Here is a 69200-nt window from a genome sequence, read left to right on the forward strand (position 1 = left end):
TGTTTAGTTCTGCTTGCTGCAGTCCCAGGTATGGCCACTGTCACCTCAGACTAAGAACACTCTGTAAAAAGTATAGACCTGAGGGTACAAATAGCTTCCTGTTTTCAGCCTGTAATGTCTGAACTAGAAGGGAGGTGTGGAGTTTCTCTCAACCCTGAGCTACATCCTCCCTCTGTTAGACCACAAAGTCCTACAGTCAAGCTCAAACAGGCTTCTAGGAGCCCTGTCCATGCAAGCAGGGGCTCTGCATCAAGAGCAGCTCTCCACCCCTGGCACAGCATCCTGTGTCTGTCTCTTAACCATGTCGGGTCATAAGATTAGGAGAAAACCCTAACCAGCAGTTTCCAGGCTGCAGAGGCTGCACACCAGTCAACTGCACTTCTCCTACTGAGAAACCAAGAGCTGGGAAAACCACATCCTGTTTCACACAGGATCATCTTAATCATAGAAGTCAACAGCAAAACATTTAGGCTGTTCTGATTAATTATTTTATAGCACAGCCACCTCTGTAATAATGCAACAGAGAAAATATTGCCATGTAAAAAGTGGAGTTTGCAGCTATGTGTGGTGTAGCACAGCTTGTTTTAAAACAACATTCTTCTGTGGTTTCAGAACTAGTAGATAAGAACAACTACTGCTTCATTGATTAAAAGGGAAGAGATAAGAAAAGGCACCATTCTTGTACTCTTCCCATGTAGCCTCCCCTGCACTACTGTGTTTTATGTTGCTCATGAACAAAAGCTGCACATAAATTCACAATTGATTTCCGGGGATATAAAGCCAAAGGCAGTAAATCAGTGTCACTGCAACTCCAACAAGATGAATGCTCTGGCAGTATTAGCCTATTAACATCATTATGTTACTTAAACACAAAAGATATTGAGGGGAAAAGAAAAGCTGTTGTTTTCTTGAGGTTTCATAAACTATAGGGTATGGATGCCGTTGATAACATCAGGACTGTCAGACATCCAAGCTGGTGAAACTCCACACAGGTACACAGACAGCAGTGGGGCATCTGCTCTTTGAGGGGGGGAAGGCTGCAATTTTTCTAAGCTGCACAAAAATGCTAAAGCAATGTCAAGTATTTCCAGACTGAACTGCAGAGCTGCAAGGCAAACGCGCAAAAGAGCAATTCTGTTGTCACAACAGCAAGAATCTGGAGTAACTATATAAAGTCAGTGGAGTTCTTGGGAATTTTTAGTAGTGGAAACCAGAAACTGGCCATGAGTCATATACATAAATGCAGAAAGCCACTGCTGCAAGTCCAAGACCCTTCCAACCCCCTGGTACCAGAGTAATCACTTAAAAATGCACTGAACGCAAGCACTGTTCATTTCAAATCGAGTCTTGGAGCCACTCCACTATGCACAGAGCCCAGGTCACACCAAATGGACTTAACTGTCTTGTTTCCCAGCAAAACAATAGATTTAATGAAGATGAGGATATCAAAGCACCAGTAGAACCTGCATATGCCAGTAATTGTTGTACTTTGTCCTTTTCACTTGACAAGTTCCCCCCCCCTTGTGTCTATTCTCCCTTCATATCAGCTTCAAGCCATCTCTTGGGAGCTGGAAAGATAAATATCCTGAGTACACAATGCTCCATTATTAACTGGCTGAGTGCTGGACTGTGCATACTTCTTTCTTCTCCTTAGCTCCTTTGCAGTATTAGACTAGTATCCTTTTTTTTGTTGCCCCCCCCCCCCCCTTTTTAAAAAAAGGAAAAAAAGGAGGGGACACCCCAGCTACAGCACCTGAACTGAGCTTTTTAACTAAGAAATATCAACACCTTTAAGTATTTAAGGCCACTGAACAAAGCTGAAAGTCCTGCCTCAACCAGAAAGGAAGTCAAACTAACAGAGAATCAGGACCTCATCAAGAGCTACAAAAGCTTCCCATCAGATACCAGCCACATATCTTCTCATTTCTTCTTGCTCTCATAATTCACCGTGTTTCTTCTGCACCATTTAACCCAACTTGAAGCTTCTGCTATGAAACAGAAAACTGGCAAATGATCTCTGTTCTAAGCTGCCATGTAAGCCTGTGGTGCTATAAAACAATTCACATACTCAGGGCATGTGCTCAACACTAAACAGAACAGCTGTACAGGAGGTGCCCAAGACTCATGTTGGGGAGGACTAAAGCATCTTGCTAATTCTAACCAATTGTGCTGCTCTAAAGACACAGAAAGTTGCAGTATTAGCACTTGAACACAATTACATTTTATTGCCATGTTAAGGTGTTTTGTGGTCATGCCAGAGACATGAGGAGTTACAACTTCTCTGGAAACCACGACATCCTCTATAGATGGAAGATTAAATGCTGCCCTCCTCTCTTTGCAAGCAACTCCTGGAAATATCTATTTGGAGACACCCTGCTCCCAGCAGGACTAACCACTGCCTAGTCACTTCTCTTCCCACTGCTCCACATTTTCACAGCATCAGCTATCCCATCAGTTCCATATTGCTGGGATACTGCACTCACCACTCCAGGCAGCACCTTCAGTGGAGGATTTACTTCTTGCTAAGAGGAATGCTTTCAACTTCACAGCTATACAGAGTTCTTTATTTTAATAATCAACCTTGAAAGTTAAGCCTGAGAGGAGCTTTAAACCGTTTCAAGGTTGGCTTTATGCTTGCTTACATTTTCATAGGTAAATAAATAAAGGTCATCCTTCTGACAATTCAAATCAGTTCCTTAAAGGCCACTCACTCCTTTTTGCTGTGCTCCAGCACCCGGTAGGGTGGAGCAGAAGCTCCTTTGGGGCCGTGCTGCTCCTGCACGATTGGCAGCGTGGCTGGAGTATAGATTTCCGGCATGTTGTCATTGTTCTCTAGGGCGCCGTAGGAGAAAGAAGCTTTGAGGTCAGGCTGAACCGCAGTCCCTTTATCGTGCATGTTCTGCATGCCTGAAAAGAGCAAAGACAGAGATTAAATGCTTAGGAACAAAAGTGCATTCTTCCTGCACTGTTAAATCAGCCAATTAGAAAGTTTCAGTGTTCGTGAGCCTCGGCTCATCAGTTCCTTGAGCATTAAATGAAAGACATAATGTTCTTCTGCTTAGCACTAGGGCAGCTAATGGAGAAACATGCTTCCAGTTAACAAGGGATGGCAGCCAGTTATTTATCAAGTGCTGCATATCTCTTACGCAGCTCACCAGAAAAAGTTTAGCTGTATTTTCCAAAAGGAATTCCTGCTCCTGCTGGTCTCTACCTCATGCAACATCTCTGAGCCTTCCCCAGTAATCCGTTCTTCCTGCTGGATGAACACCAAGGCCAGGCCCAAGTGTTATGCTCAAATCTAGTTCTGCTTCCCAGACAGCAGCCAATCTGATAAACCCCTAGTGTTAGAGGACCCAGTACAAGTGGCATCCAGATGGCACATCACCTCTCTCTGCTCCATGCAAACATGCACATACCCCTCTACATACACAAACGAGAAGGAAAAACTAGAAGACAACACAGCCACCTGATACATCTGGATACTTAACAGAGCTTAAAGCTTGAGCTGTCCCTGTGCAGCCCAACACTTAAATAAGAGCAATAAACCACTGTATTTTTACTGTTACCTGGCATTGCATCCATTGAGATGTACGGTTCAAATGGTACAGGTTTCTTCCTATTTCTTGTGATCAGGAAGACACCTAGAAATGCTATGAGGCACCTGAGAGAGAAAACAAGCTCTAGTGAGATAACTGTGAAAAGGGAGAGGAGGTAATACTGCATGTTGTGTCTTCCAAGTGCCTCTCATGTAGCATAGCAGTAGAATAAAGCCCTGGAAGCCAAAGAACTCTGAAGCTGGGAACTGTCTCAGGCGAGTAAGCCTCTTCAGCAGTGTTGCATCACCCAGCAATCAAACATTTCACTTTTCTTTACCAAAACGCATTCATTCATTAACCTGGACTAACTAGAGGGGAAAGGAAGCAGGTCAGAGGTTGGGGTACTTGGAGAAAATTCCAGGATTTAGCAGCCTGACCTTTGAAAGGTTTCCCACAGGAAAACACACTCACAATTGTCAATCTTGATTTTTCCAGCTTGCTGACAGAGTTGAGAGCATTAATCTCCCAATTGCTTTTTCTGCACTAATCTAAAAGACATTTCAGTGTTCTCTGATTATGGAAACCTGCTCACATCAGGACACTGGATGTTTTACTGATCATATCTGCACTGCGTGAGGGTCCAAGCCCTAAGAAACAGAACTCCAGAAGTCTAGCCACAGGTCACTGAAGACTGACTTTCCGGTTTTCCATCCAGGAAACTTTCAACACTTACCCAAGTGCAAACATACATATATGGAGAACATCTTCACCGGTGAAGTCCAAGTAAAAGGTTGCTCCTTTAAAAGGAAAAAATTCATGACATCTTTCTTCCCCCCCTTACCCAAGCAATCAGTGCTATGTCTCCAGCACTAGTCCCTCCCAAAACCAAACCAAGATTCCTGTTTCTATAGTCAGCCCCTTTGTATTTTTAATGACCTTAAAATAGCAGAAAGTGGCCCAATTTCTACTTTTAACACAATCTGTTGACAAACACTGAGAGTTTCACAACAAAAATACTTACACTGGTGTAACCAATATAGATGCAAGTAAATCTGTACAACCACCAGTACAAATGTTTCCACACCGGGGCACGGTTTTGTGAAGGAAACACCACTGGAATTACTGCACGTCACTGTGCTAATAAAACCTGACCCACATTCTCCCCACATGAACGAGAGAGACCATTTCTGAAGTCTGAATGACAAACCCCATCAGATCTAACTACAGCAGGTTACAAACTCTTGACCCCAAATAATACATGGCTCAAACCAATAAGGTGACCGGTGTCCTCAGTCCTGGATGTCAACAGGACACGCGTCCTGGCTCCTGCTCTTTACATTTCTAACTGAAGTAAATAAGCTGATCAATCTGGGAGCAGCATATGGCTTGGAACGTGACAGGAAATAAACATTAGCCAAAGAGAAGGCCACAGGCTCTGCGACATTTGAGGAACAGCAGTAAAAGGCAATGTGTAATTTACGGGGGGGGGAAGCTATTGCCTTTACATACCTAGAAGAGCTTTACTGCTTACACAGATAGCATCCATCACTGTGAGCAGATGCACTGTTGAGTATTTGGGCTTTGGGCTGGTTGGTTGTTTTCCCCAGTTTTGCTCAAATGTCTAAGTGAGAACAAAACCTTCAAAGGCTGCTGCCAGGTTTGAATCCTGAGGGGTTTAAAACCCCATCATTGTTTGGACAAAGCTTTTCCTGGGTGGCGATGACTGAAATTAGAGCAAACTGTTCAGACAGAAAAGGGCCTACAAAGCTGTGAGCAGCTGTGTTCCAGGTACAATGCAGAAAAGATTATTGGGAATCTGCATCACACACATTGTAACAAAATCTGAATACAATTACACACGGAGAAATTTTAGCTGTGTATTGAAGATGCACATCTAATACGTCACCCTCTTCTACTCATAACCTTTTGCCCTTCTTTTCAAAGAGGCCAGTGTTTGTGCTGTTACCTGCTGTGATCGCTGCCGTTGTGGACAGGATGTAGCCGACACTGGCAATCTGAGAGGAGTCATAGAGCTGTGAGGCTTGTGCCAAAAACCTGCAGTGCCGTGACAAAGAAGAGGGCTTGATTTGAGAAGGATACTCAAACTACACAGCAGTTAACAGGGACCTAAGGACAGGTTTCCTGTTTGGAAACACCTTTCAAAAGTAATGCATAAATTTGAGAAACTTTATTCCCTTTCTCACTAAATTCCAAGGGATGCTGCGGCAGGTTTATAGAAATGATAGAAGAGTAAACCTGGCAGCTAAAGGCTGTGAAATTCACTAAGTTTCACTAGAGGCAGTGAAATTACTGCCACCGGCCTTAGGGCCAGAATGCCACTCACATGTGGAATGGCTTTCTATCCCTGCTGCTACTAGCCTTATTACAAGTACAGGGGAACAAAAACCCCTAAAACCACCTAGACATCATCATCACCACAGACTCTGCACTTTAACTTTAGCCACTGCACATATCCTGCATTCCATCTGCCACCATCTCAGTCTTAACACTGTTTTGCATAATACTTGAATAATGTGTAAGTTTGGGCTTAAAACTACTTGGCAGCGTCACTATGTGGAAAACCAAAGAACACCATTATCCCAGGTTCCTGTGACATGGATTTGAGAAAAGGTAACATAAGACAATGGATAATTCTCCTAACATTTAATCAGCGTTCTTGGAACAGATAACAAACAGCCCACTAGTCACTGGTCCATTGAAAGCAGCACAATTACAGACAAAAAGAAAATGAATGTCTTACGTTGCTTGGAAGATGGCTGTTGCAATCATGCACACTAACATGATGTAGAAGATGGGGTAGTCGAGTTGCAGGTTTCCTTGTATGGAGACGAGGATCATGCCTGCCACAGCCTTCACTGTCACTGCAGTCATGGAACCTGTGAAGGTTTGCCAGGATGGGTGCAGTGGCAGCACCTGCTCAGCGGGGCTGGAGCCGCAGTCGCACTGTACCTGCAGGCAGCCACCAGCACAACAGACCTACGAGGACCTGAACCCCTCTTTGTCCAGGTCAGACAAGGGACACAAACTGCCTGGTTTATCCCCAGCTCTGCCCAACAACTTTACTACAGAGACCTCCAGTAAATCACCCAGCCTTTCTGTAGCACCTTCCCTTGTCTACAGGGCTGGGGGCATTAACAGTCTTGTGCAACTATTGTGATGGAAGAATCCAAGTTTTCATTTCCGATGGCATATTGGCTCAGTTAATAAAGCTAAGGAAGTTTCCAAAACAAGAATCAGAAAGAGCTTACTTCCTTTCCATTTCTGAAAGCACAAGCCACGGCCATTCCAAGTTAGGATAGTTGCTGTGGCTGCAATTCACAGAGCCTGTGAGGCATCAGCTACTGAAATCCAGCCCCAAGCAGTTCAAAGAAAAACAAAACAGAAAAGACATAGCAGTAACTGAGGCAATATAAATAGCAAACATTGAGGCCTGTGGCAGATTCAAGAGCCTGCTGCACTGTGTCACTGCCTTGCTGTTATTCACCTTTTTGAAAGTTAATTGATCACAGTTTCTTACAGAACAAAAGTAGGTAAAATACTGTACCATGTGCATGCACAGGTTAAAATTAACACCACCAATAAATAACTGGTTTCCATATTTGACAGATAATTCATCCTTATGGGAAATAAGTCTTACTTGTTCAAAGGTCATCTGCACAGATCCTAAACATCACTGCAAGGCGTTAGCTTCACGTAGTTTGTAGTAACCTTTCTGGACTAGACTGGTGCATTTTATGACATTAATGAGGTCAGTATAATTCCCTATATGCCATAGATGCTTAGTTTACTGCAGTTTAGTGTTATAAGCCAGAATTAGAAGATCTTACAAGTCTGTATCAACTTACCCAGCAAAGCTACCAGCAGGAGAATAACTATAATGTAGTTTGAATTTTTCTCCTTGTAAAAATACAGTAGCAGGCAGAACATGATGATCTCCACAAGCTGCAAAAGATAGAAATGAGAATATTAAAATGTGTGAGGTGTGTGGGGTTGGCAGTAAATAGGATTCTGAGCCAGTCAAACATCAGAATTACATAGTAGAGCAAATGAAAGGAAAATGAGGATCCCACACAATTCTAGATCAAATTTAGCATGATCTCAGCTTCTAATGAGGTGACATTGAATAGCTTCTCACAGAACAGGAAACATGGAACACTTTTGATGTTAGATTTGTGGTAAAGCAGGAGATCAAATAGTCCTGACTGAATATTCACATGACAGATCTCAGCCTACTTTCTGCAATGAGATTCTTTCAGTGAGCCCTGGAGCACACATCTTATTTAATGGCCAGACTTATCTCCATTAAGAAATAATACATTCCATAAGATTTCCAATGAGAGATTGATTGCTCAGTCTAGAAAGTCAGATGCAAGCTCAGCATTTAGACACCTCTGGAGCAGCTGCTCTCAGCTGCCACAGGCTGAAGCCGACAGCTCTAAGAGAGAGCAAGAGACTTGAAAACAGATAAAGATATTCAAGTCCTAACAGAGTAATTCAGAGCAAGAATGGGAGAGTTCCAAACCATGCATGCATGTGTCCACATGCAACATGAACCGACACCACGGAACACTGACACAGGTTCATTATCAAGCGCAAGGAATATTGGTAGTAACCACAGAGAAAAATAATGCTCAAAACCAAGCTCCCCATCAGGCATATAGCAGAAAACTGGCCCACTTTTTATGGGCCATCTTACCATATACAACAGAAATGGCCAGCTCACTAAATGCCTAGTGATATTTTCTCCTGTCATCTTCTCATGACTATTAGGTCCAAAAGTTATCAGCAGATAAGTTCCAACAATTGCCAAACCACAGCCTACAAAGGACAAAACATAGCGCCCTTTGGCGACCAAAGGACAAAAAAGAGAAAGAAAGAGAGGACAAAGTTAGTGGGTTAGTGTGGATGCATGGGAGTAATATCACACATGCACAGTGACTATTAATGCCATCATGCACATTCCTCTGGATGGTTCCAGGTATTTCTAAAATCTGACAGATTCAGAGGATTTCGCACAGATCAGGTGAATAACCCCAAGGAAACAAAAAAATCCCTTTTTAACAGTGGCTCAGATGAGGCAAATCTTCAAAGAGGTACTAGAGCTAAAGGAGATCTTGCCATCCCTCCAATTATGATTCCTGAAAGGCCATGCTGTGTGTTGAATGGCTTGTAAACAGGGAGGAAAAATGAAAAGGAACTGTGGAACTTACTCAAGAAATCCTTGGGCTTCCATTTCTCTTTAATAAATATAATTCCTATGATTGCACTTGCTATAAAACAGAGGAGAGGGAAACAGTGAGTTATGCATCAGTCCATAACTCATGCGTCACCAGTCTCACACTGAACGCACTCAGACTTGTATGGCTGTTGCCTCCTCCCCCCTTACCTATAACAGACACTGCACTGAGTGGCACAATCAGTGAAAGAGGAGCAAAGGCGTAAGAGGAAAACACTCCCAGTTCTCCCAGCACCAGCAGGAACAGTCCACACCACCACGTCTTGGTTTTGAAGTAGGCTCGGGGGTCTTTGGAACCTGCCAGCCGGATGTGGCTGTATTTCTAGAGGACAGAAGAAAGGCAGAGAGGCTTTGGTGCTCTTGATGCTTTTTAATGCAGGATGAGTATTTGCTTCATGATACTTACCTGGAGGTTGAGTGCAATACTGATGACAAGATGCCCAAAAATAGCCAGTAATGCACCAATCAGGTTCTCCTGTTAAAACACACAGATACTAAACTTAGCCAAGGAAGTTGGAGCTTTTTGCACACCTGCAAGAAAAGAAACTTTTAAAACAGTTCCTAGATCATCTGTCAATAAACTATCTATCTTTCTCCCTTCCTATGTGATCCAGGGCAATTCAGGTAAGTTCCCTGTGGCTGTGTTCCAAACCTGTGAAACACCCTGTCCTAGTGACAAGAGACAAGACACTCGCTACAAGAGATTTCAGTAGCATTCATGTATTTGCATTCTGTGCAGTTTCTCAGAGGGGAAGAAGATAAAGCTAAACACAGTGACCCATTCACTCATTATTCCCTTTGAAATAACTCTTTTCATGAGGATGACTGTTGCCCTGGAATTCAGCAGAGTATGGAGCAGGAACCTCTGCATTCTGCAGGTCACATTTTAAGAACTGTTCTGCTCTTCTCCACTTACAGCATCTGCTGGTTCAGGTAATTCAACCTATTTCATGAAGCCTCCCAATTACCACAGATTTTATGCTGGCTTTTATATGAACCACCTATTTCAAAGTAATAAGCAACTGGTAGCAGCTCCCAACCCCTCCTACATGAGCATTCCCAGCTCAGCAGTCATTCTCACGGTCTTAAGACAGAATTTGAAATAAAAAAAAAGATGTAAAGCAGGGTGAGTCACAAAGGAAATGTACATTAGGAGGGAACAGGAGAGCCTGAGGCTAAGCCAGGCCATTTAGCATTTATGTTCCTCCAACAACTGTCTAAATCTCATTAGATGTCATTAGAACTTTTCATTTCAGTGCTGGTCTCCAAGATACAGTCTAGTACTTTGATTGATTTGGGATAACTGAGCTCACATTCGTATTACTCCCTTAACAAATATACTACTCTCAATTTTCTCACACATAGTAAGAGAGGGACTTTAAGATTTTAAGTTCTTATCAGTGGAACAAAAATCTCTTTATCAGGGTGTATGAAAATAAGATTCATCCAAGCAGCTTGATTTAAAACCACCTGCGAGATCTTCCCACAACAGTAAAGCTGGCAGGAAAATGTCCCTGTGTGATCACAGGTGTAGCCAGAGCAGCTCAGCACAGTTCACTGGCTCAGCAACTGCCCTTTGGTTTAGAAGAGACAGTTTCTTTCTTTCTCTCACTGCTGTAATGCACTGGGGCCTCCAGGCATGGCTAAATAAAAACCCAGTGCACTTGCTGCAAACAAATAACCAAAACACAGGGACACTGTTGGTTACTTGGGGCCTTCTAGGGATAGACTAGGGGAGAAACCTGACCTTGTATGAAAAGGAGTCGGTGTGTGGCTGCACAGAAACTGCTGCTGTGGCCAATGGGAGTTGCTGAAGTTGTAGATTTGGACTGTTGCCTCCTTCCATTGTGACTGATTGGAGTGTTTACTTTTCAGCCTCCTGGATGCTGGAGCTTCTCTTTAAAGAAGAGAATTGGACCCTGCTGGAACCACTTTCTCTGTAACTTGGTACCACTTCTTCCCATCCATCTCGTTTTCTTAGACAAGCAACAATTAGGTGAGCCCCAGAAAATTCTGTATAGCTGTCTGGGCTACACCAAGATACAGTAGGCACTGTAGGCAGGAGTGTAGAGGAGCCAATATTGCCAGCCAGTCAGTGGGGCAGCAAGGTTATATTCCTCCGAGGTAACACTAATTAAAACCCAGAAACAAACAAACAAAGACAACAAAGAATTAAGTCAAATTAACTCAATGGTCCAAAATATGCATTAATTCCTACTGAAAGAAAGACTACAGAGAACTCCCTTCTTGCAGTCTCAAACACAAGAGCTCGCACACTGGCATAGCCCCAGGGGTGACATACTCAGCTGGCATTTAACATTCTGCCTTGCCATTTGGAAAGCTCTTATCGAAGTCTCCGAAGTCCTCCAAATGCTGCTTTTCATTTCTCTGCTCTCTGCTGTCTCTGTTGTTTGCTCAGGATGCAGCACTACATTAGTCACCCCATCCCCATGTGCTGGGGATGACAGTGCTGCTCTTCATGCTGAGGTCATTTCAGTGTAATCGCTGCGAGCACAGTTTGGAGGCTGAATTCCTCAGAGCCAGACTCATTACAGGTGTCTGGAAAGCATCACAAAGAGCAAGCCTGTCTGGTCCCTGCACGCTATGACAGCTCCTTCAGCAAAGACCTCAAGGAGCATCAGCACTGTCCCCCTTGTACCGTGAGGGATGCTGGTGTGTAGACACTGCAGGGGCACAATCCTCCCAGGTGGAACATCCTCCTCAGTCCAAAGACTACCTGAAAGGGCACAGGTGGAGCACCCCTTATGCTCAGGCGCTGGACAACTGGCCAGCGGTCAGGTAGCAGAACCCATGCCATGCTCAGGCTACAACCTGCAAGCTCTGGGGATGACTTTAGCTCATGGGTTGTCCCCGTGTGCCCAGCGTGAGGGACAGGGCTGGCGTGACAGCCCAGCACCACCAGGAACACCCCGAGTGAGGGACAAAGCCCCCATCACCTCACTGTTAGGGACCTGCCCGGGCAGGTGCGAGCCTGGCTGAGGGCGGGAGTTGCCCCTGGAGGCCCACCCCCGGGTCAGGCCTCTCTGCCCAGCCGCCACCCGCGGCCGGGCCCCAGCAGCCGCCTGTTTCCGCCCAGGACCCCCGGAGAGCCCGCAGCGCCGAGGGGACAGCGGCCACCTCCCCGGCCCCGCACTCACCTGCGCCCCCAGCCCCGCCGCTCTGCCCCCATGGCCCGGCCCTTCGGCACCCACCTCGGCTCCCGGCCCAGCGCCGCCGCAGCTTCCCGCCCGGCCCTTCCGATTCGCCGCCAGCCCTGTCACTCCATGGCCGGGCCGGGGCTGCCGGCGGTGATTGGCTGCTGGGTGGGGGCGTGCCTGGCCCAGCCTATGGGCTGAGTCCGCCTGCGGCTCTCGGCTCCGAGGGGGCGGGCGGGAAGTGCCGGGTTCCGCCACTCGGTTGGGGCGGGACGGGACGGGACGGTGCCGGCACCGACATAAACACAGACACAGTCCTGCTGCGCGACTCCGCCTCCCGGAGCCCCGGCCCAGAGGAGAGGAGCCGCAGCACCCCCGTCACCCCGCTCCACCCGCCGGTGTGCGGCGCCGGCCGCTGCCCGCCTCGGCGACGGTGGCGGCTCCGGTAGGCCCCACCCAGACTCCAGAGCCACCTTGAGACGCATGCGCTGCGCACTCCCAACCACGCGCACCACGGCTCTGAGAGTTCACCTGTGATTGGATGCCTGCCGGAGGGCTCAAAGTAACGGGGCCAGTGATTGGAGGAGAGCCGGGTCGGCCGTTGTCTCGGCAACCAGGTGCACGCGTTCCCTCAGCCGCCGGTACCGCCGAGGGCCGCAGGGAGCCGGCGGGCAGCGGGGTGCGGACGGGGGGCACCCCCGTGCCTCGCGTCCTGTCACCGAGCGGCTCCTCCCGCCCCTGTCCGCCGATCGCTCCTCAGCGCTTCAGCTGAGAGGGTGGCCCCGTGGAGCGAACGGATGAGGTGCCCGAGTCGGTAAACGGGGACAGCCCGCAGAAGCGATTTAACGGCACTGAGCGCCCCTTAAAGCCCCCTCACGAGCAGTGCTGCTGCACAGTGCTTGTATTCCCTCTGCTTCTTAAATAAAACCGAAGTTAAATGCAGAAGTGGCTGCTGTTTTCTTGGCTTGAACACTGCACTAACGTTAGATTTGCCTTTAACTTACATATGCCATTTAAACCGAAAGCTGGGGTTGTAGTTACATGTTTCCTCTATCTCCAGATTTTAGGTTTCAAGACGTCTTCCAGTCTTTATAAACACCACAGGAAAGTAATCCCAAACTGGGGGGGAACAAAAAGGATTTCACTCTCAAGCAAGGAGGTTTCAGTATAAACTCCTTCAGAATAAGTGAGTAACAAAACTGTTTGTAGTTTATGTCTTTGTTTTGGTTTTGGTTTCTTAGGTGTTTTTTTTTTTGGGTGTTTTTTGTTTTTTTGTTGTTGTTGTTGTTGTTGTTTTTGCAACAGGGTGAGAAATGTGCTAATGCAATAGTATTATTGCATTAAATCCTGAAATTACTCACATAATACCCTCACCTGAACCACCTCCTACCGTCTCCCACCCAGCTTTCACCCTAGTCCCATTTCCAGTGTTCTTGAGCTCTCCACGACACGCATACATGGTGCGTTTCTTCTGAAATTCAAGGAAACCGGAGAAGTTAACACTTGTGCAGTGAGAGCACAAGGTTCCTATTGCTTCCTATCTCCTGCTATCCCTCACCCTGATGTAGGAATGACACCGGTACATCTGGTATCTGGCCAGCAGAGGGAAGCAGAAAGACGTTTTAAACCCATCTCGTTCGCCCGGGTTTCTTTTCAAGTGCAGCCAAGCTCACAGGTGCCGAGGGCCTCCTGGGCTTTCTGGATCCAGCTTTCAAGCTGCCTCCTCTGCTGCTGGAAAGAGGATGCCCATGGCCCCTGCTGACAGTCTCCTGCTGTCTGGTGACGATGTGGTAACCCCAGAACTCTGAAAATTAAGTATATTATGGATTTCTGAAACTTTGTGTGCCGGGTATGTAAAGCAGGTGAATCAAGGAAGTATTTGGCCTCTTCCGTCTTTCTTCTTCTGCCTTTGGCATCTTCTTTTTCTTCTCCTTCCTTTGATCTCTTTCTCCTTGCTTGTCTTTCCCATCTCAGTGATATCAGGAGTGTATTATCTCAGATTGAATAATAGCAATCAAGGAGGCAAAGGACAAAAGATGAGGGGAAAATGATCAAGGTGGAGAAGTTGCTTAAATACCGTCTGTAGGCGCCATCAGTCTGTCTGGTCAGCTTCCAGGAGCTCCAGGTGACCTGATGCTAAGTTCTGACTAAAAGAGAAGAGGCAGAGTCTTAAGGGAGCTTCACAAAGCACTCCCTTCCCTTTGAGAATTTCCTGCTTGAAGGGCAGAGCAGGCAGGAAGCCAAACCACAAGCTACACAAGGGCTTGGCTGATTCTTTCTTAAGCTTTATCCCTAGAGAAAAGTTACTGCACTAGGCAGGGGAGGGGAAGCTTTAGATCCATTAAGACCAGCCTGTTTGGGGGCTGCTGACTGTTTTCTCCACCAAAAGCACTTGACTGTGTCCTCTTCAGCACAAGCCATTTTGGAGTACATTCCTTTAGCTGGGATAAATTGCCAGTACATGAAGTTTACCCACTTGTAATTTAGGCCACGTAAAGAGCTTATTTGCTTCGTACTACCTGACCTAGAACACCTCACAGGTGAGTTGACCCACTTCTATAACTGCCAGTTTCCCTATGTCCTCACACATCCCTACGTGTAGCAGCGGGCTGGAGTTTGCCAGGTTGTTCTGATGGACTCACCTTGCAGCACGGAGCCCCCTCACACTCCCACAATCCACAGGGCACAGAGGTGTGCGCTCACTGGAGCAGGAGGTTAATTTCCAAGGGTGTGTAGATGTCTAATCTCCAATTACTTTCAACAACACCGAGGTGATGATGGGCATGCCAAACCCAGAGCTGGATGCACTGGATGGGAGAAGGGCTCTGTAGCTGTTTCTTCCCTGACACGTGCTTATCCTGGAAGGCGCTAATCAGGAACGTGCTGCTGAAGTAGTAACTCCCCTGGATGGGGCAGGGCTGAGCATGGGACTCCATCCAAGCCGCAGCAGGCTGGTCAGCAGGAGCAGCCAAGCCCTGGCAACACCAGGGAATGCAGCTTGCAGATGCAGTTTTTTATCAGCTGCTTTGGAAAGCTGCTGCAATTTTAATAGCCAGTTCTAGCAAATTGGAGCAATCTTGCTTTCCTCAGCACAACCCTCTTGTCCATGGCGAGCAGGGTGGAGAACCTCAAGCACGTGGCAGGGCCTCCACATGGCAAGGCCATGTGGAGATGCAAGCCAAGGCAGTGCAGTGGCTGTTCTGTTTTGAGTTCTGGGGCTTGATAAAAACCACCTAGCTCAGGATCTCTGCCTGCTGCATGTGGACAAGCCGTCATATCCCATCTTGAGAAATCTCCTCCTCCAAGTTTGGCATCCTGGGAGTATCACACAGGGGCTCAAGTGAAACACAACGTAAGTCAGAGCAGCTCTGCTGATATTCCCAGAGTTGCATCACATACCTCAAATTTTGATTTATCCTGAAGCATTTTCCTACAAAGAAAAACATGTGGAAAAGATTATTTGTGACCATTCACTTTATAAGTCAGGTGGTATTCTTATGGCAAAGGCCAAACCTGCAAGTATTAAGTGTACAGATAACAAAAACTGAGGACCTGGGATCCGCTTCCCAGTTTTAATGGAAGTGGCACACATTGTGTTTTATTAGTTTTAGCACTGGAGTAGCACTATTACACTTGTCCATGCACGTAGCAAGAAACAGCTCAGCAGCAGTAGAAAACCAGACTGGTGGAGTGATTTGCCCATGATCTCACTGTAAATCAACAGCAAATTCTCCAGCAGGCAGCACTGTCTGCCCATCCCATCCAGTCTTCTCCTTAGTCTGCTCTTTTGCAAGACCAAGCAGAGCAAGAGCCCCCATTCGTCTCCCAGCCATTTCTGGTCCTTTCTTAAGGTGCAGCAGGTCACTTGTATTGCTGCTGCTGTCCACCAGCAGCGCAGGTCCTGCTGCATGGTGGTTTTTAATCAACTCGGCCTACACAGGCTTCCATTTCCCCACTTTTAACCTCGCATCTTCCCTGCTCCTTGATCCTGCAGAAACTTCTACAAATCCATTCATCCTTGTGCTTTGCATGAGTGGTTTAATGCCCAAACTACTTTCTTTTCTCCTCTTGACTGTGCATTGCCTTGTTCAATCCCATCTATCCTGTTCTCTTTCCCTCACTATTATGCACATGCTGTTTCTGGGGGGACATCTGATCACTCTCAGAACCCGACTCTGAAGTCATCAGGATACAAACTAAAAGTTGCTTCCAGGCACTTCCAGAGTACTTTCCATTGGTAACTGGCAGACAAGACAATTAACAAAGTACACATAATGATAGAATGCTCTTAAAGATCAGGAACTTCAGCTCTTTCCATCCTACATACTGGAATAATTTCCCATTTGTGTTAGTACAAAGCTATTTCTTTTATCTTGTATGGTGTCCCAGACCTTCCAAGTCCCACTGTTTTTTCTTTCCTGGGATTGGCAGAAGTAGGGCATGCTACCGAGGGCACTCAGCACTTCATGGGACCACATCTGAGAAGCTGGAGGTATCATGCACGACACAGGCAGGGTTTGATTTCTTTGGCTCTATAAATAGAACCCTGCCTAGGCCTCTCTTTTGAAAAGCTCATTTCTAGGAGCTCAGCTGGGGAAGGTGTGGTGACTGCAGAGCTGCATTCTGCCCACAGGCTGAATTAACTGGGTCCAACTCAGATGTTAAGGGTGAGATTTTGGATTTGCTGTGGCTCCCAGTATATAAAAATTGCTGAGAAGACAGCAGAGAAATTTTATCTTCCTCATACTCAGCAATATTCAGTTTTCCATGATTTTTCATGCAGTTTTCCATGCATCAGGAGACCTGCACGAAAAGATTAGAATTTGGAACAATGAAGGCATCTACTTCAATGCACAATCACAATCAAAGCATAAAATCTGGAGCGCAAACAATGACTTAGAAAATGATACAGGAAATACAAAAATCCCATCATTTCTGCTGCTGGTGCCTCTTCAGCTGGAATGTCACCTTTAGTCCTGGCCACCCTCATTCTAGTGAAGAACTACAGCACAGATCATTTAGAAATAAGAGATGACCGTTAGAGTCCCAGTAAAGACTGAAAACACTAAAGATGTTTAATTTAGAGGGAAGAAAAATTAGATGGCTTGAAATGCATGTGAGATAACTAAGAAAAATGAAATAGTCAGCTTTTTCTATATCCCATAGAACAGGAGGATATCGGCAAAACCTTAAAACCCAATAAATTTCAACTTGAAAGAAGGAAGGAATGGTACAAACTACAAATAATGTTCATGCCCATCTGTAACCTGGGGTGGTAGTTTACCATGAAAGCTGTTTGGAGCAACAGGTACACAGCTCAAACACAATGAGTTACCGCAGCGAGAGGTCACCAGTGCAGCTCGGGCAGCAAAGTGGGGTAGTTCTCTTGCTAGAATGAAACCCCATGTCCAGGATTCAGTGGTGTCACTCATCCATCTGCAGAGATCAACAGCACCTCATTGTCCAGGGAAGGAACCGGATACTTCCCTTCGCTGGTAAGAGGAAGCATTTTATTTCACACTGAGTTCCAAAGCTGCTAAACTCACCTTGTGCCTTTGTGTTGACTTCAGTGGACCTGGTCTTTAACTGATGCTTGACTGTGTGTGCAATGCGTGTTTAGTGTTGTACTGTTCCTAAAATCCAGCCAGGAAGGAACACAATTCCTCATTGTCCATTACAGGTAAGGTGGAAGTCCAGCAGCTGTTCTAAGCTGCTTTCTCATGTCCTTTATCTTTTACGTTTCTACTGGGGCTGAAATTCCCTTTGCTCATACCCAGAGGTGCCCCTTTTTAATTCTGCATTAACCTTTTCAAGCAAATCTTGAGCACACACCAGGCAGGAACTCCTCAATACCAAGGGAGGAAGAACAGATCCCTGACCCTGGGACAGCAGCAAACCTTGTCCCTACCACATCACTGGCTTTGATACTGGAAGACCCCAGAGCACCCCAGGAGTTTTCATCCCAGAATCCCAGGCTGTGTTGGTTGGTTACAGGAAACTTCTGCCAAGAAGCTCAAGGCAGGTGAACATTACATCTTGAAGAGGTACTGGCTTTTGAGGTTCAACCTCAGAGCTGGGAATCAGGTCTGGGTATGTACAAGTGATGTAATGGACTGTGCCCTTCCACTCACCGTGGAGCCCTGCCAGTTTGTATCAGCTGAGGCCCTCACCTTCCGCTTCAGTTCCTGAACCAACTGCTGATTCACCCTTGTGTAAGTCACTTAACTGTTCTGCGCCTGCTGCTCCCCACCCATGCCACCATGACCAAGCTTCTCTGGGTGTTGTAAGCTTTAGTCCACAGGAATTCACAATGTTTTGAGATACGGAAGATGTTAAACCCCAAAGTGTTAGTAACAATTATCAGATAGTTTATAATAATATATGCACTGCTAATGGACTTCTCTGCCTCTTCAATGGTGTCTTGGTGTAGCTGTGATTACCTTTGGATTGGTTTGTTCTTCTTTAGAGAGAGCATTTGTCTTTTCCTGCACAGCACATCTGCATTGCAGCCATCTCCTAGTGAGCTGTCCCCTTCTAAACTGCCTTGAGTGCAGGATGGACACATCCACCTTGTGGTGAGGCACAGCACGTTGACTCTTTAGAGTATTTGATGACTTTGCAGCACTGTTTAAGGCACAATGAAGACAACACAATTTAATAAACCTAATAAGCTGCCACTCATCAGCTGAGACATCTTAACTGGCTGCATGCATGTTCTTGAAGCAGTTCAAGCTTTTATAGTAATTTGATCTAGTTTAAACATCAGCAAAGGTGTTTTAAGCAAACATGTCTTACCTCACAAGCTGGGTGTGCAAAGAGCACACGGACAGAGTTACCAGCCTCAGCTGACATGGGGTAATGCTGTTCACTCACACAAGCCATATGCTAAGGCTGAACTTTCTGAGGCTGACTCACCCTGACCGAGTACCTGCGCCAGCACGTTCCCAGTTGATTAAACTGGTTTGCAGGCCATAATTATTTTCTATATCATATTATAATGGCTTCGCATCTTATTAATTTTAACATTGTAAGAATTTGCTTCTGGGAACGGCCTTCTTGAATTAATCACTGACTCATGATTTACTGTAGGAGATAATATCTAACCTACAAGAAGCAGAACAGGAAACTATCTATTTGAAAGATGTCAGTGTCTGATAATTTATAACTATAGACAAAGAGACATCTGAGAAGGAAAAGGTGGACAGATCCTGCAGTCTTCACATGGTCACTGCTCTCAGGCAAAAAGGAACTTTTGTCCAGTAACTAGAGGACCTGCTTTTGAGGCAGTGACAGCTGAAAATGGACAAATAGTGGAGGAAAAAACGAGTGAAACCCAGGAAGAGAGTTCCCCGAGCTGTCAAAGCCATCTTCAGCCCTGGGACCAAACCTTATATTAAAATAAAGCTGGTTAAATATCATGACTTCTGTAGGTGCTACACCTGCTTATGTAGGAAACATAAGAAAGAAATAGGAAAAGATCAGTCTCTTTTGTGTTGAATCTTTTGTGCTGGTGTCTTCTTGCTGCCTTCCCACTCTTGTGCTTGAACTGGACTCCTCCACTTACATCACTGAATTAGCCTTGACCAGTAGAGGTTTTCTCTCGCTACAGCTTGATTAGAAAAAGTCCTTTTCAGCCAGCAATAAAAAGTTTTACACCTCAGAGCACATTCTGGGAGGTAAGGCTTCATCCTGGGAATCTGACAAGCCTTTCCCTGTGTCCCGTGACCCATGCTGTGATTTTGGGTAGCTCATATAACCTTTGGCACCAGAGATTTTTGCCTCTAAGGACAGCAGTTCTCTGAGCAGCGAGATGCTCCTCAGGAGCTGTGGATGAAGCGTGTTCCTGTGCATAGATTGTAGACGAGCTGCAGCCAACACCAGGACTGAGAGTGCAGGAGGCAGCTCCAGGAGAGTGTGATCTGCCCCCCCAGGGACCTCTGGCATCTCTGTGTGGGTTATAAGGAGCTTGGGGACTGCGAGCAGCGTAAGGACAGAGCTGAACCCTGAGCTTGCTGTGAGCTGCAGGAGGGCACAGAGCCTCCAGCAGTTGCCTGCAGGCTCAAACAACCCCAAATACAGATTCCTCAAGTCATCCTTAGCTCAAAGCCCACCCTGCAGCCACACACACATCCCTGCCTCTGTAGCGCTTTCACAGCTGCCCCCCTGGTGTCTTGGCAGCACCACCTCGACTTCGGTGCTCAGTTGGTGTCTTGAGCAAAAACAGGTCACTTACAGCTGACATCAGAGGAGCCTGAGACAGCAGCTGAACACCCAAAGCCACATTCTCTGCAAGAATTCAAGTCCTCAGCGTCTGTGTAAATGCAGCCTCTGCATGCTGGGCAGTCACAAAGAGACCTGCACTTGGGAAGCACTCCCAGGAGTTTGGCCCTACTACTGCCTCCAGCTGTATCATTGCAATTACTCACGATGGAGACAACTGGATTTTAAATGTGGGTTTTGCTTTGTTGGTAATTACCCACAGGTAAAGTCCATTCAAAGGCATTCACAAGCTCTTTTTCTTTTCCTGAAACAGACCTCTGGATTTCTGCGAGCAAAGCAACACCATTTCTGGCCAGACAGTGCTTGTGTCCAAACCCACAGGAGGATTAAATGGGGAAAAATTGGAAAACGGCCTTCTCTGTTGAGCCCTGAGCTGGGAAGAAAGATGCTGCTGGTGATTTTGGTTCTGATACTGTGGGGTGCAGAGCACCATCTCACACAAGTTCAGGTCACCCAGAGCTTCTTAAGGCACATCTGATTTAAGCTAGTGTCAGGACACTGCTGAGTCCCCCTTCCAAGAGCTCTGGGTAGGTCCCTTTGAACCTCTGCTGAGAAACCATCCAGAAACAGTCCCGACAGTTTCGGGTAGCCATAAGGAATCACTACAACACCCCACAATAAACTGCAGATGCCAGAGGCTTCAGGAGAAGCTGCATTAGTGCATAATGTACCAAGATCCACAGTCCTGTAGCTGCAGTAGTGTGCTCCTGGCCCATTGCCTGGCGAGGTTTCAGACCTGGAGTGGGAGGGCACGTAGCCATGTAGTTATCTTACATGTTAGACCATGTGTGAGTTCTCCCCCTGTATGTGCTTTAAAATGGCCAATATCTCCCTACATTCCTATGATCAGGACTAAGTTTAGTGTCACCTTATCAGTGTCCCTCGAAATAAGCTCTGCCCAGGACAGCACTTTTTAAATCCAGAAGTGATTTCCCCACACAGTCCTGTTGTACCGGTTCTTTTTCCTTCTGTTACATTCACTGACTGATGCACTCTCCTTCCTCAGTGCCACTGTTGCAGCCCTGTTTGTTATTTACATCCTTTCCTTGTTTGTCTTGTAGGTCACTACAGCCATGCCCTCATCCAGGTGTCTCCCAAAGGTGTAACATCTTGCTTCAAGCCAAAGACCTCCCGCCTGACAAAGATGTATGGATTTACTGCGGAGCCTGCAGCCCGTCAGCCACATAAACCTACCAAGGGAGCAAAGAAAACTCCTTCCAGGTCAGTCCAGCCTGGACAAGATGCCGCTTTCACGGGGCGTGGGGCAATGTGTCAGAGACCAGAGTGCTCCCGCAGTGTCCCACTGCATCCCCTGGCCCAATGGGGCCGGTTATTGCCAGGGACAGGCTCAGAGGTGGAAGCGTTACAGTGCACTGCCTCGGAGGGGAGTGTGGGTTGATAACACCCTGGAGCACTGTATCAGAGGTACCTTTATCAGACCATCTCTCAGACATTTACAAACAGTAATTAAACACTGCACCACCCTTATGATGTAGGGGCAATTTCTTATCCCCACTACGCAGATCAAGAAGCCAAAGCACACATGACCTGGAAAAAGATAGATCACATCCCAGGCAGGAGCTTTAAGCATTTGGCCATGTTTCTTTCTCATTGCCAGTGCCTAAGCTCACCCGCAGGAACACATTGGGCATAAAGAGTCCAACCTGGGAATCACTGGGCAGGAACGGTGAGGGCAGCTTGTGGCTGCACAGCATCTCAAGGAACCTGATGGGTAAAGCACAGGCACTGCCTCAGCCCCTGCTAAGGCTGGGAATTAGAGCTGGAAAGAGGCTTGTAAAAGGCTCAAGTACTTCCTTCAAGCCAGAACTGCCATTCCCCCATCTTCCATCCTCCTGCTTGTTTCAAAGAGATTAAAAGGCATGAAAGGAAACTCCCTTCTGCCAAGCCCTCCCCCCTCAGCATCCTCATGAGAAGACAAACAAATCTGCCTATCAGCAAATTGTGCAAGTAAATTTACTGTCACCGTGCAGTGACGTTGCCTGGCCCGAGATTAAGATCAACAATAAATTCCTGACCATGGAAAAGAATGAGAACATGAGAAAGCCCACGGCTCTCCTTACCCAAGAGCTGTATCTTTACTACATCTCTCAGCAGCTGTATCTTATAACAGGGTTTTGTGAAAACAGCGGGAAGCTGTAGGCTGGGAGGGAGGTGATGCCAAGTGGCATTGGGTAAGGACAGAGGGCTAGAGGAAAGGGCAAATTAAATGTGAGGAGAGAAGATCACCAGTCTGTGTTATCAGAGAACACAAACACGCTCCACACCCAGCTGCTGGGGTTGGAGCCTGCCCCTCTCCTGCTCCACTCAGTGGGATAGAATGGGAGGAACTGGAGTCACTTGGCATCGCTGTCGGGGGTTCAGCGCTACCTTGCTCTGGAGCAGCAGAGCGGCCGGGTCTCTGCAGAGGCTGGGCCACGGCAAGCCTTTATTTGGCAATAAACAAGCGGGGTGTCTGTGGCATCGCAACTGGACCCTTTTTCCCCAGATCATTTCCCAAAGATTCTGGTTCAGGATTGAGCTTCCACCTCCCCAGGGACTTAACGGAAGCCACAGCTTTGATTTCCAGACATAAAACCCCATCAGTGTGGGACAAGTTCCTCAAATCGATTCTTCTCCTGACAGGCAGAAGCTCTGCCTGAGTCCCTCTGCTGCAGCCACCCCACCTTGTAAAGATCCTCCTCCTGGGCAGGACAACCTTGGGACTTACAACGGGTCTCCCAAGCAGGACTCGGGTGTTTGTCTGAAACAAGGGTGGTGGACAGATAAAGACAAGAACTGCTCTGAAGTGCTTGTCCTCACTAGAGATGGCAAAACCCAGATGTGACTGAAGAGCCCGGCTGCCTCCTCAACAGGAAAAACTGAAGCACAGAAATTATCAGAGCAGCCCTGCCAGGGCATGGGGACACCTGACCACACACACCACGTGTAACTCAGACACACAGCACACAGGACCCGCTGTGGATGGAGGACACAGGTTTATGAGCACCAGGTGTCTAGATCCATACAAGATCAGAGCATAGCATCTCCCGACACCTTTAGATGCTTTAGTAGCATCCAAAGGGCCACCCAGCAGCGAGGTGGCCAGAGCAGCGCTGGAGTCCTGGCTGCCAGCTCTTTGTCCAACTTGCTGGTCCCTATTTTACAATATTACTCTTAAAGGCAAGATTGAAAGACTCATGTTTGCAATGTAAAGTCCATTAAAGCATCCCTGACTGTCAGTGCCTTTGCCAAACAGGTTCTGTGAGTTGTGGTGCATGTGTAAAACTGTCACAAACCCTGGCTGTTGGTACAACAGACATTTCACCTGCAATGGTTTTCTGTTTGATTGGAAGAGGAGCCCTTGCAGGGAGGGGGCCGGGGCAAGGCATTCATTGCCTTCCTCCAGCACAGCAGCGTTACAGAGCACCTCGGTGTGGTGCCCTTGGGTTTATACCCCTCTGGCTGGCCTTTGACATCAAGCTCAGTAAACCCTGGTGCTGAGCCCTCACTCTGACACCAGCGGGGCTGGGAGGTGGCCACAGGGTCAGGCCCTGCTGCACGCTCCTTGTGTTCAGCTGCTCCTGCCTGGGCATGGGCTGAGGCAGAGCTGGGCATGGCCGTGGTGGATCCTGTCCCTCGGTGCCCATTTGCTGCCAGGCACAAGTAACATCAGTTACTCAGTTACTCAGACTTGCACTTCTTGCCCCATTTCTTGTCTGAGCTTCTCCATCCTCACGGGAGGGCACTGGAGGGCTGCAGAGCAGGCAGCAGCCATCTCTTGTAGAGCCTGAACTCGCCCAGCTGCAGATTTTGTACCAGCCCCAGACAGCGGGAGCACACGCTGGTGCCATCAGTCTCTCCAGGGCCCTTGCAGCAGCACGAGTGGGGTAATGGGCTCTTCTGGAGCCACATCCAGACCATATCCCAGACTTGCAACACAGGGCATGAGCAGCCAGCTCCCCAGAGCTGTTGTGCTGACGAAGCAAGGACAAGATCCTCAGCCATCATTTTGGTTAAAGGAACAGAGTGAGGGCAGTTCATTTGGGCTGAAGACCTGGCCCATGGTTGTTAAGGGTGGTAAAGAGGAAGGAGAAGGGGTAGAAATACCTCCTGCAGGTGCTGGGAAATGCCCTCTTTCCTTCCAGCAGTCTTTTATGCCAATTTGATTAGCAGCCCATGCAGTACCCTGTCAGTGCATGAAAAGGGGGCACCATGAGTACAGACACAGACACAGCCATGCAGAGCCTTCCTCTGTTGCTAAAACCACCCCACAGCTCCTTTCCACTCCAGCCTGAACAGAAGGAGGAAAACTCCATTGGATCAAGCCCCCAGTGGTGAGGTTAGAGGAGACTGGAGGCCTCTGCCCCCAGGAAAGCACAATATGAACAGAACTACTCTGTACAATACCACAAGGAGCAGAGCTGGAGGCAGGGAAGCTACTACCCAGTTAAATCCGTGGCTGATACAAAGCAGCAGCTTGATTGTTTTATCTCTGGTTTATTGAGCAGTTGGTGGAGCCTGTGCTGCTTCAGAGCCAGAGCCTCGGGAGTCCCAGTGGAACCTTCCAGCAAGGCAACCCACGTGGAAGCAAAACCGAAGTCTGCACATGCCAAGTGTCAGCACCAAATCCCAGTTCTGTGGCCAGGGACTCTTCCCAGCTGAAGGCACCAGGACATTCACACACCTGAAGGCTTAGTCCTCATCACACCACCCAGGTGAGGAGCAGCACAGGGGGACCTGCACTGAGGCACCCTCCCTGTGAAACAGATGCAGACAGAGGTTCATTTTCCTCTGTCTTTATCCCTTCCAATACCAATCAGCACCAGGGCATCTCCCAAAACAACGTGTGGGTGTCCTAACAAAACACAGGATGCTGTTTTTCCCTTTATAGTGATGGAGAACCACACCACACACCGAGATCCTCAGCTGCTTGCTTGATGATGCAAGGAATGAATAAGCATGAATAAAGACACAGAAACTGGGTGTTGTTTGCAGAAGTGCAGAGCAGATCCCTCCACCCAGCACTGGGGAGAGCAGGGCTCTTGCACAACAGCTCACAAGCTGTTTCTCTTCTTTATGCACCTCTGTCATTGCAGGTGCTGCTTTATTCACCCCTGGGAAGTGTTCCTGCCCTACAGCCACGTGGGAAGCAGCGCCCAGCATGGAGCAGCAGAACCTGGACCCCAGAGCAAGGTTCCTCAGAGGGCTCTGCACAGCACACATAACTCACGGTGAGCAGCCCTGTTCTCATTCACTGAGCCCAGCAGCTCATCAGTGGTGCTTGGTGCTGTACATTGGAACACACTCACTAGCTAAAGGGGGCTTGAAATGTGGATCTGTAGGTGTTGAATACTTCATACAACCATTGGGCACTGCAAGAAACTCCTCTTGGTGTTTCCACCGGATAAAGCAAAGAGGTGCTGGGGACTGGCTGTGCCCACTGGAGCTGTCACCCCAGGGGGAGTCCCCTCTTACCAGGGTAGGGACAGGGGGCACGGGCAGCGTGGGCACATGGTTCCCCCTCCTGCATCAGGCCTGCGCCAACGCGGGCGCAGCCTCCACAACGCACGAGCCCACGGGCACCACCGCACAGAGCAGTCACCGGGAGCATCTCTGGCTCGAGTCAGCACAAACCAGCTGCTGACTTGTCCAGAGCAGCCCCGGCCCCGGAGGAAGCTGCTCCCGTTTGCAGTGCGAGCCCTCTGCAGAGCACAGGCAGGTTCATACTTTCACACGACCTTTGCTCGCTCGGAGCTGAATCACCTCCATCGCTCCTATCTTCAAAAGGAGCTGGTGGGCTCCGGGCAAGGACTCAAGAATGCTGTCACATAGCTGCAGCTCTGCCTTACGCAACCGCCTTTGCTGGAAGGGATGAGCGATACTGAGCCCGTCAGCAGAGCCCCCACCCTCGGCGGGGCTGGAGGGGGCGTTTCCCTGCGCCCAGCATGACCCTGCTTTAAACTGACACCGTTGGATTACCCAGAACCTGCCCAGGAGCAGCGCCGGTTCCCTGCCGCCGTCCCATGGGCAGGGGGAAGCGGTGCAGACACAGCTCCAGCCAGGGCACACAGCGTGAAACAGACCCCGCACACCCAGCAAAATCCATCCTTGTTCTGCTGGGAACCTTAAGTCACAACAGGTTTTTGCTGTGTAAATTAGGAGTAATGCTACTAAGAGCAGTGTAAGTGGGAAGAGAATCAGCGCTGCGTTCACACGGGGAGGAAATTGGCCCCAAGACCAGACTTTCAGAGCAACTAATCACAGGTCAAGGGCTCACCAGGAGCCCACAGCATTGCACACACAGCACACGCAGCACAGCCTCACTGCCAGGGCCTCCCCGGGAGCAGCTCTCCAGGGAGGGCACCACCACTGCACAGGAACCCGGAGCGAGCCATGGGGGCACTCGCACTCTGTTTGTGCTGGTTCCTCGTGTTCCAGCCTCTCCAGTGGTGCGGAGGACTCGGTGCTGCCCCTGAGCCCCCAGCCCCGTGCCCTCCCTCTCCGCAGGCAGCAGGAAACCTCCCTTCTCACCTGAGAGCTGGTCCTTGCGCTCGAGCAGGATGGGTTCACCCTCTGCAGGCGCTGCTGCCTGGCACCAAGTGCTGCTGTGGAGCAGAGCTCCTGCACTGCCTCATGAGGGGAGCTGTAGGTTTCACAGACATCAGCACCAAGTGCTGGGGATTCCTGGTGTGCCTGTCTTTAGCTGGAGCTGACATTCAGCTGTGGCAGGGCTGTCGACCTGGCTTTGCAGAACTAACAGTCAGGGCAACCCTGCTGAAGAAGGAGTTTATGACATGAAGGGGTGCAGAGTGCTGGGAGAGATCAACAAAGGTTGATAAGCCTTCAAGGTTAACCTAAGCTTCATTGGAGAAGCTCTCCTCCTTGCAATAATGCTTCAGTAATCCCAAATTCACCAGCCTGAAGCACTTCATCATTTCAAAACCCCCTTTCCCAGCAGGAGCAGAGCTGCTCTCACTGCCCCTCGTGAGACTCAGGCACATTGGACACAGATGAAGGGCAGGGGGGAAGAAAGGCCCTGGTCACTGGTCAGGGGATTAACTGGGTAACACAGGGCTGCCCTCGGTACCTTTGTTCCTAAGGGGAAGCAGCTGCAGGGGCAAGGGGCTGGTGGCTGAGCAGGGGCAGGGTGAGGAGCTCCCACAGCCCCTCCAGGCCCGGCGCCGGGTGGAGACTGTTCAACCTTCCGTCTATGAACCTTTATTACTAGGGAATATCCAAAACAACAAAGGCAACAGCACAGTTACAAAAGGAGGTCACGGAGCAATGTGAAGCAGCCGTGTTTGAAATGCTCTGTGTCACCGTTCCGTCCAGTACAAAACAATGCATTTACACATCTCTCAAATACAAAAGGAGCCGTAGGTCAGAAATGTACGAACAGGGGCTCTGGAGGCCTTGGTGTATTTACATGGGGGCCCGGCGTGGGCGCAGGCAGCGTCCCTTCAACTGTGTGTCTGCAAAGGCTCTGAGCGTGGCCAGAGGAGCCCGGAGCCAGGCTGGGCCCCGCGGGGAGGTGCTGGTGCTTTGGGATAAAGCCACAGCCTGGGGTGGATCCGGCACAGGGCAAGGCTGGCGGCGAGCAGAGCAGTCCCGGGCTCTGGCAGGCACCTCGGTGCCAGTCCCGCTGTGGAAGGGGCCGGGCCCATGGCCAGGAGGGGATCCAATAAAACAGAATAAAACCAGTGAGAGTGATGAAGAACTCGGCAGAGCGAGGTTCCGTGTTCACAGGGTGACAGCTCCCGAGCAGCCGCTGCCCTCCCAGAGGCTGCGCTTCAAGCAGAGGCCCCGGGTGGGGGCCCTGGGCAGGTTCTGTTGGGTCAAACTTGCCGGGTTTGAGAGAAGTCCCAGGAAGTGCTGCCCGCCGCTCTTCAGAGCTCCTTGAGGATGACCTGGAACTTGTTCTCTGCTTCCACCATGTCCAGCAGAAAGGCCATGTGGTTGCTGTAGTGCTGGATGATGTTATTGTCCATGTTCACTAGGATCCTGTGGGAAAGGGAAGAAGGGCTGGGTCAGACACAGCACAAGGACAGGGCTGCGGAGCGCCTCGGTCAGGACTTGGGGTGCGCGGCCACGGATGGCAAACGCTGACACTGCAGAGCCTCAGGGCACGGCAGACCTGCAGAGAATCCCCACTGCAGATTCCCTTTCCTGCCCTGCTCCTGACGCCCATCGCGTTCCGCAGCCGCCCCGTGTGCAGGCTGCGGGGAGCCACAGCCTCGGCAGGGACAAGGCGCTGCCGGTTCACCCCATCAGGGCTCAGCCATTGGTAATTACTGAGCCCCAACACGACAGGAGCCTCCTGTGGGGCTTTCCACAATTCCACCCAGACACGCCTGGGCCCAGCGTCTGCTCCACGGGCAAATTGCTGTGGATTAGGGCAGGAGGGAACCGGGAGCTCTGACCTGGAATCAGCTCCATGGAGGCTCGGAGAGAAGGAAACATTCCAAGAGCTGATTTCAACCCGGGGCTGTGGTTCTGTGCCAGGGAGGACCCCTCAGGCCTGCAGTGAGTGAGGGGGCAGCTCCACATCGACCCCCCCCGGTGTTCCCACAAATCAGATGGGAATTTTGTCGCAGTTTGGAGGGAACAGAACACATTTGTGTGCAGGAAGCGCATCCCCTCCGGCCTCCAGCCGGGGTCACTAACGGGGCAATAGCATCAGTTGTGCAATGCTGGAGCCCAGATTAAAGGCAAGAGAAGGAGCAGGAGGAGCACCCAGCACACCTGAGAGCGACAGGCACAGACACGGCCCCTGTCCCTCCGGGAATGCCCCGGGGTCAGTGCAGCCGCCCCGGTGCGGGCGGGAGCTGCGTCCTGGTGCCCCGTTGCTCTCATGGGTGCTGCATCCCCAGCGTACCTGTGGCTGTGCTGCCATTGCATGGGGCACAACCGCTGCTGCCACAGTGCGGCTGGGGGAGCGCAGCCCACCCAGTGCAGGGGCTGTGACACCACCCGGGGTGAGCCATCACCCTCCTGGCACCGGAGCGGTGCCGGGGCCGAGCCATGGATCCCGGGAGTCAGCCCCCGACAGGCACCGGCAGGGAGCCAGCGATGCCCGACCCGGGGGTGTCACAGCCACCAGTGCTGCCCCACAGGTGGGGTGCATGCGGCCAGCGGCAGCTCCGGCTGCGGAGCTTCCATCTGATTTCTCATCCACAAAAGTTCCGCGGGTGCTGATGGGGAGCAGGGGCCCTGCTTTGCTCTCCTAGCCCAGACCTCACCAAGACACCAGATCACCCGTTCCTGCTCCTGAGTCACCCGGAGATGAAGTTCACCCGGGGGAGCTCATCACGCTCCAGGGCTCAGCATGGGTCCCCCCTGCTCTAAGCCCAGCAGTACCCCTGAGCTCCGTGGGTTTACCACAGATGCAGACCTGACCCTCAGCTGCAGTTACCAGGAGAGGAGCGTTTAGGGTGGAGCAACGGGAGGAGATTATTGAAAGGAAAATTCAATGTGGGGGAGCAGGAAACAGTGCCTGACCCTGCCAGCACCCGACTGCAGGAGCTCCTGTGTCCCCACGCTGCAGCGGTGACCGGGGCCACCACTCAGATCCAGCTCTCAGCAAACCAGGTGCCGATGGATCATTTTTTAGCCTAATTTCCAAGTGTTGCCTTTTCTTTTCTTGGAATCCTCTGGGGAAGGGATGGATCTGCCCACTTTCCCTCCCAGTCGTTATTAAACACCATTCATTCCCTATCAGATCAAGTAGCGAACAAACCCAAAGCACAGAGAGATGCCGTGGCCTCTCCCTTGATGCGCTGCCATTTCCTGGTCCACCTGCAAGCTCATCAGCGCTTGGATCTCTCCTGCTGCATGGATGCTGGTTCAGTGAACCCAGCCCAAGCCGGAGCTGCCCGAGAGGAGCTGCCATCTGTTGTGGCCACATCAGGAGCCACCACCACAGCTGACACACCTGAAGCCTGGCTCCAGCCCGAAGCTTCAGGAATAACCTGACCACCCCTGTGCTTCGCTGCTGTTCTCTGTGCTCAGGCTCTGGCTGTAGCCGTGTGGGACAAAGCCCTCCCCGAGGCCGCCAGCGCTGCTCTTGTTCTTTGGGGGTAAAGTTCCATTTCTGGGGCCAGGGGGTGAGCAGCATCTGGCTGCACCGAGGGCCTGACTGCAGCCACAGGGGAGGAGCCTCCTGACCAGTTCAGATGCCTCACTATGGCTCACCCATCGCCTTAACATTAAGACCATATCTAAAAACCCTCCTAAAGGGGTTGCTCAGCTGTGGATTTAGAGGTGAGGGGGTTGTTGCCTCCCAGTTCAGTGACACCACATCACAGCACTGAGCTGAAACCACCTTCTCTCCCCTCCTACCATGCAGCTGCCTCCAAGCCTGACTTTAGCTCCACTTCCCCTGCAGCAAACAGGCCACGTCCCACGGGGATCAAGTTATGGTGACACCAAAGGAGTGGGAAGATCCCATCCAAAGAGCTTTAGGATGTTCTCATCCCACTGCCACCAGAAAGCAAATGCAGAAGCAGAGCTTTGGAGTCGCCCTCAGCTCCCAGGGGCTCAGTTCCTGCTCCGTTCCCCTGCGCAGTGCTGTCAGCAGCCTGGCTCCTGCCTGTCCATCCCCATGCCCAAACTCTGGGCCAGGGCCAGCAACAACAACGAGTTCATCTCCCAGGCAGTCACCGCTGCTCGCAGAGCTGATTACATCTCACTCGCTCTGCAAGAAGGGCTCGGGGTTTAGCTTGATGGGAATAACCCTGGGAGTCGTTCCCCTTCCATCAGCTGAAGGGAGAACTCGCTGCCAGGGATGGGGACAACGCAGGGGGAGTTCTTAGTCATAGAATCACAGACTCATAGGACAGTTAGGTTTGGAAAGGACCTTAAGATCATTCAGTTCCAACCCCCCTGCCATGGGCAGGGACACCTCACACTAAACCAGGTCACCCAAGGCTCTGTCCAACCTGGCCTTGAACACCGCCAGGGATGGAGCATTCACAACCTCCCTGGGCAACCCATTCCAGTGCCTCAGCACCCTTACAGTAAAGAACTTCTTCCTTAGATCCAATCTAAACTTCCCCTGTTTCAGTTTTAACCCGTTACCCCTTGTCCTATCACTACAGTCCCTAATGAAGAGTCCCTCCCCAGCATCCCTATAGCCCCCTTCAGATACTGGAAGGCTGCTCTGAGGTCTCCACGCAGCTTCTCTTCTCCAGGCTGAACAGCCCCAACTTTCTCAGCCTATCTTCATAGGGGAGGTGCTCCAGTCCCTGAGCATCCTCATGGCCTCCTCTGGACTTGTTCCAACAGTTCCATGTCCTTTTTATTCTGAGGACACCAGAACTGCACACAATGCTCCAAGTGAGGTCCAGAAAACATTTCTGAAAGCAGCTCTTGGCTCCACATGGAGACCCCTGCCCTCCATGGGATGTGCAGCAGCTGGGCCTCAGCTCAGGCAAACCAGCACCGTTCTCCCATCCATGTGGGAGATCCCCACGGGTCAGTCACTGACAGACACCACACTGAAACCACCTGGGAGTCGTCTCACATTTACTGCAAACCTCACCTGAACCCCCTGTGAGCTCTGCAGGTCTCCCAGCAGCACCTGACCAACGTCTCCAGTGGGACCTGCACTTCTGTGCTGGGGCTGCACAGGAGCCACCAGTGCCCAGAAGGGTCGATCGGACCCAATGGATCCCCTCACCTCCAAAGTGAGTGTGAGGTTTCCTGTTGACCTCCTGCTCTGGGGTGGGATGGCAAAGCTGGGAACAGACACAGGCTGCCATGGTGCTGTGCAGCCCCCATGGTGCTGTGCAGCCCGTTCAGTCTCTTTCTGAGCCAGGGACATTTAGGCTCTTGGTCTGGAGAAGCAAACATTGTACCTCTGATGGCAGTCAGATAAGTTCTCCATAACCTCAGGCTTTCAGACTGAGACACAAAGGATCACCCATTAAACTACCCAAACATTCCTCCTTCATCCAACTTCCTTTCCCTGGGAGACTTTACACTCCAAATAAATATAACACAAACAAGCATTATCCCAAATCTTTAAAGCCCAGAAAGATCCAAGTTTTATATGCTCCAAATAGCACAGACTCACATGGCTTCACTTTTTATTATCTTGTTAAAACGCTGCGTCAGCCCATGGCAGGGTACCAGCGAGTGGCTTTAGAGGCACAGGTAAAAAGCAGATGAGAGGTTAACTTAACTTACCCTCTTTTGCATTTTTTGTAGACTTTATAAATGCTTTCTTCAGGAAGCCCGTATTTTTCTGAAATCTGGGAGGGAAAACACAGCAATTCTTTGTACTTGTAAAATGAAATCCCCATGATAACAAGCAAAGATAACACTGAGCAGCAAGAGAGCCTCCCTCCCGCCCGAGAAAGACCAAAGCAATGATCTGAAGAGGACAACCCCAGCCTGGGTCCTGCAGTGAGCAGCGGGGTGGCTGCAGCCTGGCCTTGGGTCTCCTGACAGCTGCTGCCAGGCCAGGCACCTTGGGCAGTGACCTTCACCTTCCTTCTCTCACTCCCCAGCCTGTGTGGGGCTCGGTGCTGCAACCCAAGGTGACCACAGGAGGTGTGTGCCTGCATCTGCACCAGCCTGCAGGTTCTGCTGAGGTTTCGCTGCCCCACAGAGCTCTCCTGGGCACCTCCCTTACGGGCTTTGGGCGCAGGAGCTTTGTGGCTTTCTCACAAGCCCCTGCAGAGGTTTTGACTCTGTGCTGAGGGATGGGGGAGGGAGAAGATGGCAAAGGCTCCTCTCTGCTGACACTTCCCAGACTCTATGTTTAAAAGTGTGTAAAACCAACAGAGCTTGAAGCGCAGCCATAAAGCCCCCCCAAATCTGGGAGGTTCACTGTTTGTTTCCTTCTCCAAAGAGAGGTGGGTTATGGGAGATGCTGCTGATAATGATCACAGAAATATGTCTGTGTTCTCCTCAAACACAACACAGGGAATTCCAGCAGGAGGCCAGAACTGGCTTTGGACTGCACATCTACAGCCCTGGGGATGGAGAGGGTGTTTGACAACGGACGATATGAATGTGTTGTCACAAGAGGAGACTTATATTACGATCTGAACGAAACTTCTTGCCATAAGGTGTGCTCTTCTCTGCTGCAGCACTAACAACACACAGCCCATGCCAGGGCCTGGGGGGAGAATTCACCTGCTGCTCACAATTTCCATTTCCATTCTCAGCAGAAAGCAGACATCAGATAGGAGCAGTCTTACACCCTACATCTTCCTGCCCACCCAGTGCCACTGCCCTTTCACCTGCAGTGTTGTTCATGTGCTGCAGTTTTTGATAACACTTACAGCTGTTCGGAGGCCCTGGAGATCCGGTGTCTTCAACATGAGAGCATCAAACACCTCCTCTGACTCCCTCCGCACGTACAACAAGACTGAAAGAGATAAAGCACAGCACTGACCCAGGACTCTTAGAGCATGTTCGCAGCGTGATGGGGCCTCGTGCAACTCAAGAGCTGAGGTTACTTGAATCAAATGGGACTCTACATCCCAGAAGCTCCCATCCCAGCGGTTACCTCTCTGAGGATCTTCTTCCTTGGTTTGCTTTGGAGGAACTGGGTCAAACTCTTCTGTGAAGGAGGCACCGCTCCGCTTCAGGGGCAGCCTGAGCAAAAGGAACACAACGCTCTCAGAAGGACGGAACAGGAGCAGGGAACAAAGCAGCAAACTTCTGACACAACAACCAGCGGTTAAATACTGGTTTGTAATTACAGCAGCAGAGTCTCCAGCAGAGCTGCACCTTCCTGCACAGCGCACGCGAGGAGATCAGCGTGTGCAGGCAGCGGCTCTGGAATCACAGCACAGACAAGAGCCTTTTGCACCTTCTTGGCATTGTTGCTCCATTGCTATCACCAGGCAGTGGATCAAGCCTTGGGCAAACACTGGTTCACCCCACTCCAGACACATTACAAGTGTGATTTCTACTCCATTCTGGTTTATTTTAGAGCAGGATCTGCTGCTGGTTACTTGAACCCTTCAGCAATAGTTCTGTGATCTTTTTTCTCCTGTTTCACATGGTAAGAACAGCAGGACAGTTGTGGACCAGGCTCGTGCTGGAGTGGCTCACTGGTAGGGAACGGAACCTATCTGTGCTTCTGTATCCCTTGAGTCCATTCTAGGCCAATGCTTAACACATATTTTGACACCCAATGGCACTGGGGAGACACTGTGCTGTGTTATTTTTGCACCTGTAGATAGATACTGCCTGCGGGTACCAAACCACCACGACACACCCAGAAAAACACCAGCTGATGAAGGGAAGCACAAACTGCTGCATCCTTACCTGTTTGTGGAGTTGGGAACAGCAGGAGGGAGCACCTTGAAAGGAAAGGAACATTGATCAGTTTACACAGTATCACTGGGAGCCAGTGAAGCTGGGGAAGGCAGCACATGCACATCTCAAACACGATTTCCCTCCTCCCAGTCCATCATCTTCCTACACCATTAAACCCAAACATCTGCATGTGTTTCTTAGACTAAATGAAACCCCAGCAGATTCTCCTAGTGCCTGGGTTTGATGGCGATGCTGCAGGAGGACACTACAGCATTGTCACAGCTGGCTTTTCCCCCTGCTTGACAAACCAAGTCCCTTGTTTCCTAAGGGAATCCTGATGAGCTCTGAAGGACACTGGGTCTAGGTTTCCTTGGACTCAAGGGGCTAGAAAAGGGCAGGGGACAAGGGAGAGATGTCCCATGCATGCAGGGACTGATACGGTTGCATTTTCCTGTAGTTTGATTTCTGCTTCCCCTCCAGTCCTCTGTGGAAGCTGCACATGATCCCTGCAAACCACAGGAATATCTGGCTGCAAGGAACCTGGAAAGGTTATCTTGCCCGTCACCGGCGCATGACTGCGTCGGCCACTCCTGACAGCGACATCTTCAAGTTCACCACACTTCCACAGAAGAACTGCGGTTTGGTTTTGTTGTTTTACACACCACGAGTCATGTCTGGGGGCCTGATCAGCTGGGAGTGATGGGGGTGACAGACGAGGGCCACAGCGGGGTTGGGTTTGGAAGGGACTCACCGTGCCGCACCTCTGCGGGTTTGAGAAATGGACGTTGGGGATGAAGAGCACTGGTTGGGTTTCGAGGTCAGTCTCTGGCCTCAGGAACGTGATCTCATTCCCTCTGAAGCCGGAGAGCAAACAGCCTTTCAGACCTGCCATGGGAAGCCCAGCACATCTCAGTTCAGACGCAGCTTCAGAGGCAGGGAAGCTGCTGCCCAAGGTCTCCCCAGAGATATGTTAGAAAAGAGTTGGGACTCTGCAGAACTGGGTCTCCAGGCCTTGTCCAGGGGTGCTCCCCACGGGAACACTCTGCTCCCTGCCAAGGCCCCAGGACAATCCAGGAAGGTTTGTTAGTATTAATAAAGGGCTTTGAGAGTCCCTGTAGGAGCCCAGGGAAGGACTGGACTGACAAGCTGGTTCTGAGTGGTGCTGATTTCATCAGGCTTGGAGATACCCAGGGCCAGATCTCCTGGAAGTTAACAGACTACATGGATTTCAACACACTTGGGCTCGGGTAACAAGCACTAGCACTGACCGTTGTTATTGGAGTCCAGGCATTTTCCTTTCCTTCTGAACTGTTTCCTTTCATCATCCCGCATTTTCCTCTCTGCTCCCTGTGGGGAAAATAAGGCAAAAATTAGGACATTGACAGTTCTTACATTGGCAAGAGAGGGTTTAGTGCCCATCTCTGGGAGGTCAGCCCTTTACTCAAAACTTCTCATGTCAGACACAGCCAGCTGTGAGCAATTTTTCCCTGGGAAGATATCTGAGGCTGGGGAAGAACCTCTAAGGAGACTCTCATCTCTTCTGCCATTTAAAAACCTGTCAAAAATAGAGTTTATTATGAGGCATGACCCCATATAGGTCTGACATGGGGAAACTTTCTGCTGACTGGTCTGTGAGGGCCTCAGCAGTGCAGACACGTCCCCACTGCCCTGTCTCACCCGGTGGAGGGGAGGCACCACCTCTGCTCCTCAGCCCTGAGCTCTGGGCTGTTCGAGGCTCTCACAACCTTTCTGAAGCCGCTGGCCACCGGTTTAAAATTCCTCTTGGACAAGCCGGGGGGAGAGCAGTGTGTACCTACCTTATCACAGAATATCTTGATCTGGCAGACGGCGCGGTGCACCAGCTGGCTGCTCCCATTGCCGTAGTCGTAGGTGTCTATTTGGAGGTTGAGGGGGACGCCTTTCACCCCCTTTTGGGAGGAGAAGTCAGTGCTCAGGCAATTCACCCCAATAAACACCTGCAAACAGGAACACGGATTGATACAGCTTTTTGGTGCTGAAAACATCATTCTCCTACAGCAATGAGAGCAGTGGTAGGAACAAAAGCAGACCAAGACCTCCTTCCAGCCCTCCCAGCATTAGGCAGGAGCTCCCACCTGAGCACAACCACCAGCCCTTCCTAGCCACAGCCTCCCACACCCACTGCAGCTACCATCTCTTTATTCACACCCCCACAGCTCAGGCAGGTGTCAAACCAGATGCAAAGTCTGCCTGGGGATGTCCTTGCAGGTATTTCTGATCTGAACAAGGGACCCTCAGACAAGAATGGCCTGGAGGGAGAGAGGGATAGAAGGAGGGAGGGAGGAGAGCCAGACTACAGCTTCAGCAATTACACATCATTGCTGCTGCCTAAATAAATACTCTGCTCGCACTGGTCTCCTTTGTCATAGGCTGGAGTTACCCCCAGTGCAAACTCCCGAAGGCAAGCTGAGCACAGATACAATCTTCATTGTGTCGCCAAATTACCAACTCTTTTTGTGTGACCCTGAAATCTCCCCTTGACTCTGGGGACAGATCTGCAGCTGGAGAAGCTCCCACAGCTCCCTCAGCAGGGCCCTGCCGGAGGATTTCAGCCCTGAAACCTGATGTCAGATCTAGTCAGTACCTATGTACGGAAAAGAAAATCACTTAACTGTGGTGGGAAGTTTAATTGGAAAGAGAAGCAAGAGGTGCTCCAGACGACCCAAATACCGGCCCCTTCCGTCTGCTCCCAGCCTCGCAGCTCTCTCAAGTCTCACCTTTCCCTGCCCCAGGCCAGTTCATGTACAGTTTCTGCTAAGAGTTAAATCCAGTTTTGCTGAGGTGCCCCCGCGGGCTTGCCACATACCTGACATATTTCCATTTCTGACAACTTTGCCTTGAAGACATTTGTTAACCTCTTGGGTTGTAAAAGACCAAGGTCGCCTTTGGGCTAAAAGAAGGGCTTATTGAGATCCCAGAGCAAAGCAGAGTTTTCCCAAGCTGCCAGCTTCAGAGAGATGGGGCATTTATGCTTTTCTTTTTATCTTAGATAGCTCATCTTTTTTGATACGCTCCTTTCAATCCACACTAGGTACAAGGTATTAATGAGAGACTCTGAAGAGATGCAGAACAGAAAGAAGAGCTGGAAAGATGTTTATATTTACAGATTTTAAGGTCCAAAGGGATCTTGTGACCTGCCTGGCTCCCTTCCACACAAGCCACAGAAGGGTGGTCAGTCATTTCTCCATCAAAACGCTGCCTTGAAAGGAGGGTCTTTGTTCCTTAAGCTGTGGTTTATTTAAATAGACTTCACCTACATGTGAGTAGAGCCCTGATCTAGGCTGCCTGCTGCAAAAGCCTTTCTTCAGACTTATCCATCAGCACTAAGACAACATCTCTGAGCCAGTCTCAGGTGTACCCAGCGTGTTTATTAGCTAATGGCGATGCTTAAACACACATTGAAGCACAGTGTCCTTCCCCACTGGCCTGGTAGACAAACACTACCTGGGGCCACTGGAACGGCACTGTTTGGATTTGAAACTCTGTCAGCTGAGAAGAGGTGGGGGAGTGCTGGGGAAGGAAGGAGGCTACAGCTTTGCTGAGAACCAAGGCTTCCCATGTCCCTTCCACAAGCAGTTTGTACCTTTGCTTCCTCGTGGATGTTCCACACGAAGGACAGTGCATTGTAGGCTAACTCCTCGATGTTCTGCACGGTGTTGAAGTTTTCTTTACAGTCAGCTGAAATGCAATGGAGAAGCAGTTTATACTCTGGCTGCAAAACTGGTCCCATTCCCTAGGTCTTCCACTCCCCCAAAGCCTGCCTCTCGCTCACTCCAAGGCTAAAAGAAGCCTTGTAATATAATGAAGCCATAGTTGATACCCCTGGGTACACCCCCGTGTGCATACATATGGGGTAGGCCAGAAATGACACACGGGTATTGGCTGGTGACTGCTGTTAGAGCAGGGATGTTATGCAGAGTCAATGCAGACTGCTTCTAAACTCAAACAACTGCGTGTCTCCTCTGAGGCACGAGGTGCTCAGCGAGGTGCTCAGCTGGACGGACAAAACCTCTGTCTGACAGGCTTGACATGCTGTAAAGCCTGGGTGGTGGCAGTGGAGAAGGACAAGCAGTACAAAATCCCTCTTCTAGCTCAGATTCCTGGACTTCAAGAGGCCACAGGTCACATCCACAGAGTCAGGACTGCTCAGCAGTGTCTGTCTCTCTGACTGAGGCTCTTCTTTGCTGTATTTTGGGCGCCTGATGCATTTCCCTTCACTTGACAAACACCACCTTAAACCTGCAAGAGCTCCTCAGCCAGAAAGGACTCGAGGCCAGCAGACCAGGCTGCTCCTCTGACTTCCCCCACGCCAGGCTCTGGAGCTTCAGCTGTGTCATTGTGTATTGGACAGGTAGGAAAATGGTGCTCAGTTATCAACCCCACCCAGAGAGCCCCACTCATACCGACGTCAATGACCCTCTGCTTGGCTGTGGGCTGTCGGGAATGCCAGTGCTTCCAGAACTTGAGCTGCTCTGTCGGGATCTTTTCGTTGTCAAAAACAATCATCACCACACTCTGTAACACAGTGAGGATATCCCTAAGGGTCACTCCGGACTGGACCAGGTTTCTTTGTGGGGAACTCAAGCTCATCTTAGGCTCAGGGGTGGCTCTCAGGCTTGGCCACACATGGCTGGAGCAAGACGGAACCTCTCAGCTCAGACACCCTCCCACCAGGGCCCCCAGCCAGCCATCAGCTAGGGAGGCCTTTTGTGCATCCCTGACCTTACTGTGAAAGGCTTCAACTGCCAGGGAACATGAAGGCTGTTGCTGTGCATCAGAGGATTAGCTTGCTATGAGCGAATCCATCCCATTCACTGCTTTAAGCCAACATGAGCCACAAAGCCATTACTCTTCTTGTTCAGCTCTTTTCCCAGGGCAGTACAATTGCTGGATGTCTGATTACAGCATGTGTCAGCAAAATTGTCAGCTTGTCTCTTACCTTCACTTTATTTGAGGACAAGTGTAAACATTTGCTGTCTCCAGCTGTCCGGAGCGTGATGGGGTAGAACTGTCCTTTGTTGAGGTAGGCCATGGGAGAGTCCCCAGATTTGATGTGAATGGCTTTGGGTGACCCCAGAGTGTATTCAAAGTCACTTGTATGGAACAAAAAGAGAATGATGAATAAGCACACGCTGCTGTTTCACTCCAAAAGCAAAACAAGAGCCATGCAAGTCTCCACCCCTGCGGGTTACAGGTTACAGACACTGCACACACAGGAGTCTCTGCCCTGTTCCCCATCTCACACACCCCTACACCATGAGCACCTCCCAGCACAGCACATACTGATCCTCTCCAACACCCCAGGGAGCAGCAGCTCTCCAATATCCTCATTTTACCCTTTGGTTTTGGCTTAAAAATAGCCCTGTACGTTACTGTAACCGGTATTTTTCTGTGGATGGCTACAGAATCCTTGCTCAATCAAAAGCCTAAACCAAACCAACCAAAAATAGGTACCTGTGATGAGACTTCGACAACATCCTAAACTCAGCTTCCTGTCTCCAAACTCCCACCCATAAATGGCTGACCCCAGAAGACTGTGTTCTAATGGGTCCTGTAGCAATGGGAGGACCTGCAGGACAATTGTTTCTCCAGGTCCTTAAAAATGGACTTCAAGGCCCAGCTTGTTGAGCTCCCAGTCTGGTGGGCAGCATCTTTACTGTCTACAGAAATGATGTGCAGTAGCACGCAGGGGGAGGTGACGCTGTTGACAAGCAAATTTAAAGGAAGAGCCTGACTTTCAAGCAGCTCTGCTCTTGTGCATTCACCAGCACCTACGAGCGTTCAAATCATGAGGATGTAGCTCAAGCTATTTTCTTCTATGAGGAATCTGTGCAAGCCATCGCCTGCACACACACCTTCACAAGGACCCTCCAAGTCCTCCGGAGCTGAAGATCATCGTACCCTGTTTAGCCCCCAGCCCATCTCTTTCCTGCTCCACCTCCCCTGTGATGCCACCTCTGAAGACGCCTTGGCAACGCCTCTTATCTAGAGGCAGGAGAGCCCGAGAGCCTCGGTGCGCAAGTGAACAGCAAACAGAGCCTCTCGAGCTGCTGCCTGTGTGAAAATCCCCACGTCTGGCAGCTGAGTCACGCTGTCAGCTGACTCGAGGCAAAGAAAAAGTGGGAGGTGGAACAATGCTGAGAGGTTTGATGCGGTATCTGGAGCAGGAAAGCTCCCCTGAGAGAGGGGTGGAAAGGAGGAAGAAACATCTCTCATGTTTTAGGAATGAGGGGCAGAGGCATCTTCCCAAATCAAGGTTGATCAGCAGTGCTGAACCCAAAGTGAGAACTTAAACCTTAGTTTAGGGGAAGCTGTTTATCACCCTCCTCAGCTGTCATCCTCATTCCCTCTGTCCTTTACCCCATTCCAAGTAAGCTGTGGAAAGGTGGTGCAGTTCCCTCGATGTAGCTGTGCACGGGAACCAAGCAGAGCTCCCTGGAAGGGGCTGCAATGCAAGGCCAACCCACACATGGAAGAGCCCAGTGCCACATCTCCCCTAATGCAGGTCAGGGTGCTGATGGGATGTGGCCACAGCCAGCACTGGATTTGCACCAGTTTGCCCAACAGAGGACAGCTGAACCATGTAGCTCCCAAGCTAAAACCAGGAACTGGCACAACTGCATCTAGTAACTTGAATTGAAAATTGAGTTTGACTCCCTTCCAGCAAAACGTTACAAACCCTAATCCCTGTTTCATATGACAAACACTAAAATCCATCACTGCTTTGTGTCTAAGAAGTCATGGAACAGCAGCTTGCTCCTAAGACACCTGGGGACACAACTTGTCTCTGCAAAAGCATGAGATCTGTACATTCACAAGGGTCGCTGTCAAGACTGGCACTAAGGCAAGGAAAGGGATGGAGTCTTTCCCAGGCAAGGGACACAGCCAAGTGCACTGGAAGCTCACAGTTACCTTTTAACACCATCTGCAGTGTAACTCTCAGGGCAGGGGGGCTCTGGCTGAGGTTTGAGGATATCACTGAAGAGTAGCGACTGTAGACAAGAGGAAACAAAACAGTCAAAATAGAATCTTTCATTGCTCTGTCCATCTGCCTTCTCCTGGACGTTACAACAGAGACCACAGATAAAAAAAAAAAAGGACCCTCATTTGATTACCCTACTTCCAAAATCAATGTAACACCCCCCCCCCCAGCAATTCAATGGGAACAGCATCAAGGTTCTGATGCAAAAGCAAAGCTCCCACTGGCTCCAGCACGAGCAAACCCCAAAGTGCCCTGCAGCACCCACCCGGGCTGTGCTGCCAGCATGCACCCCACCATGAGCTCTGACCTCCTGGGGATCCTCTTTGAAAGTGCTGTCTGGCTGCCACCTCTGCTGCGGTGGGGCTATGGGGATGGTCTCGAACAGGGAGTTCAGTGAGCTGTTGTCGTATACATCCCCTGGAGGGACCAAGTAGTTGTCCGGGGCGGCATCCAGCTTGCTAGTGCCTGGTGGAATCATGGCTGGCTTGTGAGGAGGAGGGACGCCTTCAAGACTTAGGCCGTTCTTCTTCTGTGGTTCACAATAGTCTTGGGTCATGGAAACGTTTTCAGACAAGAGCTTCATGAGGTGGGCTGAGCCATCAAAGGATGCGATCTCTGCGTCGTACTCCATTCCGTGGCAGTGCCTGGTGGAGAAAGGGGTCCTGTCTCAGACCAGGGCAGAGCGTGGACAACCCCAGCAAGATGCAAGTGCCTTGATGTGCTGCTGGGAAGCAAACTGCATAGTTTGGCTGCCAGCTGACCCTGAGTCAGTTGTGTACATCTGCTTGAGATGGGAGATCTGACAGGCCCATGGGTGATCTCCACCCACCCGCACACCTCTCAGTGCAATCAACAAGAGCCAGAGGTGCTCAGCAGATACGGGATGATCACAGGGAATCAGAAACACAGTTTAGATGTGGTTTGAGGCTCCAGATCCAGGGCCTACATCCATTATTTCTTTATTTAGGCTATTAAACATTCAGAGCAGCAGGGATGATAAGAAAGGTAACTGCTGTGCGGTCTTTCCATTTTTATCTTTATAGGCCTCAACTCGCAAACTCCAGAAGTTCAGGATGCAAAACTCCCAGAGCACATGAGATCAGTGGAAATCTGAGAGGTGCAGGACTGAAGTGAGGTGTCTAGCCCAGACTTCGGAGCAGAAAAGACCAAGTCGAGTGATAAAGTCAATAAAGTCACGTACAAAACCACACTCCTCTCGCACATGGAAACCATCCCTTTGTGCAGCATCCCAGGAGCCAGGCCCTTCTGCAGCAGTGACTCTGGGACCCCGCTGCCTCTGCGGCCCCAGCTGAGGTGGGAAAGGGTGGTTTACTGCCCCTGTCACCACGCTCAGACAACAAACCACCCCCATATTAGCCCCCACACACCTCCTGGCAGCGTGAGCCGCCCCCAAGGGAAGGAAAGCTGAAGGAGCAGCTCCCACCTGCTGCTTCAACAGCTTCACCTTCAGGTATATGCTGCAATTTCCACAGCTAACAAAACCCACAGCAGTGGCCTTTCACAGAGAAAACAGCTTAACTCAGCTTCCTTCTGAAGAAGTATGAAGTATCACTCAAGAGGCTTATTCTTGTCAGGTAGTTAAAAACAGACAACCAGAAAAGTTTGCCAAAGTATGAAGCATCAGGAAGGGGAACTGAACTCACAGCAGCAAATGAGCCATTAATATAGGAGTTAATTATCTGGAAACCTCAAAGGACAAATGGGAGTCACTAAAAGAGTATCTTGAGAGATTGGAAGCAAGTGGTACAGAAACCCTTGTCAACCCAGGGAACGGAAGAGGACTTGGTCATTCCCTTCTTGCTGCCAGTGTTTAATCATCATCCCCTTTCCAACTGTCACAAAGTAGGAAATAAAGACAAATTCCTCAGCCGCTGCAAATCATCTCCTCTAACACAGCTACACAGATCCTCAGTTGTGCAAATGGGTGTAGCTCAATTTATACCTGCTTGGGATCTGGCCTAAAGAATTTTAATATATGTCTCAGGGTTAATAACCTCCACTGTTGTTGGTAATAACACCGTGCTTTGATGTCTATTTTATGCAAGCTAAGAGACCCATCACACATGCAAGCAGCTGCAGGAGAATTAGACAGCTATAGAGAGCAGAAAGTGAAGCTCACCTCTTTCCTAGTTCATTGCGTCCCATCATACCAGATGGAAGGATCCTCTTCTCCTTTGGGACCTAGCACAAGGCAGAACAAAGAGTTTGTTTCCTGTTAGATTTTATTAATGGCAAAATCAGCCTTGTCTGTGCAGCAAGTGACATCTCAGAGGTAGAACACTGGGGGAGGACACAGGAGACCTGGGCTCTCCTGCTGGGCTGCTGCCATGGACTCCCAAGGTAACCTTAGGCCAGACACATCATCTTGTTCTAGGAGGGACTTTCAGAAGCACCCCAGTGAATGGGAACTTTAGTCCTATTGGTTTCAATTAGGGCTAAATCATATCCACGTTTCTTGAAGCTCCATCCTACAGCAGCACTGGAAAAACACAGATGTGAGGGTCTGCAAGGCACAGAGCTAGTCCAGCTCCATGGCCCTCAGGGTACTGCTGTTTCTTGTATGAAAGCTGCTGGGTAAATAAACCCTGCCTGACCCATGACACCTGAGCTCAGCTTTCCACCCTGCTCTGGGTTCCCTCTGCAGTATAATGGTGTTTTGTGCCTCAGTTTACCATCTGTGCACCGGGGACAACGTCCTCTCTGCCTGGGGGTGTTAGGAGGACCACTGCAAAAACACCACAGAAGGCTCACTCTAGTGAACTAGCCCCCCTAAGGTGGCTGAGCATGTATTTAGCTTCCCACTTCCCCTCTGGGACAAACTCCCCCCAGGACACCCAGCCCCATGGGAACGTACCATGTAGTAGTCATAGAGGAAGCTCAGAGCAGCCACGCTGTCGTCATCCCCATTCACCCTCATCATAGCTTTGGTGGCTGCAGTCAAGGGGTTCTCCAGGTAAGTTTTCCAGGCTTCATCTTCATTGGTGTAGGGGAATTTCTGGAAGTTCATGGTGTCATTCTTCATCAGACGCACAGATCTAAAACTGAGCCAGACAGGAGAATGAAGGACACTAATCTTCCGCAGCAATTTCCAGCTGCACACGTGAAGGACTTCCTAAAGGCACTGCTGGAATGGAGAAGGTGTTCTTTCCTGGTTCTTAACTCCCAGAGTCTTTGGGATTACCAATTCTTTGCCTGTAGCTATGTACAAAATAAGCCTAGAGTCTGCTGGTGGGGCCATGCAGAAGGGCAGATGCTCCTCTGCTTCCCTCCTCTGGCCCCAGGGACACAAAACACCACAACATCATCTGCAAGGGCTCCTTCCTCAGCAGGAGCACACTACCAGCCTGCTGGGTCATGCACCACCAGGGTGCAAGGTACTGACCATGTTGGTCAGCAACAGGAATGCAACCTGGTCAGGAAACTGCAGGATTTTTCCTTGAATTTGGAGCTAAAGACCAGTGCAGGCCACAGATGTAAACGATCACTCAGTCTGTGGAGAACTTGACCTACCCAGAAACCAAACCCCATCATTTTTCTTTGCTGTAGCTTCTACATTTAGAACCGATGGAATTTTGTTTTCAATCATTTGTATATGATTGTACTTAGAAGGGGAGCAAGAGGCAGATCACAACAGCCTCCCTTCCTCTCAAAAATTCCTGACAAAGGTGAGGCCCATGGGACTACGGGAGCTGAGGAGCAACATACCAAAATAGTGCCCTGCCTGTCCCCTCCGCTGGCACTTTCTCCAGGTCTCTCCACCTGATGTTAATAAACTAAGACACCTAATTACCCAAACATTGGTCATCTTTCCTCTTCCTCCAGCAGATCCTACTGGCAGCCAGCTCAGAAGCACAGAAGCCCATTCCCTGGGTGCTTCGTGCTGCAGGTTCACTGCTCAGAGGGGAGGATAAACCAGGGGCCGTGCTCCTGTCCCATCCTCCCGCCATGTGTATTGGGTGCCACCACAACAGCTCCCACTATTCATCATAAAGAACAGCTCTGTGGACAAAAATGACTTTTTCATCAGAATAGAAACGTCTCAGACGTCATGAGCAGAAGTACTTTATAACAATTCTAATGAGATTCTTTAAATCCCCAAAGTTGCCAAGAGCAGAACGTTTTCAACTGCTGAGTTGTTTTTATGCAAAAGCAAAGAAAATCTTCAGGACTTCAGGTGATGAATGGTAAATGCTACATTTTAATGGCACTTTTATACGGAATATGTTGTTTCCATTAAGCTACTCTCCATGTGTTTGTAGTAAGTCCTGGGCTAGACTTTTAACTGACTCATTGGGAGAAGAGTAATTCCTCTTGAAAGGAATCTGGCATCTCTGAAACTCGCCACTCGTTACTGCTCACCACTACAGACACTACCAGCCCCTTTTGGTGTGAGCTGCCAGGGTGAAGAGCCAGGTGCTCAGATCAGCTCCTGGACTGGAATCTGGGTGGATGTGGAGGTGGACCTGGGATGGGGTGGAGGATGCTGGTCCATCCTCCCTGGCACTCCAAGGCGGCTTAGCTCCTGCACAGGCACCGATCTCTCGCTGCCACATCTCCAGCAGGGAATGCACATGGGTAGCTTAGGGATGCTCCTGGGTCAGATCCAAGAGCTCTCCTTGGCTGGGCAGAGTGGCAGCCCTACAACGAATCGCAGCCTCTCCCAGAGCAGCACAGATGAGGCCATCAAGTGCAGCCTCTGCTGCCCTGTCGCCTTTTTATTGCAGGATCTGTTGCTTCCACACAGCGTCCCTGAACTGCACAGGAGAGGAGCAGAGAGCAGCTCAAATAATGGCCAGAGGCACCAGGTTCCCAATGGGCACCAGAGCTCAGGCTGGTATGGACAGAGCTGCTCCCACGTTACAGTTCTGGCACCCCAAGCTCCACCACGCGCTGGTGTAACAGAGTCGCTGGGTTTGCTCCTGCTCTCCCTCGCACGTCGGGGGATGTTCAACCACCGGTTTCAGCCCGTGCAGGAGCTGCACCAGGTGCTGATGGAGTTTCGTTGTCTGTGGTGTTTCTCACACAGCCCTGCCTCCCCTTCAGTGCTGCTGCTGTCTCCGAGGTGAGCACTCCCGTGACTCACATTTCACTGCTGTCGACTTGGCGATGGGCTGTTCAGTCCTGTCCGGGCAGGAATCCTCACCCATCCTCAATCCGATCTGCTCTAGGAAGAATAGGCAGCAACAGAGCTCACTCTCGGGGTGAGACTCAGCTCCTATCACTCGTAATCAACATAGATAAACACACCGTGGAAAGATGTAGCAACAAAGCGTTCAGGAGCTTAAAAATCACATATATTACAAGGAAAAATGCTTTGGAGCTCCGGTCTCCCTCACCCACGCCTTCAGCTGAAGCACTCCCTGTTGTGTGGCTCCATTTGCCTCCTCCCTTCATCACCTTGTTGTGGCACCACCACTGTAGGCACAAGTGCTCCAGCCTTTTATCACCTGCCTTCAAGTCCTGAAGATACAAGTTTGGGAAGTGTCCTAGGAGGCTGCATTTCATCTTCACGTGTGGTTTCTGCCTCCGCTGGGCAGCTCTGCTGTGCTGCTCGCAGACATCACCACCTCACTGCTGCCCCACGCCTCTGCTAGGAACTGTCCCTGCAGCAGAGACAGCGCAATGGAAAACCTGCCCTGCCCTCAACCTGGCACAGTGCAGGGCACTGTCCTGAAGTCATACACCATGCCCTGAACTTGACATGTTGCCCTGTGGTGCCCTGTTAGGAAGCAGCAAACTCCAGCAGAAAGGAGGGACTGGAAGATTAGCACAGCAACGTTTTAGGCTACTCCAGCAAGACATCCGAGTCCAGATCCAAACTATCCATTGCTCCCTGTGATGCCCCTTCCATAGGGCTATGCCATAGCGGTCCACTGCAAACTGTGCGCCCTGTTTGGCAAAGCACACGTCCCTTTTGCAGGCTGCCACCCCGGTGTAGAGCAAGGATGGATGAGTGAAACACGGACATGAGCAGGGACTCACCCCTGCAGCCTCGGGGCCTCGGGCACAGCACCGCATGGTTTGGGGAAGGGAGCAGCCTGTTTGTTTCCAAACAGTTTAGAATCTGACACTGGGTGATACCAGCCCCTTCCCCGTCCATCCCACCCATCTCTGTTTGCCCCATTCATCTCCCACATCACGGGCCTCCTGGTTATGGGCTGTGCTGAAACAGGAGAAAAGGCCCAAAGGGTGGTGGTGGGGAGACCAGCCGGGCAGGAGACCCGTGGTGTTCCCTGGGCCTTTGCTGGGTTTCAGTGGGTGGTTTGGCCAGCCTTGAAGCTTTGTGCTGCTCTTTGTTCTCTCCCCTACAACTGATTGTGGCTGCAACCAACGCACCAGCCATGCCGATGCTGGTGGCTTCAGAGAAACAGCACATGGGCAAGGGAGCAGGGAATCCGTGGCAGCAGCAGCAGGAATTTGAAGCCACAGAACACGGACCCCAGCCCAGGACCTTGGAGCCACCCCAGGAGCTCACGCGGGGCTGTATCAGCCCTGGCTCTGTGCTCACCTCCCTGGCCCTCCCCGAGAGCTCTCACCGGTGACATGAGGAAGGCTCAACACTAAACCCAGAGAGCGGTGCTGCTGAAGAGCAGCACCCACCATGATTGCTTTTGGGGTGGAGGCTTTAGGCTGGAAACCAGGGCCCTTGCCAAGGCACAGCAGCATCCCAGAGTGGCCTCTGCTAACCCCAGCTTCCCAGTGAAATCCTGATTTTACCCTGTCTTTCCCAGTTGAACAAACAAGCCCATCTGAGGCCAGTGGGGCAGGACAGCCACCAGTCAGTGCACTGCCACAGGCTGGCACAACTGACAGAACCAGGCAAAAACCCACAAAGAAGTGTAACAAACACACAGGCTAATGATGGGGAACATGGCCTGGATGCCAAGCACAACGCACCCAGGTATCCCAGGCCTGGGAGACCACCGATCTCATGAACCTGCCCTGCCTGAAGGGCTGCAGTGTTTGCTCTGGCAGCTGGATCACAACGTGGCCTCCCTTGCTGGGCTTCCTCAGGGCCATTTCCGCAGCACCATCACCTCGGGGTAGCGCAGTTTTAACTCAGCACCACAGCAGGACCTTTCCTCATCACCCCTCAGCCCCGTTTCACCCACAGACAGTGCTCAAGCCTCTTCTGGAAGCATGTGGCTTGTTGGCACACACATGAGACACGAGCACGCCAAGGGCCCAGCTCGGCGTTCTCCCATTTTCACGCCAGCTGAGCTCCCTGCTTCTGAAGCTATTTATTACCACGGGGAGAAACCAAGGCAGGGGGTTGGCATTAAAATGGCTTCTCCAAGGCTGCTCAGTGAAGATGAGAACAGAACAGACCCGAACCTCTGCTGCAAAGCCCCAAGCCAGCACTGGCTGGTTCCTGCCCCTGTGCCCTGAGGGGCTCCATGAGCCACCTCGGTGCTGAGTGATGCTCGGGGAACACCAGTCGGCACCGCGTCATTCCCGATAACATCGTCCTGAGGCAGCCACCCACACGGCCCCGTTTCGCACAGGATCCCTGCTCTGGTGCCCTCCCTGCCTAACAAAACAAACGACAGCATGGAGCTGCTCAGGAACCACTGCTGCCTTGGAGCAGCAGCAGTGTGTGATGTCAGGCGCCACAGCCCCGAGCGTCCTGAGCTTCAGGGGGACCTGAACCCAACGGGAGGGCATGAAACCCAGGCCCTGGGCAGTGCCCCCCAGCTGAGCACCCCTTCTGCAACACCAGTATGAGCTCTGCTCAGTTTCATTGTAGACAGCCAAGGATGGCTGTGATAGGAACACCTCCTGTATGGAGACAGGGTGAGAGAGCTGGGACTGTTCAGGCTGGGGAAGAGAAGCTGCGTGGAGACCTCAGAGCAGCTTCCAGTATCTGAAGGGGGCTACAAGGATGCTGGGGAGGGACTCTTCATTAGGGACTGTAGTGGTGGGACAAGGGGTAACGGGTTAAAACTGAAACAGGGGAAGTTTAGATTGGATCTAAGGAGGAAGTTCTTTACTGTGAGGGTGCTGAGGCACTGGAATGGGTTGCCCAGGGAGATTGTGAATGCTCCATCCCTGGCAGTGTTCAAGGCCAGGCTGGATGAGGCCTTGGGTGACCTGGTTTAGTGTGAGGTGTCCCTGCCCATGGCAGGGGGTTGGAACTGGATGATCTTAAGGTCCTTTCCAACCCAAACCATTCTATGATTCTGTGTGTGTGTGCATGGACATCAACCTGCATCCCCACCAACACTCTGCACTGGAGCTCCCAGTCCTTCAGACACCCTAAGGAAGGTGACACACGGTGAGAAGAGCTTCAGAGCCCCAAAAGTTTTGGTGATTTCAATCAGCTTTTTCTGTTTCAGTGCCTACGGATTTCCCCCCTCCTTCCACATCCAAACCCCTACTTTGCTGGTTTACTTTTTAATTCTCATGTATTCGCTGTGGCTTTTACAGAAAATATAATAAGAATCATTAAAAAAAAAAATCACAGTTTTACAAGGCTTAGACTTACAAGACTTTAAAAACCCAACCACCCCACAATAAAGGGATATGTGATCTTCTGCAACAAAGTTGTTTTGTTTTTTCTTCGTGTAATCTGTCTTTAATCTAGTAATCGGTTCTTAGGGGTTATTTGTGCTGCAGCAGGCCCCTGAGAACAGAGCCCAGTTATACCCAAGTTCCTGTAGTTCCCTCACCACATCCTTTCGGAGGATCCTGCAATAACAAATAAAGGATGTGACATACTCCTGTGTGAATCTCAACACGCGTTTCAGGCAGCAGCAGGAGCAGAGATTGGGATTAACCTCACGGGAGCTGAGTCTCAGGCTTCCTACCTGCTCTGAGAGCCAGAAGATGGTCTGGAGCTCCCACCTGGGGCTGGGATGTGCTGATCCCTTCCCATCACCTGCAAGTGATGGGTTCCTGCACTGCCCAGCGCTGGCACCCGGCTTTGACCCTGCTGCAATGGGTGAGGTGAATCCTCCCATGGGTTGCCCAAGAGGCCACAGGAAGCGTGTGCCGGGGCAGGGCACCCCACAGGAGCCTCACGCCATGCAGCTCGCTCCCTGCCCTCCCAGGCACCTCCTCCAGCAGCACTGCAGGGCTGCTGAGGGGCTCTCACCACTGGCTCCCCTTTGCTTCCCGTCCGGTGGCACCGTGCAGGTCAGACCTCAGCTGCCCACAGCTCCTACAGCACCCCTGACTGACGACTCTGTATGTCCCTGTAATGTCCCTGCCTATAGCAGGGGATGGAACTTGATGATCTTTAATGGCCCTTCCACCCCAAACCAGCCTGTGATTCTCTGCAGACTCTGGTGTGTTCTGGGCATCCTGTGAACACGTGTTCCCCAAGGCAGGCTAGCCTTTTGCGTGCTGTTGACTGAAAAGCTGCCATAATGCGTTTCAAGCACTGGTTTTGCCAAACAAACACAATTCAGCCCATTTCAGGCACAACCCCAGCCAGCCAGGGGTGTCTGGAGCGCACAAGTTACAGCTCAGACAGCACAGACAGGAGGATGAGCAGAAACAAAAACGTGACGCAGGAGGCAGCTGCCACCCGGGATCCAAGTCCCTTGGGAAGCGACACCAGCTCTTTTCCTCTAAACGCGGGGTGCCAGGGACTGGTTGTGGGTCGGAGCTACCTCACCCATACCACAGCCACAGCTACCAGCCAGAACAGCCTGCACCCAAAGGAGCAACAAAAACCAAGCCACCCCATTGAAGCCTTTGGAACTCAGGTGTGAGCAGCAGAGCCCCAGCCCGAACACAGCCATGTGCCACACAGCCAGCGCCGCTGATGAACGCGTTCTTCAGCCGCTGCCTTTTCCTTCCTCGAGCTCTCCCTGCCCCAGGATCCGAGGTGTGGATCAGGAGCTGTCTCACTGCCAATCAGCTGAACTGAGGCGCTGCAGGTGCAGCACAAGTGCAAGTGCGTTTGCGGATGAAGACTTGAAGAGATCAGCAGTTAAACATTGGCAGAACGAAGCAGGAGCAGATCCTCCTCAGCCTAACTTCCTATCCGCAAACTTCTCCGGAGCCATCCCCACGTACCCCTGAGCTGAAAACGGGACCCAGCGCATCAAAGCAGCGGTACTGTGTAAATGTTGATTTACCTCTGCTTTGAGTCTGCACTTTATTCAGAGGGCTCTTACTCCGTTGTGAACTGCACAGCAGTTATGGGATTGTTGTTTCTTTAATTTACAAAATCTCTCTTTCTCTTTACTTAACTTAAGCCCCGTCTCCGCTGAAAGCCACTTGCTGCAGCACGGTGATCCCCCGTGTGCTTCACTGCCAGCCTTTTATAAAAGGGCTTTAACTTTTCATTCACCAGGAGCATAACTCAAGTTTTAATAACACACCTTATGCATGACAAAAATTTGCTTCTGGCGATCATGGTTTCGACCACAAAACCACAACTGGGAGTAACTCCTGGTTAACTCTTTCAAGCCCACGCACTGCAGAGTTAGACAGAAGTTCAATTTAGAAGACTATGGAAATTATCAGTTAGAATATTTTATAATAGGCAAAACACCTCCTTCTCTCATGCCATGCTAGGCTCTTCCCAGTCCTTTTAGTGAAATTAAAGTGGCAAAGGGAGACATGGGATTGTTCTCCCCGACGTTCTGGCTGGCAGCACCAGTCCATGGGGATATCACAGCTCCCTTAGAACCAGGCCCGTGGTCACTGCACAGATCCATCCTCCCAGCACTCAGCTTGTCCTGGGGGTTGTGTAAAGCACAACAGATGTGCCAGACACGCAGAGAGCACCACTGCCCTTATCAGATCCCCTAAGAGCCTTTTCCTTCCTCTGATGTCTACAAAGCTACACCCTGATGACTGGCCTGGGTGATTAACAGCCACTGCAGCAGCCCCACTGCTCAACGTGGGGCTTTAGCAGCTCCTCACAAGGTGTCCCCTCCTCTGTGACACCTTTTTCCCCTCACAGGACCCAAAGTCTGGATGTTTCAGCTATAACTCTGGTACTGCCAAGCTCCCGGCTTCCTTACCTCCTATCACTGCTCCCCACTGTTCCCTGGGGTGCTCAAGCTCACGGTGCACTCAAGGACCCCAGGGGTGGCCCCAGCAGCCCTGAGATCATCACTGCATTCCCCAGGGAGGGATGGAGAGCTACAGTGATGTTTCCAGCTATGGTGACATTTCCAGAGCTCTGCAAGCCTGTTCTCAGGTTCCATCCACAGGAAAAGGCTGCCAAGAGCCCTTTGCCTCCCGGGGTGACCAAACACAGACCCCCAACCAGATGTGGCACCCCCCAGATGTGTCCCCAGGACAGGGCAGGGGCTGAGCCCTGAATCACAAAAGGGATGGATGCTGCTCCCATCAACTCCCCCTTTCCCATGCAAAAGGCACAGGGGTTAACAGCCCGTTAGCAAGAGAGGAGTCAAGCAACCATGTAATTCATCAGGTAACACAATGCCCCAGCCCATAATTAGCAATACATCAATCTAACTGCAGCACTGTGAACACACACACTGAAACATCTGAAGCAAAGCACACGGCCCGATTTACACATTTAAAAAGCATCAGCTATAAATTACCCCGAGTCCAGAAAGCAAAAATCTCCCTCAGTGATCCTGAGTGGATCCCGGCAGATCGATCCCAGTATTTACACACAGCAATAACTGGTGCTGCACCTCCTCGGGGTTGTTAATTATTAAGAGAGCAGCTGTCAGAGCACCTCTGGCACGTGTTTGCTTTCAAAATGCACCTTCCGAAGCACCGCATCCGCACACAGATGCTTGGACATGCACAGGGATGGTAAATTCTATTACACACACGTACTCCACCAGGGTTATTTACACACCTATCGAGCTTTATGAGACGGGGCTGACAGCAGCATTCCCAACCACTGGTCAACACTCCCCAGGTCCCCCCATCATGTCACAGCAATATGACATTTCCCTGTTTACCCCAGAGGGGTGAGGCGTGATGTGCTATGGGAATGCATCCCAGCAGTGGCCAAAGTCCAAACTGTTGTGGAGGTCCCAAATCAGAAGCAAGAGCTCTAGAGGATCAACAAGTGCTTTTTGGGTGCTTTTTCTTGTTAAAAAAAAAAGTAATCAAATACAATTATTTGATAGGATCATAACGTGATCCATTTACTGAAACCAAAACACATGTGACACTAAAACCAAACAAGAACAAAGAACACCACCACACAACAACCCTCACCCCCCAAAAAAACAGAAACCGGTAAATAATTTGGAAGGTGTTTTCTGAGGGGAAGAAAAAAAAAAAAAGGAAAAAAAAAAAAGAAAAAAAAAAGGGGGGAAAAATAAAAAAAATAACACAACCAAAATCCCCCCCCCCCCGAATTACTGCAGCTCTGTAGCTTGTGTTGGATGTTGCTGGCTAGAGGCTCGCCTGCAGGCAGAAACTCTGGGTGTCAAGTCTTAGTCTGGGAGAAAAACAAAACTCAGGATCATGATTTTAAAAATCATGATCAAAAAACGTAAAAACAAAAAACCCCCAAATCCAACCCCTTCAGGCCCTGAGAAGGGCTCCTCCCGGGAGCAGCGGCATGGGGAGCAGAGGGAGCAAGTGCTTTCACCTGCGAACAGCCCGGCTCTGATGCCCCCGGAGCCGCGGCGCTCGGAGCAGCTCAGGCAAGCGCGCAGCCTTGCGAGGGGGGAGTGGGTAAACAGAGAAGGAGCTCTACTTACTCCAGTTCATTGGACATCCTCCGTGCGTCCCGGGCTCCGCAGGCAGTGAGCTGTGAGCGCTGCTCCCCGCTAGCACCTGCCGTGCACAGGCATCGCGGGTTATGCGGCGCGGTGCGCAGGTTTGGTGCAGCCGGGATTGGCTGTTGGTACAGGTGCCTGGGACAGGTACACCCAGGCAGGTGCAGCGTCACCCTGCGCCGTCACCCTGCGCCCGACCGACCGGAGGGAGGTGGGTGGGGAGGAGGGAAAGGCCCCGGGGGGGAAAGATAGGATAAAGGAGTGGAATCAGGTATTCATCTCTGGGATAATTAGTTTCAGTTTGGTGGACGTGTTCCATCTACTGCAATGCCAAAGAGCTGTCATTTGTACGGATCTGGGGGTTGATTTGTCCTCTGCTCTTTCTTTATGTATAAATACACAGACAAAAATGCATACCTACTTATAAAGGAATAAATGAGGGAAGAAGAAAAGCCTCTTTGCTTCCTCTCATTCCAAAACGGTATTTGTACTCACAGGCTAACCCTCTCTTCCCTTTTCTCACCCTCTCTTCGCTGCTCACTGCAGAAAGGCTTCGCAGGTGTGGGTGTGGGGGTCCCATTCTCCCCCCCCCCCCCCACTTTTAGAACCCCCAACTTCAGATGCTGAGACATGCAGCAAATACCCCAGCTCAGGGAACCTTTGCATTTCACTGTAAGGCAGAGACCTGAGGGATAAGATAACCCCTTCCCGTACCGCTCACAGCCCAGTCCTGCGTCTGCAGTGCAGGCAGGAGCGTCGCTGCAGCACGCACAGGGTGCAGCAGGCAGCTCGGACACAAGCCACTTGGGCTGCAGGAATACCACCCAGGCAATAGCTCTGTAGCAACTCACCTGTAAACGGGGAAAAGTTTTATGCAATAGAACAAAACTCATCATGGATTCAAGCGCTCTTGTTGGATGGTTTCTGTCATCCGTGTTGCAACGAGGAGGCAAAGGATGGGCTCAGCGGGTGACTCATGTTGACTGGATTTGGAAGGCAGGAGAGGATTTTACAAGACAAGTTGGTACAAGCCTTAAAACAAAGGGAAGCAGAAAGGCTTCCACCACTCATTCTCACCCCCCATCACTGTCTCACTCACTGAATCAGTCCCGCTCGGTGCCCTGCACCAGCAGGTGAATGGAGGAAGCTGGTGAGCTCTTCCTCCACACTGCAGAGTTCAGCTCTGCTGACCTGGTGAGAAGTGCCCACTCAGGCAGGCGTGAGGCATGCCTGCACAGGCAGCTGTGAAGACAGAGCGTGTTAACGTGGGTACAACACCCTTCAAACACATCCCTGTGGCTTCTGGCTCAGAGCACGGCCAGCTCGGGGTGCAGGACCAGGAATGACCATGGTGTCTCTGCACTGGCTGATGAGGACATGCTGGGCTGAGCCTGACCCAAGCAGCAGCCCTTGGCCTCAGCTCTGCTGTGCAAACTCCTGCATATTAGGAACCTAGGGACTGGACAAAGTCTGATTTCTGGGAATGAAAACCAAAGGTTTAGAGCAATGCAAACTCCACTGGAGATCACTGTTGAGCACCAGCTGCCAGACCTTGCGCACCAGAGTACAGCAGTAGCCAAAAGCCAGCTGAATGGGGACTGATGATCAGAATCGATGCCACAGCGGACACCAGGCAGGGTGAGAGGACAAAAAAAGAAGGAAAAGAAGAAGGAACACGTGCGTCCCATCCAGCCAAGGGAAGCACAAACCTTACGCAGTGCTGACATTAGCTGATCAATATCCTGATTCTATCTCCAAATTAAGGAAACCATGCCCAGTTCCTGATGACCTGAGTCACAGACCTGGTACCTGTCCTGCACCCAGATCAGCAAAGGGTATCTCACTGACTCTGGGTAGCGCAAAGAGCAGCAACGTTCCTTGAGGATACTTCCAAGACTCTTCAGACCTTTCAGAGAGACTCACCGGATTCCAGCAACGAACTGGAACAAACTCAGTGCCACCATGGCCAGGCCAAATCCACCTCGGGACGGAAACATTTGGGTTTGCAGACTTGGCCTTTTGCAGGGCAGCAGCAATGGTGCTACCTGCTGCTCCCTGACAGGGGACAGACGACCCTTCATTTGCCTGGAGCTAAGCTCTGTCACCAGCATGCTGATGGCACAGCTTTGTTTCCACCTTTGGGGTTTAAGCCCACCCCTGCTAACCTGCACATGCTCCAGCTCGGGTGGAAGTGGAGACAGGCAGGGCTCATCTGGGCTCACCACGCTCTTGGTGCCACTGTCTGCATGCCTGATCCTGCCTCAGTGTGCCTGGACTCTGTCTGGGAAGCCACGAGGTCCCTCGGGAGGCTGGGAAGCACTGTCAGAAAGGACAGAAACACAGGTTATCCTCGAACAAATGCCCTGGCACTCCAAAAGGGCAGCCCTGACTCTGGCTTGAAGTCATGCTCAGATTTGCTGCCGCTGACCCAGGACCTCATTTTCTTGTTTTGAGGATCTTAGTGCCATGGCGGAATGGGAAACTTTGCCAGGTGAGAAGCTTGTTCTCACATCCGGGTTTATTTCCTATGGCCGGTGCCATGCACCTGCCCACTGAGCACCTCCAGCCTCCTTGGCAAACGCTCCCAGCAGAGACCAGCCCCTTTGCGTCGGTGCTGTGGGGCCTGGACACACGTCTGTCTGCTTCATGGCACCACCAGCTGGAGTTCGGTCCCTTGGACACCTCTCAAAGCCAGATGAGGATGTTATCGACTCCCTGTGGCTGGTCCCTCACAGCCCTCCCTGAGCCAGTTTATCCCCATCACGGGAGGGTCTGGCCGACCCCAGCACACACCCCCCGGTCCAGGGGGATGTGGGAAGCAGGGACAGGGACAGTGGCACCACCAGGCATCACGGGGCCTCCAGCAGCTCCTTGGCTTGGCCTCTCCCATTCTCTTGGGCACTTCTGTCTCTTTTGTGCTCATGGATGCTCTATGGCGCCGGGGAGGCCTCCAGGCCGGGACGCCCAGACAAACCCTTTGACTGGGATTTCAGTGGTTTTAATTATTATTTTCTCTTCTTTTTTTCTTTTTTTCATTTATACTCCACCCTCCAAGAGTATCTGGTGAGGGGGTGGGTTAGAAGAAAGAGACCAAGAGATACATTCTCTGTGCACAAACCCCTCCCACTTCCCCTCCACTCCCCTGTTAAATATACCTTGGAACAAAAGCCCTTTATGATGCTCTAAAAATAAAGCATGCAGCAGTCAAGACAAACTGCAGAGTCTAAAAGGGAAGGCCAAATTTTGCTCACAGCTACACCCTCTCTAAGGCAACAGGGCTGCTCTTGTGTTTGGATTGTTAAACCCTCCTCAAACATCCAGGGACTGACTGTGATCGCCTGCGTTTCACTAGTGAGAGATCAGCAGTTCCATGGTTAAAGACAACGTCCCTCAGCAGGTCCCCAGGCCTTGGACACCGTGTTGGGACCGGATGGGTCTGTGTTGGGAAGAGCTGCCCGAGGTGCAGTGCAGGGCTGTCACCGTGCCACCCCCATGGTCCTGCTGCTCCCCCCACCACCCATGTGCGGCGTGACCTGGGATAAGTCACTTCACACTCCCTGCTCCCAGTCTGGCTTCTTTTCTCTATAACCTGTAAGAAACTTCAAAGCAAGGACTTTAATCCCTTTAGGATACACAGCTTTTCCCACTGACAGCTGTCAAACACCCTTTCCAGCCGTCCTGTGATGTGCCAGGAATTTCAGCTCTCTTTGGCCAAAGGTTATTAAAACACTTCCAGCAATTAATAGGCAGTAAGAGGAAGCAGCCTGCAGCAGGTTGGCGTGAGCTGTGCTCCAAAGGGAGATGCGGCTGCTGCAGGGGCTCTTCCAGCCAAAATCAGAGCTTGTGCCATAGATGTTTGTGGAAACCTTTGATACCCAGACCCGATGCTTTCCCAGTGCAACTCCCTCTGCCTCCAGAGCCTTTTCCTTGGGAAGGCAGAACAAAAAAGCTCATCTGGAACTAACTTGGGCTGCAAGTCTTAGCGCGGCAGGACTGCCCTTTCGCACTGTTTGTACAGCACACAGCACAACACAGGCTACAGCTGGCTCTGTAGCACCGTTGTCACAGCACTAACAAGGAAAAGGAAAAGAACCTGGCCTTGAAGGGAGGGAGGGAGGTAAAGCCCTCACTGCCCCTGCCCCAGCTGACGGCTGAGGTTTGGTGAAGTCTTCTGTCCGCAGGAGTCTGCGGAGCTGCCGGGCTCTGCCAGATCCTGGTACCACTAAAACCAGCTCAGTCCGATGCTCGAATGCTTTTAATAGAGCCAGGCCAGTTTGTTCTTATCTGTTGTAGCCCAGGGGGCTATAGGAAAGTTCCCGTTGTCTTTTATCCAGTTCTACCAGTTTTTACAGTGTGAGGAGTTTGGGAACTGCCCCATCACCAGTCTGCGGGGCAGCCACCCCACTGCAAACAAACAAGCATGACCCAGCACCTCCACCAGCTTCTCTCTGGGGAGAAGCAGCTTCACTTTCTCTCTGCCTGCCCCGACCTGAGCTTATCCCGTGCTCACAGTCTGGGGCCGACCTCCAGCACATGCCTTTAGCTGACAGCTGTCAATCCAAACCCAGCCACAGGAAACCCACAGCGGGAATGGACCTGCCGGTTTAGCCTGCAGAGGTCACGAGGATGTTCTTTACAGCCAAATTTGCTGCCCAGGCCCAGGCTTCCTCTGATATTCAGCCACAAATATGCACAGGAAGGAGCCAGGGGAAGCTTCACCGGGGAAACCTGGGTCCTCTGCAAGAGGGATTTCAGATTGCTCCAAGTGAACTTTGTCTTCCAACCCCAGCACCCCGCAGTGAGCAGCACATGCTGCAGCTCTTCAGCCATTCCCAGCTCACAGACTTCCCTCCCATCGCCTGTCTCACACCTGCAACTCGAAACACAGAAGCAAGTTTTCTTCCTGCAGAACCCACGGAGCTGAATCCCCGCTGTGGTCACCACACTGGGGCGGGAGGTGCCGTTGGTGACACCAGCAGCAGCACAAGGACAGGCTCTGGGTTGAGCCCGCAGTTAGCGCAGTGCTGCGGTTCCTTGCCAGGAGAAACTTGGTTTTAACCATGCAAACAGTTTGTAAAATGGCCCAGATGCAAAGCATCGGGGATTGCTCCCAACCACTTCCCCCAGTGCTGCAGCCTGATCAAAGCTGCCTCCCCCAGGAAGTTATCTGATGTCAGCCCATGACGCTGCAGCAGCGATGAGCTCGGTCTCAGGTACCTCACTTGACTCCACTCAGCCCTTCTTGAGCAGAGATATGGAAATGTCACTGGCAGAGGCGTCCCGAGCTGCTCAGAATAAATTACCCACATTAGCCAGCGGGCTGGATCCCAGCAGCAGAGACTGGGCTCGGATTCAGACTCCAGCTGAAGCACGAGGTGTGTTCGGATCCTGGTGTCTGCTCCCAGTTGCAGAGATGCCAGTTCCGATTTGAATCTAAGCGTGGCACAGAAACGGGATTTAATGCAGTAAATTCCCAAGTAGCAAATACAAAAGGAAATAGGAATAAGAACCAGTCTGTCCTGGTGCCTCGTAATGGATCTGCTCAGAGAGCCCTGGAAGCCATCTTTACGTGACAGCTTAGTTTCTGTGGCTAATTAGAAAAGCTCAGGCCAGAGGTATTTATCTGTGCTCAGCATCTGGAACTCATAACGTCTCTGGTTTGCCAGCCTGCATGGTTTCATCACAAATCTGCTGATACTCACTGTTATTAGCTTATTTTGGTGCCTTTTTAAAGCCTGACTTCCTGCAATCACACCATCATGTGAAAGTTTTCTTTACATAAGAACCTCTGTTCTTTATGATTGTTGCAAAATGCCTCAAAACCCAGTTCCCAAAGGCTGGGGAATGGAGGCACAGATGAAAACACCTCCCTCACACACCCTGCAAAGTGAGGCAATTTTAGAGCCAGTCCCAGCTACCAGGGACCTGGCTTGTGGGTTCTAAGCCAGCCCTGTTTCGGCAGGACCGGGCCTCACGACAGCTTGGTCCCCCCTGGAATCATCAAAGCACCCTGCAGATGTCAATTATTTCTCACTTCTGCTCTACTCCTGTCACTGCCCACCTGAACCAGGACGGGATCCTGCTACAGGGGTGTCTGGGGAGGCAAGAATGGGCTCAGCACTTTGGCAGGAGCCAACTTTCCCACAACAGCTTGAGAAGGCAGCTGTTGGACCTGCTTATTTCTAGAGCAGAGGAAGAAGTCGGCTCCGCAGTCTTGATTTGACTCTAAAATTGTTCCTGGAGTTGGGATTCCGTGCTTAGATCCCAGCCCTGCTTTGGAGACACCTCCTGCTCCCGGCACATTCAAATGAAAAGGCAAAGGCAGAGGAGGGGGAAGCAGCAAGGCTGGGCAGGGGCTTGGGGCATCCACTGTGGGAACTGAATCTCATCTCCACCAGCAGACTGGAACCTCCTGCCCACGGCCTCTGTGTCCCATCCTGCAGGGAGGAGCTGCTGAGGAGCCGCTGCTCTGAGCTCCAGCTCTCAGCTCTGGTCAGACAAAGGGATTTCCCTTCGAGTACCTCCTGACAGCAGGCCCAGGGCTCTGCTCCGAGCTCCCTGTGCCAGGGCTACGAGCAGGCACATGGTGGCTTGGAGGAGCCCTGAAACTCCGCCATCAGAGTCTCTCCCAGACATCCTCCCCATGGCTCTGAAGTCTAGGGCAGAAAAAGATACCCATCTGCTCCACCCCCCGGCAGTGGGCAAGCCCTCCTTGCTCCCTAGCTGGCACTTGTCTATCAGATTTGACACCAAATAAAGACCCACTTGATCGTGACTCACTCCCACTGCTCACCTTCCCTGGCCAGGCCACAATCCACCATCTACACTGAAAAATCTTGCCATCTTAAATGAAACCCAATTCAAACCATATGAGTGCATCACCTGCCCCGATAACGAATCAAACCCATCCTTGTAAGAACTGATGTGATTGTTTCTAGATCGCCCAGCATCCGGGTCACGTGTATAGATCCTGGAGCCTTCCTGCACTGCAGATCCAGCAGATAAATTCACTTTCCTCAGCCACTGCAGGGCTGGGACTCCCTTCTTGGGGGCTGCTTGTTGGTGGAGGATTAACAGAGAGTTCACTGCAAGGTACCAGTTATCCCATGGGGAGGAAAAATGTGAGGCAGTTTTGCAACACATAGAGAGATGCACCGAGAGCATCTTGGGTGGCACTTAGCACCGCAGGGCTGCGGGCCCTGCAGGGCTTGGGGATTTTCCTCCCCCTTGGAAAATGCCTCCTGCAAGAAGCACATGCCTGTTACAAAACAAACCTTTTCTTTTGCTTTGTTAAATCAATCCATCTTCTTTTACTACAAGGTCTGAGAACCAGCCGTCCTTCTAAGCTTCTGCTTTCCTGTTTTGCCCACGAGTCCTGGGCTCAGACGGCTCAGCAGGCCCCTCAAGAACGGTAGATCCCGGTTATCTGCTGGCTGTGCACAACACAGCGTTCACATTCAGTCTGTAAGAGCGTAATTCTTCATCAAGGAATGTCAGGATATTGCAGCTTGACTTCTTACAAGCCAGCTCAGCAAAGGAACTCACTGTAGGCCAGGTTGGACACAGGGGCTTGGAGCAAGCTGCTCTAGTGGAAGGGGTCCCTCCCCGTGGCAGGGGTTGGAACTGGATGAGCTTTAAGGTCCCTTCCAATCCAAACCAGGCTGGGATTCTGTGATTCAAGGAGGTTCTGCTGCCATTGCGTGTCTCCCAGGCGCTGGAATGGCGAGCAGGAGGCCAGGTTCCAGCCTGGGGCTCCCGTGGGATTTGCAGCCGTGACCGTGGCGCAGGTAATTTAATGCAAGTCTTAGAAAAATTTGCCTACCTGAGTGTGGGCTCCCACGCAAACCACTGCTGGGGATGTGACTTATAGCCATGCATTTCTGCCCAGCTTTGAACCCAGATCAAACAGACTGCACTGCACCGGCGTACACCGCGTCTCTGCCGGAGCCGGAACTGGGACCTGTGGCCAAAACCCAAGTACAGATGAGTCCTAAAGAGGCACAAAAAGGAAGCTATAATTTCACCTGAACCTGAAGGATTTATAACCTTGACAGGGAGGCCTTTTCCTGCGAGCTCTACGGTAGCTCCAGCAGTACTCACTGCCAGGGGAGCTGTGAACTCGGCATAGAATGAAATCCTTTTAGGATGAACTAGAAAGATCTGATCTGAGCCCGGGAGCAGTCAGATTCCGAGCTCAGTGGAGAGGCAGAGGTGAAGACTGTGTTCAGATGAAGGATGCCAGATGGTTGGAGGAAGCCTTGGTTTAGGAACTTAAACCTGGTTTATCCAGTCTTGAATAAAGGCTCCTGTCTGGCCTAACTGCCCCTCCAATGGTGTTCCTGCCCTTCAAGGTGCTCAGAAGATAGGCAAGGGTAGGCTCACTCCTTGTCTTGGATCTGCACTTGCCTGTAAATCCCAGCTGATGGGACTAATTGCATCAGACTACTCCCAGCTACACTTTGGAAGGAGCAGAAGACCATACACAACACTCCTAAGGAGTTCTTGCACCCAGCTACTTAATCCCACTGCATGAGATGATCTCTGGGGAGCCCAGCCAGCTGCCTGGAGCCAGCCCTGAACCCTGACTGCAGACATGAGTCTTCCCAAGGGAGATTCTGGACTGTGGAGTGTTCTTTCCTTCCACACAAGGGAAAGCTGCCCTGTGCAGGCTGGCATTGCCTGGCAGCATGCAGGCAAAGGTGTTGGGAAACTCTCCCCCTTGACCCGAGTGTGACACTTGGCTGACATTGCTGCAGAGCCCATCCCTGCCGTATCAGATCCTTCCTGCCTGTGATCTCCCGTGTCCTGAGGACCCCAGGCAGCTCCCCTGGCTAACAGCACCCGGATCGAATTCTGGCCATTCGCTGCCTGAGGTCAAGCTGTAAAATGAACAATCCAAAGCTGCCCCGAAAGGCAGATGTTCCATTAGAGAAAGCCCGGGTGAGCACCTTGCTTTTAATAACTGCAGGGATGTTGAGAAGCAAATAAATGACATGATGAAAGTTTACCAGGCTGCAGAACCCAGATATGTAATAAGCAAGACTGGCACCAAGACTGAAATTTTGCCCCCTGGGCTTGGCGTTTTGTCTGATTGCCTTCCCAGATGGAAAGTATCCGGAGCTTCCGGTCCTGCCGACTACCTGGCAGGGAGGTATTTCTCAACAACAACCTGGGGAATCCTCCTGGGAAGGCTGGAATTGGAGAGCCAGCACTCACCAGCACCCAGGGAGCTAGGGGAAGGTTTTCACCAGCAAAGAGTGACCACAGCTCCTCTCCTGCCTTGTGGCCTTCACGTGGACATAAATGATAGGGGAACTTTCACTGTGCTTGCTCTGATAACAGCCTCCCTCCATCACCCGTACCCATCACCCCCATGCTCTATAGCAGGGCTGTCCGTGTCCAGCTGCTCCCCCAAAACAGCCCATTCCACACTCCTCCATTGCCTCCCCCTGCACACACCAGGAGCACCCACGGTCTCCGTGGACACCGGGCTCTTCTCCCACAGCCCCACCTTTGTGGCTTGACCAACAGCTCTAATAAATCTTGCGAACACAGGTCCCCAGTTACAAGAGGTTTATGGCTCCCTGATCACTTGCTCAGTCCCACAGGCCATCACAGCCTGAAAGCAAGCACCCCGGTGCACACACCCCAGCACAGACCCCTCCACCAGCACAGACTTGCTCCCACTGATGGAGATGCCTGCCCATGCCCAGCCCATGGCTGCCTGAGCAGAAGGACACCCATGTCTGCATCACACCTCTAAGAGCTTCCTTCCACCCTCTCACAGGCTGCTGCACGTCCCACACAAACCACACACAGTTATTTTCAGTGGCAATTAAAGATGAGCTCCAGTTTCAAGGGCTGGACAATGAAATTGCAGGAAGAGCTGCCCGGACCCAGAGACCATTATGTCAATGAATACACTGCACTGAGAGATGCTGACGCTCATCCCAGCTCCAATTCACTTTTCATTCTCCTGGCCTGAAACCCTGCAGGAATAATATGGGGATGTTGTAGGCACTGCATGGGGGTTTGGGAGCAGCACCTGGTTTGGGAATAATCAGCCCAGCAGGAGGAAAGTTTCTGGCTGGTCTAGGGGTATTTACATCTTTGACCCTGTCCCAGTGGGATAATGGTGCCATTTGTCAATCTGGCACAAACCCTCAGCTCGGAGCCTCGTTTGACCTCACTCCTGCACAGCTCTATTATGATTTTTCAAAAGACCTCCCAAAAGGGTTAAATGACCTCACATTAGTGCTAATTTGGGGCTAACTTTCCCATTCAGCAAATAACAAAGCAATTGGTGTTTATCCAAGTCCCATAAAGAGACAGGGACCACACACAACCATACCCAGCCCCTTCCTTGGAATTGCTATTTTGTGACAGGGAGGTAAAAATAAGAGAAGGCTGGTGGAAAAGTCTTCACCCAGCCTGTGCCCGAAGCAGGACAGGCTGAATTAGGCACCAAAAGTCAACCTGAGGCAGCTCCACTATCCCCAACAAGCCTCCGCAATGGAACAGTGGCCATCCCTCCCCTTCCTTACGCAGCCTGATTGCAGCCTCCTGAGTCACAGACCCACAGAACACTCGGCTGCCTCATTCCTGAGCTGCTTTCCTTCTCCACAGGCTCCTGGTGAATTCAAGTCACATTAATTTCATGTCAGTAAATCACCCTGAACAACTAATGGATTAAATGTCTCACTAAGCCCGATTCCTGGGAAAGGGTGGGTTCGGTGGAAGGGAATCCCAGCCTGGTTTGTGTTGGAAGGGACCTTAAAGCTCCTCCAGCTCCAACCCCTGCCACAGGCAGGGACCCCTCCCACTAGAGCAGCTTGCTCCAAGCCCCTGTGTCCAACCTGGCCTTGAACACTGCCAGGGATGGGGCAGCCACAGCTTCTCTGGGCACCCTGTGCCAGCGCCTCAGCACCCTCACAGGGAAGAGCTTCTGCTAAGAGCTCATCTCAGTCTCCCCTCGGGCAGGTTAAAGCCATTCCCCTTGGCCTGTCCCTACAGGCCCTTGTCCAAAGCCCCTCTCCAGGTTTCCTGCAGCCCATTTAGGCACTGGAAGACTTCTCTCTGGAGCCTTCTCCTCTTCTCCAAGCTCTGCTTGTGCTGCCATGGTGCAGCGAGACCCAGCCAAGGGTTCATTCAGTGCATCCTCCCCTCATCAGAGGCCATGTATTTGTGTATCTGCCCCCTTCCCACTACAATTAACAAAGGTCAAACCAAAAAAACTAGAGGGAACACAAACATGTTATTGGCCGGGTGAGTAAACATCTCCGGCTCTTTTGCAATCGGTAATGATAGCAGCAGGCATGTGTGAACTTCCTGCACACGGTGCTGCAGCTCAGCCTGACTTCACCAATGCAATTAGGGTGGCTTTTATGCAAGAGCTGAAATTCGCCCAGATTGATTTAACGAGTATAATTTCCTCTTTGGAACTGCTGGAAATTAATCATCGCTTCTCCGAGCTCTGTCTGGAATTCACTCCGTCAGCACAAGGCAGCTGTAATGGTGGCACCAGGAGAGAAGCGCACGCTGCCTGCACCGCTGTTGACTTTGTTCAAGTATTTCCTATACTTAGAATGGGAAATATCCCAAATATGCAGTAAAGTCAATTCTCCCAGCACAGTGTACAGCAATTTTTTCTCTGTTGACAACCATCATACAGACAATAAACCCAATTCTCCCCTTCCTTACACTAGTTTTCATTGAGGCCACAGCACCAATTTAACTGGATTGGCCCTAACGCACAGCAAGTGAAAGAGGCTGAAGAAACAAGAGCATGGAGTGACAGGACAAGGGGGAATGGTTTTAAACTGAAAGAGGGGACATTTAGATAAGACATTAGGAAGGAAATTCTTTACTATGAGGGTGCTGAGGCGCTGGCACAGGGTGCCCAGAGAAGCTGTGGCTGCCCCATCCCTGGCAGTGCTCAAGGCCAGGTTGGACACAGGGGCTTGGAGCAAGCTGCTCTAGTGGAAGGGGTCCCTGCCCATGGCAGGGGCTGGAGCTGGAGGAGCTTTAAGGTCCCTTCCAACACAAATGAGGCTGGGATTCTGTGACTGAATATTTTAAAGAGAAATGAAATAAATGCACCTAACCAGAAGCTGCATTTGCACGTAACAATGCCAGGCTGTGCGTGCAGACCAGGTATGAGCCAGCCAATTCCCTGTTTTCAAGCTGCCTGCCCCATTTAGGGCTATAGGACCTGGAGAGCTGAGAGCAGGGAACGCCGCCAAGAACATGCCAGGCACAGAATTACTTGGACACCAAGAAATCTCTTCTTCTTACCCATCTCAAACACACTAAAGGGAGTCAGACAAAGCAAAACCAAGGACAAGTTCATGGCACATGGGGAGAAGCAGCTGAAGGAACAGAATGCTCTAGAAAGAAAACTGCTTTGCTTATTAAAACAATTACTGGGGCTTGAAAGGCAGAGCAGTGGAGTAGGTGTGAATGAACTGCCCTTCTCAAAACTGAGGTGTGGCTGCTCCGGAGGTTTTCCCAGCATTTTGGTGCCTTTTGATGTAAACCACAGAAACTAAACTATATGAATTAAAATCAGAGCTCCTTAAAATTCACTAGTTCCAGGATTATTCTTGGGAGCTGACCCATCCCTGGAATACCCACAGGTGTACAGTCACAAAGGAACTCACATGAAAGCTTGAGCAAGTCTTTGTTGACTTCATCCACCCCGGTGTTGACCCATTTTTAGCCATTTGTTGTTTTCCACAGTTTTTGGATGTGAATCCTTAGACATTTTCCATTCCTCTGTATATAACCAGTTTAAACCAACTGACAGCAAGTTTCCTTTTCCCAGTTACCGTCTGCAGACCCAGAAAAAGTCATGAAATCCCCTTGGAGCCTGTGGTTAAAAAGGATCCCCATTCCTTTAGTACTTCTCCAGCGCATCTCATACCCTTTGCTCAGCTGCTTGGGAAGAGCCAGGACTTACTTTTCCTCTGGACAACAGCAGTTAGCTGCATACTGGAAGTGCTCCACAGGGATCGTCTCACAACAGCATACACGATCCTTAGGAGATCCACCAACCCAGCTGAGTTTATTGATAACTGGGAAAACAGACTCAAAGGTGCCCAAGAACACAGCACAAGAGAGCAGCAGAGCCAAGGTAACAGCAAGCACTACTGGTTCCTGTCACCTTGCGTTCAGCTCCTGGTTGGGACTAGGAAAAAACCCTCCTGAAATCTTCTTTCTGCTAAATTGCTGCCTCTCTTTGGAGCAAGGGCAACCTGGAATCAGCTAAAATCTGTCTCTCCAAAGACCTCCATTCAGTTTTGCAAATGAACAGAGAAGTAGCCACCAAGTGGGAGGGAAAGATAATAACCTCTGGGATGCAGGAAGGTGCGTAAAAACAGAGCAAAGTGCCCAGGATGGCAAGAGGGGCGGGTAGGAGATGGGATTACAGACAACCCTAATAAGGGAATTCCTGTCAAAAAGAAAAACCACAAACAAACATGGGAGATTCTCAGAGCCAGGGAGAAAGGAGCAGCGAGAGGAGAGGCCGGGTAAACCAGAGCAGGAAACTGTCACAGAAAAGCTTTGAGCTTTAAAAGTCTTCCCTTTTATCTAGAGAGCTTTGGGGTAAGAACGGAGCGAGAGGGAGTAGTAAGCATAGGAGCTAATTGCATGGAGCATCTCCACGGAGTTTTAGATTAAAGCCTCCAGCACCTCGGGGGGTGACGGGATCTGTTGATCTCAGAGACAGTTTGTGGGGCAGGCAGCTGCAGCCTGGTACCACCCTGCTGCCCTTCCCCATAGAGCATGGAAATGAGGGAGCTGGAGGTGCCGGAGTTTACAGCACGCACCGGCTGAGTGGGGATCTCAGGAGACAGGGATGGATTTATTTACATGTTCCAAGTTATCTCTGCAAATGATCTCACAGGGGCCCCTTCACATCTGTAGAGTCCTGATGAAAGTAAAAACATCATAGCTGGGTATTTCTGTTTGTGCTTGTGGCACTGAAGACAAAAAGGCCAATTCTCTGCCTGGCGTAAAGCCCCTTAGCACCAGCAGTCACCACAGTCTGCTCCTGAAGAGCATGTCCTTGACAGTGAGTATGTGCTGGCTCTGCTTTGCAAAGGGGAACAGTAAGAAGCAAAGCCTCGGGTGCAGGAGGAGCAGAAATGCTCTTTTCCACAGACATGAGGCCTATTTTGTAACACCCCCACGGTGCCTGTGCTGCCATTCCTGGTGGATCTGAGCAGGGGAACAGCACCTGCAGCCCTCAAACTGTAGCTCTTGGGCTCTGTGAGTTGCCTGCCCTGGAGTGTTCAGGTACCTTAGCGTGTTGCAGGGTGAAGGGAGCCCTGGGCTGCTGAACCCACTGTTCCTCAAGCGTTTCCGTGCCTCCTCTTTGGCTGATATTATATCTGCATCACTGACAGACTCTGGGTTTGAAGAGTAGATGCTTCTGTTCTACAGAACAATTCTCCTTTCTGCCAGTAAAACAAAGGCAGCCAGCCCCCCACTGCTATTGCCAGCAGAGGGGCAGGGAGAAAGTGGAAAGGCATCAAATAAACCAGCCCCAAAGCCAGCCTCTGGAGCTGGGTGATCCCTGTCCTGTTGTCACCCGCTGGAGCTGCCCAGGTCCTGTGTCACCCGCAGCGCTGCAGGGACCCTGCGAGGTGCTGAGCACCCTCAGCCAGACCCTGGGGAATAAGTGGGTTCCAGTGACATTAAAGGGCAGCACGTGGCTCCTGGAAGGAAAGAGCCATGTCCAGTGCAGAGCAGAACAGAGGAATGTGCAGCCGCAGGAAGGCAGCTGAGACAAACAATGTCGACTGGTTTCAGAGCTGAGTTGGAAACTTTTATGACTGTAAATAACACTGGCAGTCATATAACCCAAGGGAAAAAACCAGGGGTAATGAGCCCTCCTGCTGCAGGGCATGAGCTGGTGGCCTCTAGGGCCAAGGGAGGAATTTGTCCTCCCATCCACAGCATTGCTCAAGCAGCGGGGTGCAT

General features: G+C 50.8%; 2 protein-coding genes and 1 long non-coding RNA gene across 8 annotated transcripts in view; 1 reads left to right on the forward strand and 2 right to left on the reverse strand.

Annotated features, from left to right (window-relative positions):
• NIPAL3 (NIPA like domain containing 3) overlaps positions 1-12499 on the reverse strand; it is a 13123-nt gene extending 624 nt beyond the window's left edge. The window contains exons 1-12 of one of the 4 annotated variants that reach the window (XM_062628751.1): positions 12480-12499; positions 10541-10923; positions 9200-9268; positions 8944-9115; positions 8768-8827; positions 8254-8399; positions 7403-7499; positions 6298-6433; positions 5503-5591; positions 4270-4333; positions 3567-3661; positions 1-2907 (exon numbers count right to left, since the gene is read on the reverse strand). The exon at positions 1-2907 is cut by the window's left edge and continues 624 nt beyond it. In XM_062628751.1, coding sequence (XP_062484735.1) covers positions 2708-2907; positions 3567-3661; positions 4270-4333; positions 5503-5591; positions 6298-6433; positions 7403-7499; positions 8254-8399; positions 8768-8827; positions 8944-9115; positions 9200-9268; positions 10541-10639 — 1227 coding nt within the window. In that variant the 5' untranslated portion in view covers positions 10640-10923; positions 12480-12499 and the 3' untranslated portion in view covers positions 1-2707. Of the gene's footprint in view, positions 2908-3566; positions 3662-4269; positions 4334-5502; positions 5592-6297; positions 6434-7402; positions 7500-8253; positions 8400-8767; positions 8828-8943; positions 9116-9199; positions 9269-10540; positions 10924-11951; positions 12217-12479 lie in introns of those variants that run through there. The other 3 variants (XM_062628752.1, XM_062628750.1, XM_062628749.1) reach the window with 3 other exon arrangements.
• On the forward strand, positions 12337-21719 carry LOC134168732 (uncharacterized). The gene is made up of 2 exons (XR_009966647.1): positions 12337-13134; positions 20482-21719. It is a non-coding gene; the product is annotated as an uncharacterized LOC134168732 (long non-coding RNA).
• Positions 21720-27939: 6220 nt separating this feature from the next.
• Positions 27940-59088, reverse strand: GRHL3 (grainyhead like transcription factor 3). 3 transcript variants are annotated; one of them, XM_062628746.1, is made up of 17 exons: positions 58812-59088; positions 56381-56534; positions 44399-44585; positions 43664-43725; positions 41831-42167; positions 41454-41533; positions 39481-39634; positions 38945-39056; positions 38125-38219; positions 36320-36478; positions 35771-35849; positions 35254-35387; positions 34512-34546; positions 33745-33833; positions 33518-33603; positions 32415-32479; positions 27940-28229 (listed from the first exon to the last, which is right to left on the reverse strand). In XM_062628746.1, the coding sequence occupies exons 2-17, from the start codon at positions 56425-56427 to the stop codon at positions 28115-28117; spliced, it is 1836 nt and encodes a 611-aa protein (XP_062484730.1). In that variant the 5' UTR covers positions 56428-56534; positions 58812-59088; the 3' UTR covers positions 27940-28114. The 3 variants fall into 3 exon arrangements, with proteins under 3 accessions (XP_062484730.1, XP_062484731.1, XP_062484732.1); XM_062628747.1 differs by lacking the exon at positions 58812-59088 and having other exon boundaries at positions 56381-56759; XM_062628748.1 differs by lacking the exons at positions 56381-56534; positions 58812-59088 and adding an exon at positions 54198-54788.
• Between the last annotated feature and the right edge of the window lie 10112 nt (positions 59089-69200).

This window comes from Pezoporus occidentalis, unplaced genomic scaffold, assembly GCF_034315485.1.
Source record: "Pezoporus occidentalis ecotype Australia unplaced genomic scaffold, CSIRO_AGI_Poc_V1 ctg321, whole genome shotgun sequence".
Classification (NCBI taxonomy): domain Eukaryota; kingdom Metazoa; phylum Chordata; class Aves; order Psittaciformes; family Psittacidae; genus Pezoporus; species Pezoporus occidentalis.

Excerpts from the sequence above, each read along its gene's own strand:
- GRHL3 (XM_062628746.1), bottom strand. The coding sequence starts at position 56,427 with ATGAGCCCTGCCTGTCTCCACTTCCACCCGAGCTGGAGCATGTGCAG. Across the intron at positions 33,834-34,511 it reads GTTCCCAACTCCACAAACAG|GCTGCCCCTGAAGCGGAGCG; the intron begins GTAAGGATGCAG and ends CCTTTTGCTCAG. Across the intron at positions 33,604-33,744 it reads GGAAGAAGATCCTCAGAGAG|TCTTGTTGTACGTGCGGAGG; the intron begins GTAACCGCTGGG and ends TATCTCTTTCAG.